Source organism: Alnus glutinosa, chromosome 12 (genome assembly GCF_958979055.1).
Source record: "Alnus glutinosa chromosome 12, dhAlnGlut1.1, whole genome shotgun sequence".
NCBI classification, from domain to species: Eukaryota; Viridiplantae; Streptophyta; class Magnoliopsida; order Fagales; family Betulaceae; genus Alnus; species Alnus glutinosa.
This window is the reverse complement of record NC_084897.1, coordinates 1,448,587-1,508,968: the sequence shown is the minus strand read 5'-3', so window position 1 is coordinate 1,508,968 and position 60,382 is coordinate 1,448,587. Positions and strand designations below refer to the sequence as shown.

The window sequence follows — 60,382 nt, the reverse complement described above, 5'->3', positions numbered from 1 at the left end:
ACACAAATAAAAACTAAAAAAAATCATATTGTTTGAATAATCATATTATTTCATATTTGAAATATGAAACATTGAGTTGTTTTATTATTTACTTGTTCTGGTTCAACTTCTAAGCTCGAAAACTTGAAAGAAAAAAAAACTCCGCTAATTTTTTTTAGTCTTTGCATATTTTGTTCAAGTTCTAAATTAATAAAAGAAAAAAGACTTATTTTGTTTTTTGTGAGATTTTTTTAGTTTAGTCTTTACTTTTTAGAAAGAGAGAGGTAACATAATTGTTTAGATTTAATCTTTAATGTTGAAAAAAAATGTTTAAATATACGGGTAAAATAGGTCGACTCACGGGTCAAACGAGTTGACCCTGTAATGACAATTTTATTAAACGGGTCTAACGAGTTAACCCTTTTATGACCTGAACCCTTTTAAGCTTAACTCTAACCTTTTAACTTCGTGTCGATTTCGTGAATCGTGTAAAAAATTGTCAGGCCTAACATCTTCCCTTTCATTTCTCTTCGTTTTTTCTCAAGGGCAAATTTAGTTATTTATTTTCTTTGAAGAGACTGCACATAATGTAGTTCCCCTAAAAAAAAAAAAATTGAAAAATATCTTTAAAACATAGAGATTTTTTTTAATTAATTAATTAATTTTTTTATTATTATTATTATTATTATTTTTACGAAGTAGTCTTTTAAAAATTAATTTCTTCTTCCCATTTATTTATTTTTTTTAAGTTTTGTTCCCCAAACTAAAAGTTTTGGTTGTGCCCCTGCAAGGAGAAGAAGTCAAGCATTGAATACTGAGAAAAAATAAATCATGATTAAAGAATGGTGAGGTCACTGCGGTGGGTTATTGATATATTTTTGGCATTGAATTTTCATAATTAGACTTTCCATCTTTCTTTTCCATGGCAATATGATTTTTCCTTCTCTCATTTCCTTTCCATTTTGAGAAAAATAATCCAATGAATTCAATTGGAATTGTGCTTCTCTGGTCGTTTTGTGTTTTGGTTGAAAAATTTGTGTTGACGTGACTCAAAAAGTGAAAAAAGAATTTTGATTTTTTGTAAATAAAAAGTGAGGGAAGTTATTTATTTATAGAAAGAAGAAATGAAAAAGGAAAAGAAGAGGTTTGGAAAAGAGGAAAACATCATGGGTTGTGTTTGGTAAGGGTTTTTTTTAGATAAATTTTGTTTTTAATAATAATAAAAAATAATTAATGTGATATAAAATAGAAATAATTTATATGAAAGATTGTTTTGAAGTAAATATTTTTGTTTGAAAAAGTAATTAATTTAATATAAAACAAATAAATTAAAATGTTTTGAGATGAATTGTTTTAAGAAAAGTGAAGGCGAACAAGCTAAAGATTCTCACTCTTTAGAGACATAAATTTGGGCTTGTTTGCCAAGTGACGGTACATTATAGGATAATGGGGTTACTGTTTATGAATTTATTTTTTCACTTTTTCATATTTTTTAATACTAATTAACATCAAAATATTCATACTTTTTTTTCACTATTTATATCACATCAATAATTTTAATTACTATTCAAATAAAAAAATTTACTACAATCCGATTTTTTTTTTATTTTTCTATACAATTTTTTATTTTATTTTATATCACATCATCACTTTTTACTAATTTCAATTATAATAATTTAATATTCTATTCTGTACGTGTATTTGTCTCGAAAACCTTTTCTGACTTTTCCATGATTTCATTTCCACTAACAGATGATTATTAATTCATTTTGCCCCAAACAGATTATCTACTTTCCACTAAAGGAAACAGCGCGAGTGAAGCTGTCCTCTTTGTGGGAAACTGCTGTCTGATTTATTCATCAATCAAGGCTTCGTGTCCAACACTCCAAGTCCAAATGGTAAAAATTAGAAAAGGACGGGACACATGGCAGAATAGGATGCTAAGACCGCCTGCCTCACGTGGTCTCACACCCACCTGATTCCTCATTTGGTACCTTCAATTGCTAAAGTCAAACAAGCTTTCTCGTTACTCGGATGTGAAACCGACAATAAATATTTCGGTAAATGAAATTTTGTTTTGTGTCCGCTGGGGTAATAGCTGTTTCACATCATTTCTCTTATTTATTTTTAAATAGTTTATATAAAAAAATATTTCAAACACGCCACTTAAGTAAATAAAAAGAAGGAATAACTGCACTACTGATAATTGGGATGAGTAATGATTCATTACCATATTTTTATATAATTTTTCATCACCTTTTTTATGTGGTAAGGTGGTCCCCTACCATATTTTATTTTTAGAAATGATTTTTCACCACCTAAATATACAACTTTTTACCACCTTATCTATGTGGTAAAGTGGTCCCCCACTTTATTTTATTTTTTTAAAATAAAAAACTTTAAAATTAGTAGGGGACAAGGTGGTGAAAAATTGTATATTTAAGTGGTGGAGAATCATATCTCTATTTTTAATACTAAAAAAGTAGTAGGGACCACCTTGCCACATAAGTAAGGTGGTGAAAAGTTGTATAAAAAGATAGAAATGAATCATTACTCTAATTGGGATTGACTTAAATTACGAATCACTAATTGTGGTACTATGATTACAAATCACTCTCTGAACTCGATTTTCGTCCACCAAGTAAACAAAGTTTATTAGTAAATTACAATACAAATGATATTTATAGGCAAAAAATAGGTTTAGAGAGTGATTCGTAATTATAGTTTACCACAAATCACTCTCTGAACTCGTTTTTTGTCCACCAAGTAAATAAAGTTCATTAGTAGATTACAATACAAATGATATTTATAGGCGAAAAATAGGTTTAGAGAGTGATTCGTAATTATAGTTTACCATAAGGATCATATATGAACCTTTTGTACCACATAGAGTAATTTGTAATTTAGGCTAACCCCAGAGACTAATGGTGTAATTATCTCAAAAAAAAATATTATTAATATTTATTATAAGCCTTTTATAAAATACATGTGCCCATGCATCTATTATTTATTATGTCAACCCTTAAAATATGAGTTATTATGTGACAATTTATATGATAATATCGGGGCACGTAGTATTTATTACGTCAATCCTTAAAATTTAACCATTTACATGATATTTATTTTTAAAAAATATAAATTATGATATATATTTATAAAAAGAATTATAGTACCCCACATTTTTCGGGTCGTACTATTTTCACTTTACAATCTACAAAAAAAACTTTTGCGTATTGGAATCCCGTTTAAACGTTGCTGACCGTCCATTAGACGCGGAATAAAACTCAATGATGCTAGCCTGATCATTTGGGAGGGGCCGGACGGGCCGGAGGGCAGTTGGTTTACTGTCCAAACGTTGAAGTACGTACCGTGATTGACAATTTGACGACGAGTGGGGACACGCGCAACAATTTTGCTCTTCTTTATACTCCAGGTCAGCTTCCATCCTGACCGTCCACGCCAGCTTATAGATTATTCACTAAATAGTGGGCCCCAAAGGGATCCAGCAAATATTGCCGAAACTATTAAAAAAGCCTAAAAAAATCGTAGAGTTATAACCAAAAATACACGTTGGCGAATATTTCAATGTCTGAATCTAAAACTAAAAAAAGCCCAACTCGATTCAGCTGAGTCCGTCCTACACACTGCCCAACTCTCTCTCTCTCTCTCTCTCTCTCTCTCTCCTCTTATCTCCAACTCCAAAAAAGCCTCTCTCTCTCTCTCTCCATATCCAAAAATGGCCTCATCTCCTCCCTCCTCCTCAGCCAAACCCTACCAAAACCCATCTCTGTAGTGAGAGAAAGATCACATTTTTTGTGTATATTTTCTCTCTAAAACACTGCTTTTTCCTTTTTATTGTTTGAGAGAGTGGTGTCTGAATGGCTTCTACGCCGCCACAGTGTTCAATCACGGCGGCCACCAAGCCGTACCAAAACCAGCAGTACCCACAAAACCAACACCAACATCCCTTGAAAAACAACCGCCAGAGCAACCAACAGAGCCGCCGCTATTGGGCCAACACCACCACCGCCTCCACCAACGCCACCACTAGCCACAAGGTCTCTATCACAAAGCCTCTACCTTTACCTTTACCTTTGCCTTCACACTCCTCTCGCAATGCACCAAAATCCCGTGCTACAACCACCACCACCAACCCCCAGAACCCTAGCTTCTCTTCTCTCTGCGCCCAGAAATCCGAGCTCTCCGCCGACTTCTCGGGCCGCCGATCCACCCGCTTCGTCTCCAAGATGCACCTGGGCCGGCCCAAATCCTCCTCCATGGGCTCCCGCCACACCGCACTGGCCGAGGAGGCTCTCACACACTTGCTCCAACTAGGTAAGAAGGACGATAATGGCCTTGACTTTGTATTGCTTAATTTTGAGTCCAAGCTTTGCGGTTCCGATGACTACAATTTCTTGCTTAGAGAGCTAGGCAATCGAGGAGACTGTTTGAAAGCCATCCGGTGTTTTGAATTCGCTGTGAGAAGAGAGAGGAAAAAGAATGAGCAAGGGAAACTAGCGAGTTCTATGATTAGCATTCTTGGTAGGTTAGGAAAGGTTGAGCTTGCCAGGAGGGTTTTTGAGACCGCAAGGAATGAGGGGTATGGGAACACGGTTTATGCGTATTCGGCTATGATTAGTGCGTATGGGAGAAGCGGGTATTGCGATGAGGCTATTGAGGTTTTCGATTCGATGAAAAACTTGGGGTTGTGGCCGAATTTAGTTACTTATAATGCAGTGATTGATGCGTGTGGAAAAGGGGGCGTGGAGTTTAAGAGGGTTGTGGAGATTTTCGATGAGATGTTGAGAAATGGGGTGCAACCTGATCGAATTACATATAATTCGCTTCTTGCGGTTTGTAGTAGAGGGGGGTTGTGGGAAGCGGCTCGGAATTTGGTTAGTGAGATGGTGGACAGAGGGATTGATCAGGATATATTTACTTACAATACGCTTTTGGATGCAGTTTGTAAAGGAGGGCAGATGGATTTTGCATATGAGATTATGTCAGGGATGCCTGCAAAGAATATTTTGCCTAATGTGGTGACTTATAGTACTATGGTTGATGGGTATGCTAAGGCTGGTAGATTGGAAGAGGCACTGGGTTTATTTAATGAAATGAAGTTTTTAGCTATTAGGTTGGATAGGGTTTCATATAATACTTTGCTTTCGATATATGCGAAGCTTGGTAGGTTTGAGGAGGCTTTGAATGTTTGCAAGGAGATGGAGAGTTGTGGGATAAAGAAGGATGCTGTAACTTATAATGCTCTTCTGGGTGGGTATGGGAAGCAAGGGAAGTATGATGACGTTAGAAAAAAGTTTGAAGAGATGAAAGCGGAAAATGTATCTCCTAATTTGTTAACTTATTCGACATTGATCGATGTGTTCTCAAAAGGTGGTTTGTACAAGGAGGCAATGGAGGTGTTTGGAGAGTTTAAGCATGCAGGATTGAAAGCTGATGTTGTTCTTTATAGTGCACTAATTGATGCTCTATGCAAAAATGGATTGGTGGAGTCTGCCGTTTCTTTGCTTGATGAGATGACAAAGGAGGGGATTAGGCCTAATGTTGTCACTTATAATTCCATTATTGATGCTTTTGGTCGGTCTGCAGCCATAGAATGTCTAGTTGATACTGCTGCTGGAACAGGTGAGCGGCATACTGAACCTGCATCTCAAATGGTCTTTGAGGATGCCATTGAATCAGAGGTGGGAGATCAGGAGGATAGTCGAATCATGATGATGTTTGGGCAACTTGCTGCTGAGAAAGCAGGTCACTTAAAGAAAGATAAGAGGGTCAGGCAAGAGATCTTGTGCATATTGGGAGTCTTTCAAAAGATGCACCAGCTAGAAATTAAGCCAAATGTTGTTACCTTTTCGGCCATATTAAATGCTTGCAGGTACATTTTTTTTGTCAGATGCTTTCCATCTTTCACTATATTGAGGGCCTTATTGCATGAAGATCATCAAAGTCACACATTGATGCTGTCATGAGTACCTATCTAGAGTTTTGGTTCTTTTTTTTTCCCAACCTTTAGATGTTTATGTTTTACGCCCAAAATTGTTATAATGATCCGTATATACAAAAATATATGTTCATCCCCACTGTATCGTATTCTAATTTTTAAATAATTTTCTTCTCATATTCTAATTTTTCAAAAACTAGTGTATTTCCGTATCCAAAAGGTACCATGTTTGTATACCGTATCAATATTGGTGCGTCCTAGCCACAAAGTGGGAATTATGCTTTTCTGTGGTTGGAGTTTTTTGATGCTGGATCATCCTAGGCATGCTATATGAATGCTGTAAGTGGGTCTTGAGAAATCACACTGGTTTTAGACTTCATTACATTGCAGTTTCCGACTGGGAAATTACACCTTTTAATGCAGCAACATGACTTACTGTACATCTGATTGTGATAGTATTAGAAAGTAGTAGTTATGGAGCGAATCAATGGATGAGCCCTAGGGCCTTGGGGTGTATGATTTGGATAAAATTTTCATTACTAATAGAAAAGTATAAAGTTCGAATTGGAAAGTCTCATCTGCTAGCCGAAAAAAAAAATCTGGAACACATTTCTAGATGTAGTTTTTGACTTGCATTGTTTGCTCATTTGCTACTTGTCAGTCTAGACTCTAGCGCAGAAGCTAAACAAGTGGATGAAGCTGCATAAATGTGCCTTCATCTTAAGAAGGGAACAGTTTCACTGTTCCTTCTATCGGATGCTATTGAGATTTATCTACCCTTCAAAATACTATCAATGCCCATGGGAGGTTGGTAATTTGAGTATATATGGTTTAAAGGATAGGGATGGTTGTTTGCTCTGTTTTCCTATGTTAATTTCAACTGTCTTTTTCCGAATATATATGGTCAATCTCATGTATGCAATTTCGCCCCTGGATGCAGCCGGTGCAATTCATTTGAAGATGCCTCAATGTTATTGGAGGAACTGCGGTTGTTTGATAATCAGGTTTATGGTGTGGCCCATGGACTTCTTATGGGCTATAGGGAAAACGTATGGGTTCAAGCTCAGTCTCTTTTTGATGAAGTCAAGCTGATGGACTCCTCAACTGCATCTGCCTTTTATAATGCTCTGACCGATATGCTTTGGCACTTTGGTCAGGTAAGTTTTAGTCATTGCTACTCTCTTTCTCTCTCCCCCTCTGCTTTCCAGCAATTGCTGTTAGTTTTCGTATGCACATGTTTGTTCAGTTGGATCACGCTAGTGCAAGGTTGTTCATGCATTCGACGCATAGTCATAACTCCCCAAAGTTCTTGTTGAATTTTGTGTAATTAGAAAAAAGGGGCCCAACTGGTTGTGCTTGAAGGGAAGCGCCGAAATGTATGGGAGAGTGTTTGGTCTGATTCTTGCTTAGATTTGCATCTAATGTCTTCGGGGGCAGCACGGGCAATGGTTCACGCATGGCTGCTCAATATACGTGCTGTCGTGTTTGAAGGCCGGGAATTGCCAAAGCTATTAAGGTATGGGATTTATGTTTGTAGTTACTTATTACTGTTGTGTACCCCTTTATAATTAGAGAGTTAAATTGTATGTTTGTCTCCAACAGCATTTTGACAGGATGGGGCAAACACAGCAAAGTAGTTGGCGATGGCACGCTGAGACGGGCCATTGAGGCACTCCTCATCGGCATGGGTGCACCCTTTCGGGTTGCTAACTGTAACATAGGTAGGTTTATATCGACAGGATCTGTGGTGGCTGCGTGGTTAAAAGAATCCGGCACCTTGAAGGTGCTTGTTCTTCAAGATGACAAAATTCATCCTGAGGGTGCTAAGTTAGATCAAATCGCCAATTTGCAAGCTCTCCCCTTGTAGTCATGTTGTTTTTTCTTCCATGCACCAAAACATGTGTATACACTGTAATTTGTACAAGTTATCAGAAGAAAAAAAGAAAAGAAAAAAGAAAAGGGAACTTCCCAAATTCTCATCTCTCCTCTCTTTCTCCTGTTGCTTTATATTTTCACATTTGTAAGTTAATGTTTTCTCCGTCCTGTATTAAAATATACATTTAATGGGGCAACATAGAATTCAAGAGATAACTTGAGGTTGAACAAGTGCCAGATGCATGTGCTAAAAGATCTTCTGGTATAATATAACAGTGTATACGTTGCTTACTTTGTCACTTCATTTAAATTTTTAAAATGAGGTGGCACTATATATATAGTTAAATGTTGTATGTGCAATTTCTTTGTATGAAAAAAAATATATACATTACTTGGCTCATATTATAGGGTTAAAAATGGTGCTCCTAGTTGGATGAAGGTACAATAGTCCTCCTTTTTATAGTTTTACTGAATTTTTAGACTAGTATTCTTTTTTCTTTTTTTCTTCTTCTTATTATTATTATTTTCCCCCTAATAGGAAGTCTCTTTTGCATATTTTTATATATTTAATTTAGTGATTCGCTGAACCCTTTTTTATAGAATAAATCTTTGATAAGCATCTAGGCACAAAGAAAAGGATCCCGAGTCTTGGAATTTCTTGCTCTAATTTCAGGAAATTCAAGAAGGGAATGAGAGAGGAGGAGTACGGGGCCCAAGGTGTTTAGGCAAGTGAGTCCTGCACCTCGAGTTTCCATTTTCAATTCATGTGCATATCTCAATTAGATTACGAGACAAAGATTTATGATCGGAATTCAGGGTTTCTATCGGTTGAAAATTAGAAAAAGAAAGGAAAAATGGATAAATCGACCGCTCCGAAGGAATCTTAATTGATCACTTCAAGTGAATAAACTTTCAAATATTTATTAATGTTTTTATTTTGAAAAGAGAACACACAAGGGAAAAAGATTATCAAATAAAGTCAATTCTCTTGGAAGGGTAGTTCCTTTTGTGTTTTTTTTTTTTTTTTTTTTTTTTTTTTTTTTTTTTTTTTTTATAAAGAACAAGAAAAACAGAAATTTTTGTCACTATTGATTCTAATAGAAGAGAGAATTGGGGATGAACTAGAAATACTTTCAAAAATTCTATTGGTAAAGGCTCACTTTGAAATCTGATGGGTTATTTGGTTGATGATGAGCCATTAGATAGGCTGATGAACCCTTCCGCTAAATTCAGTGGTAGGAGTTTTCTGAGCATCTCCATGTTCATTGTTCAAATCTAGGGGTGTGCAGATTAACCGATTACCGCCTACCGAACCACAACCGAACCGAAATTAACCGCCTACCGACTTAACCGACAAAATTTGGTTCGGTAGTCGGAAGAGAATCTTTTAACCGAAAATTGGTCGGTTCGGTAGGCGGTCGGTTAAGCGGTTAACCGAATTACCGAACCGAACCGAAAATTAACCGACCGGTTGACCGATCGATTAACAGACCGATTAACCGATCCATGAATTGAGATTTGAGAATTCACTGAATTGGATTTTTCATTTTTATGTAATTATGTTATGTTTTCCAATTTCCACTGCCACTGGACCACTTTTCCATTTTTTTTTTTTGTTTTTATGTATTATTGTTTTTTTTTTTTTTAAAAAAAATATGTATATATGTAAAAAGGACTCAAGGTATAAGAAAATAATTTTGATTTTCATTTGAAATTTTGAATGGGCCAGTAGGGCCATTGGCATTGGCTTATAGTTGTGGAGTTGTAGACCTTGTGGTGGACTAGTGGCAAAAAGGCCTTAAAATTATTTTGACTTTTTGAGTCTTTTTGACACATTAAAAAATGAGTCCCAAAATAAAAAATGAGGTCCAAAACCGATTAACCGACCGCCTACCGACCGCCCTAACCGCCTTAACCGCCTAAACCGAAACCTTCGAAAATGTTCCTTGTCGGTTAAATGTCGGTGAATTAACCGACTTAACCGACCAAGTCGGTTAACCGAACCGACTTAGCCGATTTAACCGACTTTCGAATCGCTGCACACCCCTAATCAAATCTGGTAGTCTACCACGTGCTTGAGGAATTCCGGGTCAGATTTTGAAAATGGAGACCCAATTCTGCCTAATGTTATGGGCTGAATCCTGTAGGCCCAAACCCTTAACATTTTGAGTTGGGTCGGGTTCCCATGTCAGACCCGCCTGGCTGTGGCTACCAAGTACGGACCGATTACATAGATTTTAACAAAAATATTAAAAATTACTATATTCTAATAACATAGTATTTCAAAGGAAAAAAATGTTCACTAACGATCCAAGGCAAAAGTAAGAAGGATTTTCCAATTTTTTTTTTTATTATTATAATTTTGATTAAATGATCAAATTTAGCCCTCTAAAATTTGAAATAAAGAGTAATTTTTCATAATATTAAAATAAACGTGCCATTTCTCATTATACTTGTATGTATTAATTAAACATGCAGACATAAATTTTTTACTTGTTTTATTTATAGTTTCCTTGTTCAAGAGCAAAGCAAATTTAGATTTGGCTTTTATTTCAAAGCATAATTTGAATCCACGTGCTTGACATTCTTCTTGAGTTTGCTCTGAAAAATATAGTCATCCCAATTCCCTTGCATCCATTTTACAAAATTATATCGTCTCCACTTCAATTGAAATAGAGAGAAGCAGCTAGAATTTCTTTAAAGAAATTCAAGATTATAAACTTGCCACATAAGAAGCCAGTCACTTAACGGGCATCCAGGAAAATAAAATGTTGAAAATTAAAATCTCCTCCATCTCATAAGATAGAAGCAAAAAGAAGAAAATAGTGATCGAGGTAGTGATGGCGGCAGCTGCGGAGGAGATGGTGACGACGAAAGCACCATACAGGTCGGAGAGGAAGTGGATGTAACGTTATATATCACATTTTTATCCTATAACTATACCATAATACTAATGTAGCAGTATCAACCAACCCCTAATTTTTTATTTTATTTTATTTTATTTTTTTAAAAAAAATAAATACTGATCTAAGAGTTGGTTGAAATTATCGGCCATACCAGCATTGTGATATAATTGTTAGATCAAAATGTGTTTTTTTTACGTTACTTTTCTTATAACTATTTCATTTATGGGGAATACCTATTCCCCAGGTTTTTTAAATGAATAATTTGTAAAAGTCCATGGGCCTTACTCACCCTCAAAAGAGGCATTGAAAAAGGAGGGGACACCATAGCTTATAAAGTGCCAAGGTGAAGGAAATCTTAATAATGTGGGACACTTTAACACGCCCCCTCACGTGTGGCATCTTTGGCTAAACACGTGCTCAACAACGGGAGGGAAATGCCCATCATTATCAAAGGAACTTGATCTGATACCATGTAAAAATTCATGGGCATTACTCACCTTCAAAAGACGCCTTGAGAAAGGAAGGGACACAATGGCTTATAAAGTGTCAAGGTGAAAGAAATCTTAATAATGTGGGACACTTTAACATAATTAGCAAGGAAGAGAAATTGAATATACCAAAATGTTTCAAAAAAAAAAGAGAGAGAATATAATATACCAAAATGTCAAAAAATGTGATCATTTGAAATTGGACTTCTTTCGTAGCAGCCATGCCAGACAAAGTCGACCAAAAAGGTGATAAAAAGATGAAATTAAAGTGTGGATCGAAAATATCTATAAAAATAATAAAAAATAAAGTGTGGATCGAAACGTACAGTTTCGGATACTCTACTTTCTTCTCTTTATCATAGAGGAAAAGGGCCATATTCGCATAATCTTTAATTGCCTTTTTAAGTATTCAAATTCAGCTTCTTTCTATATATATACTAAATACGTATTACAAATGACGAATGTTATAGTTCTTTCTAATGTATTTTTATGGTCTTTTTATATTGACATAATATTTTGTATTTTTTAATAAAAACAAGAGAGAAAAATTAAGCTGTAATTTTTCTTTATTAAAATAAGGTGTCATATCAGCATAGAAGGACGTCAGAAAGACATTAGAAGGAGTTATAGCATTTCTCATTACAAATATGCCACCAAGAGTGAGGAGGAATATTTTCGTAGGAAGTGGTCCGACCGTCCAAGGATTCTTTTACATAGAATGATCAAGCTTTTAGGGGCTTCATTCTACTGCATACAATATCAAGATTATATGGAGAAAATCTCCCAATGTATTTTTGATATTATAACGGCCGACTGCAACAATTAAATTAAATGAATGCTTGATTAAATTAAAAATGTATATAGAACTTCATTTTCTTTATTCTTTTTTTGTAACTCATGAGAGTACAAAGCACTTGAGCTCATAGTGACCGCGATAAGGGTAAAGTCATAAAGAACAAAAAAATATTGAAATTGTATTAGAAGAAATTCTTTTAATTGAGTATATTTAATTGATATTTTGTCTTTACTTGATTCTCAAATATACCTTTTAAAAAACAAAAAATAAAAGGGATGGCCGAAGCTTTGGTGGTGGTTTGCCATCCCCTCTATTTTTTTAAAAAAATAAAAGAAATATTTATATTTTTTTTGTTTTTAATTTTGGTTGTATTTTTTTTTTTATTAAAATAGGACACATGGTGCTTTCTGATTGGAACTTAAAAAAAAAATTAAATGAAATAATCTATTTAATAAGAGTTCTAATCTTAAAAAGTAAATTAATAAAATTTAAACCTTAAAGAACAATTTAATAGAAAGAAACCGATACTTTGAATGTCCTGTTTTACTTTTATCCACCACCTTCTTCCAATGTTCTAGAGAGGCCCATGACCGCACCACCCACCGAATTTCCTTTTGTCTTATTAAATTATTCGAAAGGTAAATCAAAATTTCTTTTCCAACTTTCCGTATACAGTAGTATATACCAAAAATATTATACTTTTATTATACATGCGGGCCATGCTTATCTTGTTATTAATTTTTTTTTTCCCTTTAATTATTATACTAAGGCCACTACTTATTTTTATTTTTTTAAGAGGAAAATTCATGCTTTTGTTGAAAATCATAACGAAAAATCTTGCTCAATAAATACAATATTTTGAATAAAAATGAGATTATCCTCCGTTCATACTTATCTATAGATTAATGAAGCGCTGTTTCCTTTGACTCCCTTCTAAGATGTGCTACAAACCATGATTGGAGACCATTTAGCGTAGCTCAAATATCTTCGATCAGTTAGCCATAGCGACTCCAACAAGTGTCCTCCTAGCGCGTCTTCTTCAATAATTACTCATTAGAACCTCAATCTCTGCAAAAGTATGATGCCTTCCAAGCGGCCACCGCTTCCGCTACTGTTTGGTTAGTGATAAAAGGTATTGTGGTACACATAGATGCCAGAACAAACCCCTCAGTGTCGGCTATCACCCCCACACTCATCTTTTTATTCAGTTTATCAAGTGCAACATCCCAATTTATTTTGATCACCCCCTCTAGAGGTTTCTTCCATCTCTGCCTCCATTGTCGAGTACTTTCCTCCATTGTCATTGCCACTATATAATTTGCATAATTGCATCAGTCTTACAAATCCGTATTTCTATATTTTATTATGATGTCTAGAATTAGGGTTCAAATGAGATGTATGTTCTTTGAAAAAGTAGATAGATAAAAAAAAATTAAAAAAAAAAACCCCCTTAACTTTAATAAAGAGAAAATTTCTTAAGCCGAGTATGAATATGAAGTTAAAGAAAACTCAGCAACACCTCAAATTTGAGCGAAAAATCCTTTTGTCTATGGTAACTAAGTGAATATTAGTTATTACAAAAACTAAGATTGATTTATAAGTTAAAATTTCCAGGTTGTATTATGGTATTAGGCCTATTTATTTAAGAATCACGTGCTCTCAGAATGAATATTAATTTAATACACTAGATTGAAAAGAATTTCCTCGAACGTATTTTGAAGAAAAACTTTATTAAGCATAAAAATTAACAATGACAAAGCCATGCTTAATGGTTAATTCTCTGTTTCCCAGCTAAAGCAAAGTGATTTCCTACCTACCAATCCCAAGGACATAATATATATATATATATATATATATAGTATATTTTTATTATATTAATAAAAAAAAAAACATAATTTTTTTTTAAAAAAAAAAAATACACATTTTTTTATACTCCTCGCAGGTTAGCCCAACCTATGATCCCAACAGGAAAGAAGCTCTTTTTTTTTTGAACACAAGAGTAAGAACCTTCGTTACTTAACAGAGCCCCAAAGGAGAATACAATTGGCCAGAAACCAACACTTACTGATGCGCAGAAGGCAAATACAACGCCCGAAGGCGAAATCTCATCAGCCCGAAGGCGAAATCTCAACTGCCCGAAGGCCCAACACAGTGATGGAGATGAGAAATCTCCACCCACTAAATCAGAGAAATCCTGAGAAAGAACAAGACTATACAAAACAACAGCTACCCAGATCAAAAAAACAAACATTACAAAGAGCACAAGATCCCCATAATGTCTGAAATATACAAAGGTACACCGTTAAAAACACAAGCAGAAACACAACTTTGAACCTGCACAGACGGAAAACATCACCCCAGCGCCGGCGCGTGTAAAACACGCGCTGCCCCGGGAGTCCCCTTATGAAGCCGAGACTTCAGCCGATCCGAGAACACCCACAACCCGGCCGGAAAAATTGGATCATGGGCCTCACGCACAGCTCCAACCAAGACGCGTGCAAACCACGCACCGAACATTTAGGACCAGCACCACCGAAAGTTGAACCGGTGGACTCAGAGGCTGAGAGGAAAGAAGCTGTTGCAGCTCCTTATGAGCAACAAAGTTGGCTATCTCACTTGGGCTTAAGAGCGCTCCCAATCTCACTTGGGCTTAAGAACGCTCCCAATGACTTTGCATTTTTTATTTAAAACTAAAATGGGTAATGAAAAGCTCAAAACAACACCTCTATCGATTATCTAAACCTAAATGCAAAATCCATTCAGCCAGTGTAACGCCACATGTGGCGTGATCCGTAGCCAAATAGATACCTTTTTTTTTTTCCTTTGTTTTTTTAATATTTCTCTCACCCCTCTTTATCTGCGGCTTTACCCATTAATGGTGATTGCTCTCTCATTTCACCGTGAGCTTCTTCTTTCTGCAATGGTGATTTTTCACCATGGGCTTCTTCTGCAACGAATGGGGGTTTTTGCCACGGTTACGAGTTACACATGGTGATCTACTATTACATATGTAAGCTTTGTACTGTTGTCTATGGTGATTTTTCCTCTCACTTGAGATGGGATTTTCATCTGATATTTGAATGGTTTGATTTTTTGGTGATGATGGTTGGGAATGGTAAAAATTGTCTGATTTGTGATTCTTCCTCCTTTCTGCGATTTATTATTTCTCCAGTTTACATTCCTCTCATACAGCTAGCAGCTGATCCATTTGATTGTCAGTGATGGTGAGATTTTCGATTTATGCTGCAAGCAAATGGGTTATGTTGGTGGAGATGGTTTTTAACTAAAATGAATAAAAAAAAATATTAAAATAGAGAAAAAATTTAGATAAGCAGATGAAAGGAAGTCTTGAAAAATATTTGTTGTTTTGCTATTCGCATATATAATTATTTTTATTTGGTGGAGATGAGTTTTTAATTAAAATAAATAAAAAATTTAAAAATAATTATTTTAATAAAATATAGAAGAATTTTACATAAGTTGATTAATGAGATTTGAAAATTCGTTAGCTAAATAGCACAAAATATTAGAAATGCTTTTAATTTATTATTATTATTTTTTTAAATAATAATAATAATAAATAAATTTTTTTGACAAATTAATTTAATTATTTAATAACCGACGTAACAACTGTCGTACAATAAGATACTCTTGTAGCTGATTATTTTATCAACCGTTTGTTAGATAAATTGTAAAATGTAATTTCGCCGCTCCCCAGTATTTATTTGTCGGGTTGTAAGAAAAACTGGCCACCGTCCATGGAAACAACTAGTCCCAGTGGACTGCAACAAGAAGGTTCCTCAGGCACTAACAAAGGAAGAGAGAACAGGTTCTCAAAAACCTAAAAGACAAACCAAAAAGAGCCGCCCAAAACCTTCTTATCCCGATAGCTTCCTTGATTCTATTTATTATTCAATTTTCCCACGGACCCATCTCAGTTTATCTCCCTATATATACATGCATATCCCTCCCATTTCTTTCTGCAAGCAAACAACTCAAGTTCTTTGTCAAACTAAATCTTCCTATATTCTTCTTAGCATTTATTCTCTCTGTGCAATCTCTCTCGTCACAGTTTCCATATACGTCAAGTGTATCTAAGATCGTATATTCCAACACTGGTGCAGAGGTTTACCTCGAGATTATATTCTCATCTTCTCTAACGTTATAGCGTATCAAAGATTAATTGCACCATTTCCAGTTTTAAAGTCATTAAGTCGTTGAAAATAAAAATCGAAGTTCGTTATATTTTCCTTACGTATATTAGATTTTCTTTTCCAAGTTGGTGATCCGTTTGCTCCTATAAAAACCCGGTTAAGATGTACTTGTCTTCCACGTAAAATCCAAAAGTTTCTCGAACGGTTTGCGTTGTTGTTTTCTTCATTGAGTCCTCTAATCTCGTCTTTCTCTGTTTTTGCTCTGTATTTCTTCTGCTCTCTCTGTTTTCCTTTGAAATTCTTTGCCCATGGCACCCCCTAACGACCATGTTGATTCAATCTTTAGCGTCCCGGGAGGGGAGAGATTGGAAAAATATTTTGACTTGTCTGGCGGGAAGTTTAGTGTCAAAGGAGTGCCTTTGTTGACTGAAGTTCCTGCAAATGTCTCTTTTAGTCCCTTCTCTTCAATCTGCGAACCGTCTGATGCTCCACTTCCCTTGCTCCAGCGTGTCCTTGGCATGTCTGACAAGGGCGGATTTCTCGGTTTCTCTAAGGATGAGCCATCCCATAGGTTGATGAACGCCTTGGGTAGGTTCACTAATAGGAATTTTCTGAGCATCTTTAGGTTCAAAACATGGTGGTCTACCATGTGGGTGGGGAAATCTGGCTCAGATTTACAAATGGAGACTCAATGGGTGCTCTTAGATGTTCCAGAAATAAGGTCTTATGTCATTATCATACCCATCATTGAAGGGTCTTTTAGATCTGCTCTTCATCCTGGCTCTGATGGCCATGCCATGATTTCTGCAGAGAGTGGTTCTACAAAATCAAAAACATCGAAATTCGATGCAATTGCTTATGTTCATGTCTCTGAAAATCCTTACAACTTGATGAAAGAGGCTTATACTGCTCTTAGGGTCCATCTCAATACCTTTAGGCTCTTGGAAGAGAAGACAGCCCCAAATCTAGTCGACAAATTCGGCTGGTGCACTTGGGATGCCTTCTACTTAACCGTAGAACCCGTCGGTGTCTGGCATGGAGTAAATGAATTTGCCAAGGGAGGCGTGTCGCCAAGGTTTCTCATCATTGACGATGGCTGGCAAAGCATCAATTTAGACGGCGAGAACCCGAATGAGGACGCGAAAAATCTTGTTCTGGGTGGGACTCAAATGACTGCCAGGCTTCACCGTCTCGATGAATGTGAGAAGTTCAGAAAATACAGAGGCGGTTCCTTGCTGGGTCCGGATGCTCCGAAATTCGATCCAAAGAAGCCAAAGATGCTGATCTCGAAGGCAATCGAGCTGGAGCACGCTGAGAAGGATCGCGACAAGGCGATCCAATCTGGAGCCACCGATTTATCCGAGTTTGAAGCGAAGATTCAGTACATCAAAAAGGAGTTAAATGCGCTGTTTGGTGGAGACGAAAGCAGCGCTGCTTCCAGTTGCAGCCAAGGCTGTGGAAGCTGTTCTCGTAATGGTAAGGCTGAGAACTACGGAATGAAGGCTTTCACGAGGGACTTGAGGAAAAAGTTTAAAGGTTTGGATGATATTTACGTGTGGCACGCTCTTTGCGGCGCGTGGGGTGGCGTTAGGCCCGGTTCGACCCATCTGAATTCAAAGATTGTTCCCTGCAAAGTCTCTCCCGGCCTCGACGGGACGATGACCGATCTTGCCGTGGTGAAGATCGTTGAAGGTGGGATCGGGCTTGTTCATCCTGATCAAGCCGAAGACTTTTACGACTCTATGCACTCCTACCTTGCCCAAGTTGGAATTACAGGAGTAAAAGTTGATGTCATTCATGTACGTCTTCTAGTTTCCATTTTACTTTTTATGAATTTTAAATACTATATATTTAATTGCATATATTCATTTTCAATAGTGATATGCTATATATATGTATGTATCATTCTTTGATTCTTCTTAATTCTCATATTTTTTAAAATTATCATTAAATTTCTAATGATAATTTTTTTAAAAAAAAAATAATAAGAAAAAGAAATGAATCATATAATTTATTTGGTATGAATATATGACCGTTAGATATTGATTTAATTAAATCAACTATTTATTTTATATTTGACCTTTTATGGGTTTGGATAGTCTATTAACTAATTCTATATATTCACTTAAAAAAAAAAAAAAACTAATTTCCTATATTTATTTTAAATATTTCAGACTCTTGAGTATCTGTCGGAAGAATATGGAGGCCGGGTGGAGCTTGCAAAGGCCTATTTCAAGGGGCTGACAAGTTCTCTTTCCAAGAACTTTAGTGGGAGTGGACTCATCGCCAGCATGCAACAATGCAATGACTTCTTCTTCCTCGGGACAAATCAAATTTCCATAGGAAGGGTTGGTAAGAAAGTCCAACCAAACTGTCTCTATTTATTTATTTTATTTTATTATTATTTTTTGGATAGAAATTTCAGCAATTTTACTTTGAATTACTAGTGATTAGGACATCAAATGTTGAGAAATTTTATGACCTATCTGTTCAAACGACTTATTTGAGCATATGGGTCTTATAATTGCTCTCTTATTTTATTGTTTAAATTGCTAACAATTTAACAAAATCACGGAAAAGCATAATAGGGGTTAATTTTACATATTTCGGTTGCAGGTGATGATTTCTGGTTCCAAGATCCAAATGGGGATCCAATGGGAGTGTATTGGCTGCAAGGGGTACACATGATTCACTGTGCCTACAACAGCATGTGGATGGGGCAGATTATACAGCCTGATTGGGACATGTTCCAATCAGATCATCTGTGTGCCAAATTCCATGCAGGATCAAGGGCCATTTGTGGCGGTCCAGTCTATGTTAGTGATTCTGTGGGCGGCCACAATTTTGATCTCCTTAAGAAGCTTGTGTACCCTGATGGGACCATTCCCAAGTGCCACCATTTTGCTCTCCCCACCAGAGACTGCCTCTTCAAGAACCCTTTATTTGACCGGCAGACCATTCTCAAAATCTGGAACTTCAACAAGGTACCCATTTCTCCTTTATGACATGCACTCTTTTTTCAATAATTGATTTACTCATATTGTGTTAATATATTAATTAAATAATTAAAATTATCAACTTTTAAGATAAGCATGAATTATTATAAATAGAGACCTATCTATAGTAAACAATCAAGTTATTGAGTACAATGTAATCCTTTGGACTTTACTCTTTGGACGTAGGTCATAGACTGAATTACGTAAATTTTCTATCTCTTTTCACTCTCTTACTTCCGTTACTGTTCCGCTTTTATTCGATTTTAAATTTATACATAAATCTCAACAAATATAGTATCATAACAAAAGTTATAAGATTCAATCATGACTCCACATTTTATGCTACAATACAGTTAAATATTGAACGTGTTGAGCTTTAGAAAGAGTTTAAACTCAAATGTAAGAGATCAGAGTGTTAATATATCAATTAACTATTTAAATTCACAATTTTCTATCCGCTTAAGCTTTAGAAATAATTGGTAGATTAGCATGAACATTTTCATCTTTTTTTCTACTGAAAAGAAATTATACAAGTTTTCCCATGTTTTAGATATATTTAGTTGAGAGGTTGCTAGAAATTCAATTCCGTTTAAAAGCAAAAATACTTAAATTTGTTTTCTCATATTCTGCAGTATGGAGGTGTGATTGGAGCATTTAACTGCCAAGGGGCCGGTTGGGACCCCAAGGAGCAAAGGATCAAGGGCTACTCCGAGTGCTACAAGCCAATGTCTGGTTCAGTGCATGTCTCCGACATCGAATGGAACCAGAAGACAGAGGCAGCCCAGATGGGTGAGGCTGAAGAGTACGTAGTCTACTTCAATGAGTCTGAAGCACTGCTCTTAGCGACCTCAAAATCTGATCCAATTCAAATCACCATCCAACCATCTTCTTTCGAGCTTGTCAGCTTTGTGCCGGTCGCGAAGCTCGGCCCCGCCGCCGTCAAGTTCGCTCCGATTGGGCTCACGAACATGTTCAACAGTGGCGGCACGATTCAAGAGTTGGAATACATTGAGTCTGGAGTTGCTGAGAAGAGTAGTGTTGAGATCAAAGTTAAGGGTGGTGGGAATTTCTTGGCCTACTCAAGTGGGTCTCCAAAGAAATGCTTCTTGAATGGTGCTGAGGTTGCTTTTGAGTGGCTGGGTAGTGGGACACTGACCTTGAATCTTCCTTGGGTTGAAGAGGCTGGTGGCATTTCTGATGTTGCTTTTGTCTTTTGAAACTGATTTTAATTGGTTTAAATAAATTAAGGGTTTTTGTTGTTGTTGATTGTGGGAATTGTTGGGCAGTTTATTATTGGAGTTGTAGTTTGCATTGGGAAGAATGAACATTATCCCTTTGTTAATATGAAGTTTCTTGAGATTATTCTACTGTAAAATTTGTGTCCTTTTGGTTCAACAACTCTACTCCATGATAGTTGGTGCATGCTTATTGATCTTTCTTATATTAAGTGTCTATTTGGTTTAACAATTTCAAAACATGTTACTTAAAAAATAAATAATTTTAAATATAATTAAATAATTAAATTTATCGTTTACTATCAGCTTAACATTTTAAGTTAATTAGCAAAACATGACCTCAAGCCGTGAGGAAGCCTTAAGCTATTTGCTATCAGCTTAACCAAGTGAGGAAGCCTTAGGCTATGTTTGTTAAACTTTTTATTTTTTGTTCCTACAATAAAAAATTAACAAACAACTAAAAATATAAAATACTCATAAAAATATTAAAAATAAAAAACATCCCTAAAACACGTTAACAAACATAATTTATCAAGCTTTCAGAACCAACACTATGATTTTAATATTTATCCCGAAATTATTAGAGATGATTGACTACCACAAATTGCTGTGTATATTATATTATGGGCAAAGTATGATTATAAGGCAAAAGTTATAAATAATTAACCAACACGCTTTTGGGGGGAAATGATTTATTAAGGAGAAGGTCAGCAAGATTGTAGCCTAACTAGATTCTATCCTGACAAATATATGCCAAGCGTATCAAAAAGGATTGGTGTTTTTTGGGCAAGGAGTCGGAAGAGGGTCCGATAGGATTATGTATCGGAGCAGGTTTTGCGTTGTTCGAACACCTGTTCGGGCGAGTGAGTTTGATTGAAAGCTTCTCTCATGTAGACGTTGGGCAAACTATTATTCGGTTAATTAATCGCAGCTAATTCTAATCCCAACGCTTAATTAGCTTTCTATTTGCATAATTTTTTGAGAATCATGTAAAAAAGAAAATCTCTTTGGGTTGGTCTGCCTATTTTTTTTGAAGAAAAAGATAAGAAAATATAAAAGAGAAAGTGCAAAAATCAATTTTTAATGTTCTGTTTGTTTCGACGTAAAATGTTTTCCGTCATAAAATATTTTTCAAACAAAATCATTTCTATTGTTAGGCTCATATGAAAAAATCGCTAACGGCATAAAACTGAATTCGGAGATGTTTGGCCGCCATTGCCAGATAAATTGGCCGGAATCTGACCAGTATGGCTGGAATCCGGCCTGTTTGGCCAGATTCCGGCCAGTATTGCTGGAATCTGGCCTAGTTTGATCGAAATCCGGCAGAAATTTCAATGCTGAAAATCCAACAAAATCAAATATAAAATATGTCTTAAAAATAATTTGAGGTTTATTTATTCAAGAGTAGTGTTTAACAAAAAGACTGGAATCCTCGGATCAAAACCATGGCGGAGAAAACGTCACTGAATCTCAGCCTAGATTAAGGTATAAAAGTAAAGTAAAAGATCAAATAAAATATTAAGAGAATGTTAAAGAAAGAAAAAGTGGGAATAGAATATGGTTGCTTCTAATTTCTTCTAGTGTAAAATATAAAATCAAAGAGGAAGAACTTTCCCCCCCGGATATACATGTCTATATTTATGTTTTAAAATAGTGAGAATTGTGAATTTTAAATTATGTTAATAAGTAATCTTACTTTTCACGCCAACTGATTTAATATATTTTAAGTAACTTATCATGTTTATCAGTCACTTAAAAAAAAAAAAAAAAAATTCACTTAAAACACGTCATATCAATCGGTGTGAAAAGTATTAATATTACTCATAAGTTGATAGAAAATGATTGATTTAATTATATAATTAATATTTTAACACTCTTCTCGTGTACTTAAAAATTATTTAATTAAAATAAAAGATGAACGACTAAAAAAATGTTTAAACTCATAACTTTTAAATCTGATACTATGTCAAATAATTACTTATTTTGTATGTTTGAAATTTTGTAATAAATAATAATTTAAGAAATTATAAAAATAAACCAAAAGAAACAGATAGAAAATAAATTAAAAGGGTTATCCAAAGTAGTTTGGTTGCTTCTGATTTAAGCCAACTACAACGATTAGACAGAAAGGTACTAATCGTTGCTTCCAGCTTTAGGTAATTTATTATAATAAAAAATATAATGGATTAATCTTAAATAAATTATTTGTTAATAGAATTATCAATTATCTCATATTTCTTGCAAGCAATTTGTCCGAGCCATACATGCATATTTGGCACCACGTGTCATAAATGCAATACAAAAACAACTGTGCGTGTATGATGACATTGACATGTCACGTCCAGAAAGAGCTGAAAAGAAATGATGAAAGACTCCAAACTCTGAAAATATCTATGACCAAATTCGAAGTTAAAATCAACTATCTATCGCAATCAAGATAAGAAAGATTTTCATGCCAAAAAAAAAAAAAAAAAAAAACTGTCATTTTCTTTGTTTTTGGGCAGAAATGAATGGTTACGAGCCCACATAGGCTGGTTTTTTTTTTAAGGTTGAGATAACCCTTCATTTCTGCCCAAAAACAAAGAAAATGACAGTTTTTTTTTTTTTTTTTTTTTTTTTTTTTTTTTTTTTTTTTTAAGGTTGAGATAAATTTCTTTTGAACTTGACCTATTAAATTGATTTATGTTTTTATAGCACGTGAAAATTATATACACTTTTATTAGGGTTTTGTCAATATTTGACATAACTCTTAAATCTAACACAAAATTATTGAATTAGTGTTGAGAACTTGAGAAATTTAATATGTTTAATTAAATGGATCGATTTATAGTTAACTTATTTAATCTTATATTCATATCTCGATATTAGTTGAATTTAACGCTTGAATACGAATTGACACCCCCAATTTTTAATAAGGTTAATGTAACATATGACATGTATTTTTAAAAATAAATTCCAATTTAATAGATTTTAAAGAAAAAAAAATTATCATGTCCATTGAATGCTTCAAAGTGGAAAAGTCTTTGGAAGCTGAAGTTGCATCATTGTTTGCGATTATTCATTTGGAAAATGATTTGGGACATAATCCCAACAAAAATTCGCATCTCTTGTTCTATTCATAATTCTACTATGGATACATCTTGTTTTCTTTGCTCATTTCTTACCGACTCTATTCTTCATTTATTTTTCTCATGCCCTGTAGCTCAAGTGGTTTGAAGGAACTCTTTTTGGCTTTTGAGTATTCTTGCTTTAAGAGTTTCTTCTATAGATTCTTGGCTAGATTTCCTTATGCATCCAGAGAAGATTGGAATTCCTATATTTGACCAACACCTATTTCAAATTTTTGTCATGGTGGCTTGTAATCAAATCTGGTTGGCAAGGAATAAAGCACTTCATGAGGATATAATTACAAATGCTCTTGTTATATCCTCAACTATCAATCAGATAGTCAAGCATCATCATTCTGCTTGGATCAATACGCTTGTGCCAAAGATTGTGGTATGGGAAAGACCATCTCCTCTTTACTATAAAATAAATTATGATACAGTGATTCGTCATGATTTTTCTGCTTAAGTTGCTGTTTGTAGGGATTCTCGAGGAGCCATTATTAGTTGTTTTACTATTATTAGCCCTCTCTGTTCTCCAGTTTTTGGCGAAGCCACAGTAGCTCTTCTAGCTTGTCGTTTGGCTTTATCTTTGGAGCATCAACATTTCATCTTGGAAGGTGACTCTTTTGTTGTCACGCTATCTCTTCAGAATCCTAATCTCATACAAGACTGGAAAATTTCCTTTGTTATATTCCATATTTTCTCTGATTCGCCAACAACAACTAGCTGGTCAGCTAGTCACGTTAACCAAAGTGCAAACTTTTGTGCCCATCATGTGGCAAACTGAGCCGCAATTAGGTTCACATCTAGCTGCATTCCCAATTATTCATATCGCTTTGGATCTTTTCCTACCTGTTTTGGAAATGAATCCCTTTCTTCCTTTTTAGTGCCTTAGCATGCGGTGGTTTTCTGTTGTATTTATAAATAAAAAATTAAAAAAAAAAGGAAAAAAGAAAAAGAAAAAAAGCATTATCCATTTCTCTTGGTCGGCATAAGAAGACATTCGATTCCCTCCCACCGACCAGGCCAAAATTTTTAAGAGGTAGTTGAAAAGTCCAAGCATGTTGAGACCACCAACTGTAATGGTAAACTAACTTAACTAACACGCAATTTGAGGCTTTAAACAGGAAGAACATCCTTGGACTTTTGACAACATTCTTCAAGTTCAAGATCTTAGACTTTGACAACAATCTTTAATTAGAAGGATCTTGGATTAGGATGCACATATTTTTCTATGTCCAACGATAGGGTTGGGCAAAAGTACCCTAGCCTCCCAATACCGTTTTAATCCTAGTTTATTGAACCGACCCGACTTGTCTGGTCAACTACTAACACGCCTCGGCTCTAGTTTGACAGCAAGATTTCAAATTTCGATTGGGTTAGGTCGTAATTTAGAATCCATTTTTTTTTTTATAAAAAAAAATTAAAAATAAAAATCGAATTTCAAACCGACTAAAGCTATAATGAAAATTTTAAAAATAAAAGCTATATATATACGCACATTTTTTATTCCGTCAAACTTCAGCTTGCTTGTAATTGGCTAATTCCGTGGTTGGTTAGTGAAATATTTGGAAAATAGAGTTATGCATGTGAGAATGCTTGATAATTTTATTGCAAAATCTGAAAAAAATAAAATAAAAAATAAAATTGGAAGAGAAGAGAAGCAATCTCTTTAATTAAGTTAAAGTGATTGTTTGAAGGCATTCTAACTCAGAAAATTAAAAAATGATTAAGTCTATCCGTTAAAAAAATTGGAATAAATTGTTTCTTAACAAGTAGAAGGGAGAAGTTAGCCTACAAACCCATCTTAAGCTCACACCAAATTAACGTCACAAATGGGTCTCGCAATTGAAGAATCTGATTTGGAGATCATGTGGAGGAAGTCAATCCAAAAACTTAATTAATAAAAAAAAAAAGAAGAAAAAAAAAGAAGGGTTTCGAGTTTTCTCATATTGTTGCTCTCAACCCACATGAGGAACACGAACCACTCTTAAGCCGGTCATAGGGGTGGTCGAAACCACTTCTGGTCATTTGGGGTGGCCCACAGAAGCACTCAGACCCTGCACTTCTTTCCCATTCCTTGCTTGAATTGCATGAAATTTGAACAAAAAATTACATGAATCCTCTTCTTTTTGTTCTTGGGTTATGGGGACATAGTCCTCCGAACTAGGTTGTATTTTACTCCTTGGACTCGACAAAGCCCAACCCAGAAGGTATATGCGTTGGGGGCTTTTAGGGACTTTACTTCTTGAGGGTCCATCAATCATCACACTAAGCAGTGTTCACTTCACAGAGGACAACACAAGTTGTTTGGGTTTGGTTGGGCTTTCTTTATATTTCGCACATCCCTTGATTTGGCAATCATTTTTCATTCCATAACCACAGGCAGGTAGTCTTAATTATCAAGTAAACTCCACCTTCTTAGAACAAACTACAAAAACTTAACAAGCTTTGGAAGTGTGAAAATTGTGAATTGGCAATATGGAAACCTTGTGATTTGGTTTTTTGGCAAAGTGATGTGGAAGTTTTAAATATATGGTCAGCATAAAAAAGAGAGCAATATTATTATACTGTCTAATAGTTTAGAAGTTCATATTGAAGGTCTCACTAAGGACTCTTGCTCTTCTATCAGATACTTGGAATGAATGAAAGTATATGAAAGTAAGGAGAGACGGAGCTAGCATTTGAAATTTGTGAATTTTATTTAATTTTTTTCTAAAAAAATCAAATATAAAGAACTCATTGCGATTGTGAGAGCTCTTAATAGGCTAACAGGTTGCCCAAATGTTAGCCTTGTCAACAAGGCGTAGAAGAAGCTGGAGACAAGAAGCATGTAGTGCTTTCAATATGTAAATGTATTTTAGCATGCATGGACAGCCAAATAACAAATTGACATAAAGAAGCGTGCTCGGATAGCCAGTGTATCATAGTAGATTCCAGGGTTATTTTTTTATTTTTTATTTTTTATTTTCCTTTTTTCTTTTATTTTTCGTAACGAATAATATGTTCTGTTACGGTGCAGATGTACATCCAACATTCGGTTTAGGAATCACAAATGTCTAATAATTGAAACAAAGAGGTGTATGAGGGTGATTTCTTTGCCTTTGTGCTCTTAGAATTCTCGTAGAGGTTTCATGTTCTTGCGCTTCTAATCATGTACGTAGACTGTAGTCAACTTGATTCACAGTTTAAGGACTTGACCTCCAAGAGAACTCTTTCATTTCCGTGAAAATTTGCATGCAATATGTAAACCCGCGGTTTCCTATAGCCTTCTGTGTTATTCTTTCTAATCTTTCTCTGTTTCTTCTTTCTTTATGCTCTGTTTTCTTCAGCTCATGGCACCTCCTAACAGTAACAATTACCCCATTGACCCTCAAGAGAAGATTACGGGGAAATATTTTGATTTATCTAATGGCAGGTTTAGTGTCAATGGTGTCACTTTGCTCTCCGAAGCTCCTAGCAATGTTTTCTTCAGTCCCTTTTGTTCCATCTGGCGATCTTCTGATGCTCCACTTCCCCTGATCCAGGATGTTCTTGCCCGGTCTTACAAGGGTGGATTCCTAGGACTCCATAAAGAGAAACCATCCGACAGGTTGACTAACTCCTTGGGTAAATTCAGTGGTAGGGATTTTCTGAGCATCTTTAGGTTCAAAGCCTTTTGGTCTACCATGTGGGTGGGAAATTCTGGTTCAGATTTACACATGGAGACCCAATGGGTGCTCTTAAAAGTTCCCGAGAGAAGGTCTTACGTAATAATCATACCCACCATTGAAGGAGGTTTTAGGTCTGCTCTTCATCCTGGCTGTGATGGGCATGTTGCAGAGAGTGGTTATACCCAAGTGAGATCATCGAGCTTTGATGCAATTGCCTATGTTCATTGTCCTGAAAATCCCTACGACTTGATGAAAGAGGCCTATAGAGTTCTTAGGGTACACCTCAATTGGCTCAATACCTTTAGGCTCCTAGAAGAGAAAACAGTCCCAAATCTTGTTCACAAATTTGGTTGGTGTACTTGGGATGCCTTCTACTTAACTGTAGAACCCGCTGATGTCTGGCATGGAATGAATGAGTTCGCCGAGAGTGCTGTGTCGCCAAGGTTTCTCATCCTTGATGATGGCTGGCAAAGCATCAATTTGGATGGCGAGAACCCAAAGGAGGATGCAAAAAACTTTGTTCTCGGTGGCATTCGAATGACTGCCAGGCTTCACAGGCTTGATGAATGTGAGAAGTTCAGAAAATACGCCGGTGGTTCCTTGTTGGATCCCAATGCTCCTCGGCACGATCCACTTCAGACAAAGATGATAATTTCAAAGGCAATCCAGATCGAACACCGCCTTAAGAAGGATCTGGAAAAGGCGATTCAAGCAGGGGTGGATGATATATCAGAGATTGAATCAAAAATTCAGAAGATGAAACAAGAGCTAAATGAGTTGCTTGGCAGTAAAGAAATCAGGCTTCCAAGCCATTCTAGCAACAGTGAAAACCACGGAATGAAGGCTTTCATGAGGGACTTGAGGACAAAGTTCAAAGGTTTGAATGATATTTACGTGTGGCACGCTCTTTGCGGTGCTGCGTTAGGCCTGCTTCAATCCATCTGAATTCAAAGATTATTCCCTGCAAAGTCTCTCCTGGCCTCGCCGGGATGATGAACAATCTTGCTGTGGTGAAGATCGTTGAAGGCGGGATCGGGCTTGTTCATCCTGATCAAGCCGAAGACTTCTATGACTCTATGCACTCTTATGTTGCCCAAGTTGGAATCACAGGAGTAAAAGTTGATGTCATTCATGTAGGTTTTCTATTTTCTATTTTACTCTTTACCAGGTGTGGCAATTCGTGTCGGGTACCGGTTCAAGTATGAGTCTTTTAACCTGGCATATTTAATTAAACGAGTTAAACCCTTTGATTCTAACTCACTAATTTTATATTAGGTTTACAAGATTGTATAAAAAATTATTTATCCTACTTTTTATGCATTTAAATAGTCTACTTAATTGCATATAATAAGAAATATATGTTTGGACCTAGCTATTAGATATTGATTTGGTTAAACTTTTAATACTTAATATCGCTTCCAAGGTAACGCTTAGTAGGACTTTTGAATACTGATTTGGTTAAACCCTTAACCCATCTTAACAATTTATTTTATATTTGACCTTTGATGTGTAGTCTATTAACAAATTCCATATATTTATTTCCAATATTTCAGACTCTTGAGTATGTCTCTGAAGAATATGGAGGCCGGGTAGAGCTTGCAAAGGCCTATCACAAGGGGCTGACAAATTCCCTTTCAAAGAACTTTGATGGGAGTGGACTCATCTCTAGCATGCAACAATGCAATGACTTCTTCTTCCTTGGGACAAATCAAATTTCTATGGAAAGAGTCGGTAAGAAAGTCTTTTCTTTTTTTTTTTTTTTTTTTTTTACTCTTCTTAATTTGATGTGTAGGTTAATCTAATTTTACTACTGTTTTTGTTCCAGGTGAAGATTTTTGGCGTCAAGATCCAAAGGGAGATCCTGCGGGGGTCTATTGGCTACAAGGACTTCATATAGTCCACAGTGCATATAACAGTATGTGGATGGGGCAGATTATACAACCCGATTGGGACATGTTCCAATCAGACCATCTCTGTGCCAAATACCATGCAGCATCAAGGGCCATTTGTGGGGGTCCTATCTACGTGAGTGACACTCTGGGCAGTCACAATTTTGATCTCCTTAAGATGCTAGTGTACCCTGATGGTACCATTCCAAAATGCCACCATTTTGCCCTACCTACCAGGGACTGTCTCTTCAAGAAACTCCTGTTAGATCAGAAGACAATGCTCAAAATTTGGAACCTCAACAAGGTATAGATTTTTGCACATCTTTTATATTTGCTTTGCCTTTGACTGAAATTTTCCAGTCACTACAAAAGCAAACAATATCATGGTCTCTTCAAATATCATGTTCGGGTCGACTAAGTTAGGCTCGAACCCCTCCTGCATTCTTAAAGTTCCGCTCTCTTCTCAACTCAACACGTGAAATATTTAACCAAAACAAGGAGTAGGGATTCGAAAATATCAATTCTGCTTTGATATCATGTTATATCTGCTGATAAGATATTAGCAGACTTATATCATTAAATTAATATTCAAACATCAGTTTGTTTTTGTAATCCAAAAACAGCACTATCTTTTTCTCAGTGTTGTAGTTAAAAGCTTTTAAATCACAAATACTTGAATTCCTTATAGTATGGAGGTGTTATTGGAGCATTCAACTGCCAAGGAGCTGGTTGGGATCCCAAAGAGCAAAAACTCAGAGGCTACCCTGAGTGCTACAAGCAAGTTTCTGGTTCGGTTCATGTTAACGAAATCGAATGGAACCAGAAGCAAATGGGTTCGTCTGAAGAGTACGCAATATATCTCAGCCTGGCTGAGGAACTGCTATTGATGACCCCCAAGTCTGCTGCAATGGAGATAACTCTACAAGCATCTTCCTTTGAGCTTTTCCGCGTTGTGCCGATTATGAAGCTCAATCGCACCGCCAAACTTGCACCTATTGGACTCACAAACATGTTTAACTGCGGTGGGACAATTCAAGGATTGAGGTACAAGGCATCTGGATCTGAGCCTAGTGCTGAGATTAAGGTTAAAGGTGGAGGGAATTTCTTAGCTTACTCGAGTGAGTGTCCAAAGAGGTGTTACTTGAATGGTGCTGAGGTCGCTTTGGAGTGGTTGGCTGGTATCAATGGTGGCAAAGTGACGTTAAATCTTCCTTGGGTTGAAGAGGTTGGTGGCATCTCTGATGTAGCTTTCTTCTTTTGAAATGGTGGCATCTCTAACATAGCTTTCTTCACACCCATTTTGTACCAGCTAATGTGATATAAATTAAGCGGCTTTTCTTTTTTAATTTTTGAAGTAACTAACATAAAAAGTCACTTAAAACAAGCTATGTTAGCCGGTATGAAATAAGTGCATCACTCAATGCTAACAAATAAAGGTAGATATGTTTTGCTTTGGGAAGGAAAGAGTTTACTGCCTTAACTTTAGTGCTTGCATGGAGAAAAATGTAAATTTATCTCTTTATGTAGATTTACTACTTTTTACAATTTGCTTTTGGTAATCTCTTTATGAGTTCTTCATCCTACCCATCATAGTTACTAATAGTACCTGCTTTGATGTGTTTGACAACCACGAAAGTTTTATATTTTAATGATATTATTAATGTCTAAATAAAATGCAAGGACCAGAGAATTGAATTCTGCAATTGGCTATATGTAATGCAACCAAATTCGGGCCCCTCTCATCCCTTTATGTAGATTTAATGCTATTAACGGTCTACTTTTCGTAATCTCTTTATGAGTATTTCATCCTACCAATCATAGTTTGATATTGCAACCAAATTCGGGCCCCTCTCATCCCTTTAAGTAGATTTAATGCTTTTTACAATCTGCTTTTCATAATCTCTTTGAGTTTTTCATCATACCCATCACAGTTACTAATAGTACATGCTTTGATGAGTTTGATATTGCAACCAACTTCGGGCCCCTCTCTTTCCTTTATGTAGATTTAATGCTTTTTATAGTCTGCTTTACGCAATTTCTTTACGAGTTTTTCATCCTACCAATCACAGTTAGGAGTGAGCAGACCCACAGGCTCTCGCACCAACCCAAGTAACCCACCCCGCCCTGCCCCAAAATTTGACTAACCCGCATATGCCACGCGGGCCACGGGCCAGATATTGGGCCCCCCGCACGGTCCGGTGCGAGCTGCAGGTGGTCTATTTGGAAATTAATGAGGACCTGCCCTGCCCCATTAAATAAATAAATAAAATAAAATAAATACAAAAAACCCTAAAAACTAACCCTAGCAGCGCCGCACCCCCCCCCCCCCCCTCTTCACATTTTTTCCTTCTTTTCTTCCTACTCCCTAGCACCGCACCCCGCACCCCTTCGCCTCTTCTTCTTCTTCACGATTTCTTGCGTTTACTCCAATGGATATGGAATTATGGAAGTTGATAGGCCTCGCCAAGTCGTCTGTCCTGTGAGGACGTCATGAAGCTCCAGATCAGGGTTGACAAGGAGACCGAAAACGGCGGGAAGATCGTCGACGCTTGCTTCAAGACCAGTATTGAATGATTCCCCTCTAACCTGAGGTCAGTGACCTCTTATCCTTTTTTTGTGATTTGTTTGAATATGACTTTTGTGATTTTCTTGTTTAAATCTAATTTTGTTTGAATTTGATTTTCTTGTGTGGTTCCTGAGAAAATCTAGTTTTGGTTTGGTTTCTCATGTTTCTAGATTTAGGTATTAAACCCGCCCCTCCCTGCACAACCCGCATCCACCCGCCCCGCACCACACAGGTTCTCCCCATTGTGCGGTTTGCAGGTGCGATTTTCACAACCCACAGGGGTGCCGGGCAGGGCCAAAAAAGGGGCATCCCCGCTCCCCCCAGGCGGCCCCATGTTCAGCCCTAATCACAGTTACTAATAGTACCTGCTTTGAAATGTTTGATATTGCAACCAAATTCGGGCCCCTCTCATCCCTTTATGTAGATTTAATACTTTTTACGGTCTGCTTTTCATAATCTCTTTATAAGTTTTTCTTCCTACCTATCACAGTTACTAATAGTAAATGCATTGATGCGTTTGATATTGCAACCAACTTCGGGCCCCTCTCATCCCTTTATGTAGATTTAATGCTTTTTACAGTCTGCTTTTCGTAATCTCTTTACAAGTTTTTCTTCCTACCTATCACAGTTACTAATAGTACATGCATTGATGCGTTTGATATTGCAACCAACTTCGGGCCCCTCTCATCCCTTTATGTAGATTTAAAGCTTTTTACAGTCTGTTTTCCGTAATCTCTTTATGAGTTTTTCATCCTACCAATCATAGTTACTAATAGTACCTGCTTTAATGTGTTTGATATTGCAACCAAATTTGGGCCCCTCTCGTCCCTTTATGTAGATTTAATGCTTTTTACAGTACTATGCTTTTCGTAATCTCTTTATGAGTTTTTCATCCTACGTACTCATCACAGTTACTAATAGTACCTGCTTTGATGTGTTTGATAACCAGGAAGGTTTTACATTTTTATGATAATATTAATGTCTAAATAAAATGCAGGGACCAGAATTCTCTGTAATTGGCTGTCTATATTGCAACCAAATTCGGGCTCTTCTCATGGAGGGGTCGGGCAGGCTGCGGTGAACCAATTGCAGCCAATCCCAATCTCCAAAGTGCAGAATCCATAAAGAGCAAAGCAAAAACAAAACATAAGTTCCTGATCCTATATAAACCAACATAGTTATCTCAAGTTTCTTGCCCCATTTAAAGTTCATCGAACAAGAATTTCTTCCGCCACAACGTCATGATATCTAACTATTAATCGGGTTATGTTGGGAATATTTATTGCGCTTTCTATTTCTACTCGCCCAGAACAATGACTTGAATCAAGAAAACAATATGGAGTGAGGGAAGAAATAATATAGGAGCTTGAAACGAGATGCAAGCAGTTCAAGAACTTCAACACTGTTGAAATGCACTTCATGATCGATCATCGCTGTCTCTTCAAACCCACCAAGTTCTTCTATGCTCAAAGCGCTCTCATCAGTCCAATTCAAAAAGAGTGGGAGACATTGGAGGGAAATCTTTCCTAATTCGATCTATGTTAGAGCCTTCGAGTTGAGGATCAATCTCATGAGAGCCGTGATAGTAGGTCCAGAAGGCACCCCTCCAGAGCTTATGTTTCACCCTCATGATGGCCTTGATGTGATGAATGCAAACCTTCATTGGAATCGGAATGGCGGGGTATCTACAAATACAACCTCTCACGATTCTTATCAACTATAAAGCTCAGATGGGTAAGGATAAAGCTGTGAAATTGTGAGGGCATTTGACGCGAATGGCATTTATTGTAGACATCACTATATGTATATACCCAGCAACAACATGAACACGCATTCAAGAAAGAGGAGGAGAGTGAAAATTCTGGGCTTACAAGCAACATCAAGGAAGATCTGGAGTAACCTGAAGATTCTACTGGATTTGGATATGTAAGGATTGGATGGTTTAGGTTGCTGTTTCACTAGAATACTAGGAGTCCCAAAGCTCATTCGTTGAAGCTGTGTTAAAGAATCCACAATGGACAAAGATCACCTTTGTATTGATTTGCCAGGCTCGTAATCTTGTATGGATCAAGATCCTCTACATTCGTGCAGTTCACATTAATTACAAATAACAATTAACATTATAAGAATTCCACCCTAAGTTACGTAGAAAATCAAGACCATCCTAATGTGTGCAGATCAGAATGAAATGGAGAAAAAATCCATTTAATATTGGTCCACATTAAATTTTGTAGCATCATATACAACATTACGTTTATACCGTTAGATATAGCAAAACAGTTAAATAGATTCTCTCCATTTCGAAATGGATCGTGGAGAGGATCCTATTCCAATATATGCAATACCATATCATTGATCATTGCGCTTCATTAGCAATGGTGTTTAGTTAATCATCAGCAACGAGAGTTAAATTTAAGTAAATTATATAGGTAATCAGGCTAATTTATCAATTGCGAATTTGCGAATTTCGTATGTGTAAAATCATTGCTTACAAAAATATGTTTCTTTCTCTAACAACCTGTTAATTTCAGACAATAACACAACAACATCCAAAACAAATTGAAGCAACAATCTCAAAGGGAATTAAACGAAAGCAAAACTAACGAATCAATATTTAGGATAAAGGTAGCGTGTACGGGAAAACCTGTTTGCGAAATCGAAGAATCTTCAGCCGCTTTTGGATTCGGAGAAAGGTTGGACTGTGAATTTGAAAAGGCATATTACGAGTTTGTGCGTGAATCTAACAGCATCCAATGAGAAAGAGCGAGAGAGCGGCAGATTGGGGAGTGGTTATCGTTGTTGTTAGATTCAAGCACAAACCTGAAATCTGACTCTTCTTGAACTTATTTTCGTGTTAAAACGAAGAAAGAGAGAGAGAGAGAGATTGGGGAGGGGTATCGTTTCGCATCTGAAGCTGCGTACGGAGCCCTAGTTGAATTTGGTTACGAGGTGTCGGCGCTCCTTCAAGATTGATGGAATTCGAATATTCCATGGATGGGACATATTTTGTGGTACTTTCGGTTAGTATTTTTTAAAGGGTATAATTGTCTTTGTAAATATTAAAAAGACAATTATACCCTTAAAAAAAACACTAACCGGCTCCCACCTGTTCATTTGAACTGGGGAGGATCATTTTCCATATTTGTGGAACAGGATCCCCTATAATTTTAAAGAAATTTGAGATTCTCAAATTTTGTTGCAGAAATTTTTAAAAGAATTTGAGATTCTCAAATATTTTAATTTTGGCCCTCCATTTGATCCAAATGATGAAAATTTGCCACAATTTTACAGCTTTCAAAGAAAATTTTGTTTCCCTCCAAAACAAAACAATAAATAAATAAATAAAAGGAAAAGAAAGAAAGACTGTACGTCCTTCCTAGCTTCAGTGGTGCAAGTCTTCTTTAAGCTTGTTTCCCTCCAAAACAAAAATAAAAAATAAAAAATAAAGGGAAAAGAAAGAAAGACTGTACTTCCTTATTCTAGCTTCAGTCGTGCAGGTCTTCCTCAAGCAAACCTGAGAAAAGATAGTAGCTTTTGTTGCAAAAACCACTTCTTCCTCAAGCACATGAAGGTGACAAAAAAATCTACTTCGATTCTTCAAAGAACCCAAACCTCAAAATTTGTAGGAGCATCTTCTTCGGTTATTCCTCAAGCAAAAAATATTTCTCTGTAAGTACTCTCCTAATCTCATGTCTTTTTCTCTTATATATTTTTTTTCACAGAGATTACTTTTTCTCTTTTTCGTCTTTTTGTTTTTGGTAGCTCAGGGAAAGGAATCCCAGACCATTGTTTTGGAGATTTTCTCTACTTATGGTTTGACATTTGTGGACCATTTCCGTATAGTAAAATCATGGCTCTTATATATATATTTTTTTTCACAGAGAGGACTTTTCACATAGATGACTTTTTCTCTCTTTGTCTTTTTGTTTTTGGTAGCTCAGGGAAACAAACACAAACCATTGTTTTGGACATTTTCTCCACTGATGGTATGAAATTTGTGGACCATTTCCGTATAGTAAAATAATGGTCCACAATGTGGACCTTCTACAGTCTTAACATAGTCCTCTCATTTCTCAAACCGGTCAAAAATAATAATAATAATCTATATCTATAATGTACTTACAAAACAAAAAACTTGAAGTATACGGGAAATATATATATATGTGTGTGTGTGTGTGTGTGTGTGTGTGAAGAAAGAATGAAAGAATAAATATGAGCTGGTTTTTATTTGGCATATTTTGATTTTGATTTTGATTATTATTTTTTTAAATGACAGAAATATACGTTTACACCAAAAAGAAAAAAAGGATGGATGGTATTGTGGGTGATTCCTCTCCCAATTTGAATACCTAAACAGATTGGACACCTCACGTTGGTATGGAATTTAATACTATAGAAGATGCATGGAAGCATTAGGGAAATTATGGAAAGCAAATGGGTTTGGTGTGAGAAAAGGTTTTCTAAATAAAAGTAAGTTAGATGGAAAAATAACATCAAGGGGATTTACTTGTTCTAAAGAAGGTGTTCGAAGAGTAGACAAACGAAATCATCCTTACACTTGTCATTGAGACGAAGTAAGGACTGATTGTACTGTACGGTTGCATGTTTCATTAATACAATAGATTGGAAAGTATAAGATTTATGATTTTGTAGCCGAACATAATCATTTTTTTCATCTTGAAGAAACCATTTATATGATGAGGTCACATTGTAAAATGTCAGAAGTTCAAGCATCTGAAATTGATTTGGCTTAATTAATAAAAATCCAGCATTTCATTATACAGTCCAATTAGATAATGAAGAAAAAATTACCAACATTTTTTGGGCTGATGCAAGAATGATTGCTGACTATGTCTATTTTGGTGACATGATCACCTTTGATACTACATTCGACACTAATAAAGAATTGAGACCCCTAACTGTCTTTATTGGTTTTAATCACCATAGAGAGGTTGTGATTTTTGGGGCTACACTTCTATATAATGAAACAGTAGAGTCATTTAAATGACTTTTTGGAAGTTTCTTAGATGCACATGCGGGTAAAAAGCCTCAATCGATTTTTACAGATCAAGATGCTGCAATGGCAAAGGCATTAGGTAAGGTGATGCCTGAAACTTGGCATGGATTATGTACTTGGCACATCATGCAAAATGGCATCAAGCATATGGGGAATTTTATGAAAGATGATTGATGAGTGCCAAAAAGTGTATATTTGGACCCCTTAATTTACATTAGTTAAACCTTTAGCTTTGTTACTTTCTGATGTTTTGGTTAGTTTTAGTGTTTTTGCGTTTTGCAGGGCAATAAGAGAAAAATGACAATTTTCAAGGCAAAAATACATAGAAAAGCTGGATTTTCGAAAGTACTGAAAAAGTAGTTCGATCGATTTTAAAATCGATCGATCGAATTTATGCGGAGCTGGAATTTCAGAAACCCTAGCTAACTCTATAAATACCATTCTTTTCTCTTTTGTTTGGGGAGGAGGCCACTTAGGAGTGCCCTAGGGGCCGATTTCACTGTTTCTTAGGGTTTTTGGGTCGATTTTGACCTAGAACTTCAATCTTTTGTAAGTTTATTCGTTTTTAATGCATTCTTGTAGTTTATTTATGCTTTCTTTGTTCATGTCTAGCTAATACTTTCATCTAGGGTTTATGATGAAACCTCACCAGTAAATAGAAACTGAGTTTCATGCTTGTTTATGTTATTTAAGTTTATGAGCTTGATTTCTCATTGTTCTATTTCGGTTTTTGAGATTATTTTTGGATATCTCTTGTGATTTCCGGATACAAGTGATGATTTGATATGGTTTCATTAAATTGATGGCTTGAGTTTTCATTTATGTTGGATATTCATTGTGTTTCATTCTATGGATACATTTGATGATTTAGTTGAAACTAGATATCTTTTGTGATTTATGGAAGAATAGATTCATTGAATGATTTAAACTATTTTTGAAGCAAAAGTAGAACATACCTAAGATTTACATTTGAAAACCTCAAAATATGTGTGATGAGCATGAGATTAGGTTGTTGTGATTTGGTGAATGTGGATTCCAAAACCCTAGACCCCTTTATTTTCATTATTTTTGTTTATGTTTTCTTTTGTTAAAAATCCCTAAATTTGGAACTAGGTTAAAATAGGATTAGTTTGAATATAGATTAATTTTCGCAACTCAATTCCCTGTGGGATCGACCTCACACTTGCAAAACGCTATATTGCAAACGATTCGTGCACTTGCGAGTATTATAATTTGCACAACAATGATTCTCATTTTCTACGAGACTTTAAATCTTGTATGTTTGTGTATGATGATTCGGTTGAATTTGAAAATGCTTGGAAGAAAATGATTCAGAACTATAATGTCGGCTCAGTTAATTGGTTAGACAGTATATACAAATTAAAGACAAAATGGGTTAGGTGCCACACAAAGAATGTCTTTACTTTGGGAGTGAGAAGTACTCAACTCAATGAAAGCTTGAATGCTGACTTGAAAGGTTACTTGAAGTTAGATTTGAGTATGGTTGAATTTTTTCAACACTTTGAACGGGTTGTAGAGCAAAAGCGACATAAGGAATTGGAGGCTGAATTTAATGCTCGAGAAAAATTGCCTACATTAGGATTGAAAAATTCCCCTTTGTAGAAGCAAGTAGCATAAACATATACTCCTGTGATATTTAAAAAATTCCATGATGAGTATGACTATGCATCAGCAGCAATCATAAAACATCGTAATGATAGCCAGTTAGTTCACGAATATATTGTAGGGATTTTTTATGAAAGTAGAGAGTATAAAATAGTTTGCAAGCTTGCCAATCAGATAATTTCATATAGTTGTGGGAAGTTCGAAATATTTGGGATTTTGTGTTGCCATGCATTGAAAATTTTTTAGGCTTGATATAAAGACAATTCCTAGTACATACATTTTGAAGAGGTGGACAAGAGAAGCGAAGAGTGAATACATCTTAAATACCATGATGAAGAATTTGGAAGGTGATGTGAATTTAAATGTTGCACAGCGATATAGAAGATGTCCAATGCTAGTGGAATTATCCATCAAAGCAGCTGACAATGAAAATACATATGCTTTTGTAGAGAAATTGGTAAAAGAAATGCGAAAGCAAATTCAAGATATTAAAAAGAGTTCAAGTGCCACTCTTGATAATGGAGCTCAATTGTCATTGTCAGATGGCAATGAAACTGCAAATCACACCCCATCCATTGAGAAATTACTTGAAATGATTAAAGGGATCAAGAAGAAGGAAGGTCGAAAGGGTAAAAAATAATTTAAAGGTTGGGGTTGAGAAGCAACCAAAGAAGAAGAAAATTACAACAAAGAGCAATATTTGAAAAGATTCATCTCAGATAACATTCTAGCTTTATAAATTCGTATTCGTCTATTAGATTTGAGTTTCATTATTCGATTAATTACATTTTCTTCTAATTCACAGGAACTTAATTGCTCTCTTAACATTCGGGATGGCAACTCTAATTTTCATGTAGAAAGTCATTCTCATCATGTAAGCATTATTTGAGTTTATAGCGAAATAGCCTACTTTAAAAAAATAAAAAATTAAAAAATAAAATAAAATAAAATAAAATAAAAAGAAGAAGAAGAAGAAGAAGAAAAAAAGAAAAAAAAAGAAAAAGAAGTAGCCTAAAATCATTTTACAAATTATGATATGTCCAAATCCATTCTCTATTTGTGGCTTTTGTTAATGAGATTTTATTTTTGTTTTTATAATATAGCAAATTGATCGAGTGCCTTATTCAATACTAAGGACAACATTTGAAGAATTGTTTCAACATAGATGCAAAATTAGCCTCAATGAATTTCTACCGGTACACTTCACCATTTTTACTCTTGCAACAAATTAAAAAATTTTCCTGTGATTATTGTGATTATATAGAGACAATTTTTACCATTCTTATGTGATTTTTGTGATAATTATGTATGGACCATTTGATAAAAGTTCATTACCCTTATCTTTTCAAGTATCAAATAATGACTATATTAGTCAGGTAAAAATATACATTTTATTCATGCTTTGAAACACTATAATGCATCTCATAGGAGCCTTATTAAATGATAATATGTGTGTGTGTGTTTTTTTTTTTTTTTTTTTAGGGAACTAATGAGTTAAATCTTACACCAACATCCCTTGCTGATAGCACAAATGCAAATGTGAACTTCATAAATTTTTTTGGTAAGTAACAACAAGCTTACGATTGGAGAGAATTTTTTTCTTTAGCATATTCTTATTGAGTTAATTTTAAAAATTAACTTTGATTTTGAAATATGTACAAGACATTGATTTCTCTATCGTCACTTGGAAAAATTAATCAAGTTGGTGTGGTGGTGCAAGTTTAAATGGTGGTCAAGAAATGTAATTTTTTGTTGTTTTGGTGGGTTGGCGTTCTATGTATAACATTTTTGTGTTGGAATTATGTTACATTGCTCATTAGATTATACAATTGTCGTTGTTGTTGATGTCTGTTTCCTCTCTTAAACTCGTTTGATAAGCCAATGCCTAGCTCCTATAGAAGTAGTCCTTTCCATTTACAATGGTAGATGATGTTGAAAATTTATATGAATCTACAGAGAACACATCTTAATGATAACCGACCGGGGCTTGTCTCCAAATTTTCTAGCAATTGGATGCTTCAAGTAAGACTTGCAATTGGGCCAGGTGGTGTTCGTGCTTCAAATTGCACTATAGTAAATGAAAATTGTGTTTGGTTTTGCAGAAATTGTAATGGCATGATATTATGATGGTTTATGTTTAAATTGGGTTTGTTGATATACTTGTGGAAAATTTGTTATCATTGTAATGTTAGGTTGGCGTATTTAGCCATATGGAACACAAAATCTGAAAACAATACAAGCAAAATCTGAAAATGCCTCATACATTCTAGCTCTATAAACAATACAAACTCTAACAGCAACCTGCCTCATACAATACCTTTGTTGATTTTGTTCATCACAATGGTCTGGTTTACATGGGCTTTAATGTTAATCCATTCACCTGGAGTAATTCATCGCAAGGCAGATAGCGTTTGGATAGACGGCTTGCAAATGCCCAATTGGATTTGTTACAATCTTTGTGTTTTCAGGTTGCAGCAACCTGAAAACAACAATTCAAGTAAAATCTGTACTGGAAACCCAGCAACATCCCCTGCTTCAGGACAAAACACAGCCCTTTCCAAACTGCTCCAAACAAAACAAGCTAGAACAGAAAAGAAGAACAAAGCAACTAGTATGAATCATTCCAACCATTCCAACCATTCCTGAACATAAACATCAGAGTATGAATCCAAGTTTGAAATGCTGGTTCAATCGATACTAAACTTCAGCTTCTCATTCAGTATATATAATTACACTTGCAAAGTACAACAACAATTGTAAACTATGGAAACAAAGTAAAGAGTTCAAAATACAACAACAAAATTCTAGGCTGCTGCAACATGCTCTTCTGCATCACATTCAACAACAAAAACCACAAAGCAGTCTTCCAGAGCATAACATGTGTCTTCCAAAGCATAAGGCAGGTTTCATTAGAAAAAAAAAAGGCATAGAGATTTAAACTTCAAAAGGGGATGTACATGACATTCAAAATCTAGAAAAACTTGGAGCGAAGACTTGGATAATAGAACTCACTGATTCAAGCGAAGAACTCAAGGAGAACCCGAAGCCAAAGCTCGTGGGGCTCGGAATCGATCTCAATGAGATCCTCTCACCACCGCCAGCGGAAACCCTTGCCGAATTCGATGGAAGTGGTTCGGACCTACCGGACGGCGCAACCCAAGGTCCTGGGTGGCCTAAGGTCGGCTTCCACCTGGGTGTGGCGTGGGCTGATGTGGTTCAGTGACAAATTCTCTGACGGGGGAAGCCCAGGCGCTCGTTAAACTCTTCGTGCTCCCCACGCTCAGGCACTAGCTCGGCAATCGGCGCGTGCGGGCAGCCCGAGGTCAACTTCCACCTGGGTGCGACCGATTCTCCGATGGGGTTAAACCCATCTGACCAAAAAACCCAAACATGTGACCTTCCTCTTTAAACTTTCCGTTAAAGTCTTGTTTTAGGGGTATTTGGTATGTTTGGTTGGATAAGTTTAAAATTTGAATTTTAAAATTTTGGTCGGATGGGTTTAAAATTTGAATTTTAAATTTTAAAGTTAGTGTCAAGTTAAATCCATTGGATTTAATTGAGGGTCAGGATTAAAACATTTGAGAATCTCAAATTCTTTTAGAATTGAAGGGGATCTCAGTCCCATATTTTGTGGTATTTTCAGTTAGTATTTTTTTTTGGGGGTATAATTGTCTTTGTAAATATGAAAAGACAATTATACCCCTAAAAAAAACTAACCGGATCTCTTCAGTTCAAATGAACTGAAGAGGATCATTTTTCCATATTTGTGGATCAGGATTCCCTACAAGTTTAAAGAAATTTGAGATTCTCAAATTATGTGAATTTAAGTCATTTTATGCATTGAACAGCATGAAAAATACTACATATTAAAAATGTAACATGTTAAAACTGAGAATTGAGTATATTTTTATCAGATTCTTACACTTTATCTCGTATAAAAGTTTTGAGCAAAAACTATCTTTTGGTTTAATGAAGAAGTGTCTCTTCAAAAGTGAAGAAAAATCTTTTTGGAATGATTTTTTTTTTTTTTCGATAACATGTCATATCTTTAATATGTAGCATTTTTCAAGTCATTTGATGTAAAAAACAACTTGAATTCACATAATTTGAAAATCTCAAATTTCTTTAAAATTGTAAAGGATCATTATCCCATATTTGTTTATTTGTATGTACTAGTTTTCTTTCAAACTTGTTATGAAATTCTTTGAACTCAATTTATAAAAATAATATGTGTTATTTGAGTATGTGAAAAAAGCATATTTTTTTTTAATAATATGGATAAAATTTAAAGAAATTTTATTAAAAAAGCATGTGCATCTCATATGCTATTAAAAAAAATGGACACATGTCATTTTTATATATTAGTTTGAAAGAACTTCCTCCAACCTCATTTGGATGAATCTTTGTTATGTTTGTATTCCCTTGTTATCATTTAAAGTTGATGTGACTTTTAAAATTAGTATTGAATTTGAGATAGATCACTTTTAAATTTTGATTTGATTGTGATTTTAAAAATCACATCAGCAAGTAATGAATGAGATTCATGTGGAGTCCCCTTCCCTTAGCAGAATATTCAGGCCCTTTACTGAAGTCATCAAATTAGAGCTAAAATCCTTTTGTTCATTTAGATTTATTCATGTGAAAAGGGAGGTCAATTTTGATGCTTATTTTCTAGCAAAGGCATCTGTGTTTCATGTTAGAGATTCTATATGGTTGAAGGAAACTTCACCTTAAATCTCTTACATAGTTTTTATGGAGTTTGTACGTCCCTAATTTTTGACCTTAGGGTCTCATATTTATAAAGATGGTTTCTTGTTAAAAAAAAGAGAAAAAGATGATCCCGATCATTACTCGTATGTAATTACCGCGGGTTCACCAACCCGTCTTTATATGAAAAATAACAAGCAATTTTTATTTTTATTTTTTATTTTTGACAAAATCAGAAATGTTATTAATCAAAGGGGGAGGATGCTCTCCTCAAGAATGACACTGTGGATGGGAGGAGGGCTCTCCTCCAACCATATACAATTAACCCTTTGAGATAAAGCAAATTTTGCTAAATTGTGAGCTGCAATATTAGCAGTCCTACGGCAGTGCCTCACGGTGACTAAATCAAAAGTGGGAAATAAGAGCTTAAATTCATTGACCAACTGTCCGAATCTAGTCCAACAAGGTTCCTCCTTCTTTAGGGCTGAGACAACGTTTAGGGAGTCCCCTTGAAAATGCACCCTGCAAAGACCCAAATCGTGACAGAAAGAAATCGTCCTCCATGCTGCCCAAGCTTCAGCCTGAATTGGATCAGAAGAATGGTAGAAAGTTTTTGCTACTACTGTCACTACTTTTCCATGCCAATCACGCACCACTACCCCCACTCCCATCATCCGAGTATGCCCCTCCCATGCCGCATCCCAGTTCGCCTTCAACTCATTACATGGTGGTCTGCTCCACTTCTCAATCTCAACGGTACCAATTACTGGGATCTGGACTTGTACTTGAGCTTCGGCAAAAAGCTCGGTCGAGATTTGCGCTTGTTGCACTAAGGTCCCTGGGGTTGTGAAAATACCATAAAAAACAAAGTTATTCCTTCGGAGCCAGATAAGCATAGCTGTTGAAAAAGCAACTAGGACATCTTTCTCCTCAAGAACCTCCAGCAACTTTTGGACAAGGGCCAAACCATCGTATGCTGAAAAGGAAAGCTTCTGTATCCTGCGACTACTCTCTTGCCAAACTGCCTTAGCCAATGGACATTCCCACAGGGCATGACATAGTGTTTCCTGGAACCTCTTGCAAATGGGGCAGTGGTCATCATGACGAATCTTCCTGTGTGTCAACTCATTGTTAATGGGTAAAATATTGTGGCTTACCCTCCAAATGAAGTTCTTCACGGCAGCAGGCATTGGCAGACTCCAAATCTTCTTCCAAAAGGTTGTAAGATCACTTGTTGTTGAGCATTCTCCTGACCCTTGGTTCCTGTTTTGTAGTGCCAAATGATAATCACTCTTGACCGTAAACAAGCCAGAAGTGGTCTCATTCCCACCAATTGGTCACTTTGCTTTAAAGGGCTCAACACCAATCCACATGTTACTTCTGCCTCTTCCGGATTAAAAATGGTTCTAATTAAGTCCATGTTCCACCATCCCGAGTCATAGTCTATTAAATCAACCACCCGAGCACTCGAAGGAAGAACCCTTACTGGAGATTGGACTGCAAAGGTTGAAGGAGTAGGGAGCCATTTTTCGCCCCAAAAGTGAATTTGCTCTCCATTGCCAACTCGCCAAACTAGTCCATTTTCGAGAACCTCCCGAGCATGGAAAATACTTCTCCATGCATAAGAAGGTCTACTTCCCAATCTAGCCTGCAAAAAAGAGTCATTTGGGAAATATTTTTCCTTCATGATCCTAGAGACCAAAGAGTCGGGAGCATGCAGGAATCTCCACCCCTGTTTTGCAAGTAGCGCAAGGTTGAAAGTTTCTAAATCCTTGAAACCCATCCCCCCTTTGAACTTGGATCTCCCCATCTTCTCCCACTTCATCCAGGACAAACTTCTCTCATTGGATTTTGATCCCCACAAAAAATGGGCCATCATGGAATTTAACTTACTACACAGGGCCTTGGGCAGCCAGAAAACACCCATCGTGTAGGTAGGGATAGCTTGTACCACTGATTTGATAAGAATTTCCCTACCTGCCTGGGAGAGAAAACGAGCTTGCCACCCCTCCAATTTCCTCCTGACACGGCCTTGAATAGAAGCAAAAGTTCTAATTTTTGCTCTTCCCACAATGGCAGGAAGCCCTAAATACTTATCATAACTTCTCAAAGCTATATTTCCAACTAGGGAGCCTATAAATTCCCTAAACAGTTGCCTTGTGTTCCTGCTGAAGAAGATGGAGGTTTTCCCCACATTAAGCTTCTCACCCGAGGCTTGCTCATATACCTGAATCTAAGACTGGACTTTATTCCACTCCGAAAAATTAGCCTTGCAGAAAATTAAGCTATCGTCCGCAAACAAGAGGTGACTAAGCTTGAAACCCCGGGCAGAAATGGGGATTTCGATAATACCACCTTCCAACTCTGCTTGTAACAATAGAGAACTTAAGCCCTCCGCACAAAGCAGGAATAAGTAAGGAGATAATGGATCTCCTTGTCGAAGCCCTCTTGTGGGGGAGATCTTTCCTGTTGGAATCCCATTTACCAAAACCGAATAGGTAGGAGTTGTGACACAAGTCATCAGTACCTTCACCCATCCATCCGCGAACCCCATCTTCCTCATGATGCCTTCAAGAAACTTCCATTCAACTCGGTTGTAGGCCTTGCTCATGTCGAGCTTTATGGCCATGTACTCCTTCCTCCCCTTCATACGGGTACCCATAGTGTGCAAAGCCTCATAGGCCACCAAAATGTTATCGGAAATCATGCGTCCTAGTAAGAAAGCACTATGATTCAATGATATCATCTTTGGCAGAACCTGCTTCAATCTATTAGCCAGAACCTTTGCTATCAATTTGTACAAAACATTGCAAAGGCTGATCGGGCGAAATTCATTAACATTGGATGCTAAATCAAACTTTGGAATCAAAGCAATGTAGGTGAAATTGATGTCAGGATCAAAAATACCCAGATTTAAAAAATTCAGAACTGCACCTCTAACCTGGGCACCAATGTATGGCCAATGTTTCTGGAAAAAACATACCCCATATCCATCAGAACCTGGGGCCTTCAAAGGGCTCATCTGAGCAAGAGCACCATCTACCTCCTCATGGATGAACAACCTAAGGAGAGAATCAATCATCTCGGGTGTGACTCGATGGGGAACAGCAGCAAGGCAATGGTCCACTTCTAGATGGCCTGAAGAAGTAAATAATGTTTGGAAAAAATCGAAAAAAGCCCTCCCAACATCCTCCTGATCCGTCCATACTCGCCCCTCTGCATCCCGGATCCTACTGCTATGGTTTTTTCTGCGCCGCTAGGTTGCCCAAGCATGGAAAAACTTTGTGTTGCGATCTCCGTTTATAGCCCAATTCTGCTTTGCCCTTTGCTTCGACCTCACGTCTTCCATCTCCAGCAACCTATCAATGTCACCTTGAATTTGTCGAGTATAATCCGAATGTTCAGCTTGTTCTTCCCTTTGCATTCGTTCCAGTTGCTTGGTTCAAGACCTTAGCTTCCTAGCATTCTGCCCAAATTTTTCTCCACTCCATTTTGAGAAAGCAACTTGACAAGAGGCAAGATTGGCTCTCACATCCTGAAGTGAGGCTTCCTCAGTCAGACCGACCTCCCAGGCCTGAGCCACCACTTCCTCACACTCCTCATCAAGACCCCAATTGGCCTAATATTTAAAAGAATTTTTTCTCCCCCTCTACGCCTTGTTATGTTTCAGAATTATATTAAGAGGCTCATGATTTGAGCTTCTTGCCGGTAAGACCTCCACCATTACCTTTAGAAAATGCTCGCACCATCCTACCATAGCTAAAGCTCAGTCCAGTCGTTCTTTAATAAAATTGGAAGGGTCTCTCTTATTTGCCCATGTGAATTTTGAGCCTTTGAAACCAAGGTCCCCCAATGAACAATCAGCCAAGACTGAACGGAATCTCTCCATCTGGGAATGGCTACGAGTAGCGCCCTCTACCTTCTCAGAAAGATCTGCAATCTTGTTGGAATCTCTGAGACACAACCATTCATGCGGCAAAAATTCCTTCAATTTTGATAGAAGTGTCCATGACTCATCTTGTTTGCTTCGATTAGGATTGCCGTAGAATCCCATCAATTTCCACTCAAAATCGGAACCCAGCAATTTAATAGAAGCATTGATGTGTCGAAGAGAATAATTCTGAATCGACACCTCTCTGTTGTTTTTCCAAAACAGAGCAATGCCCCCACTGAGCCCCACTGGATCAACAAAAAACATACCTTCAAAACCCAAAGATCGTCTGATGGCTTGAAGCTTTTTATTCGTTGTTCTTGTTTCCATAAGAAACAAGAGGTTCGGCTGCTTTTCCTTCACCAGCAGGCGAAGGTCCCGAACTGCTCGGAGGTTCCCAAGCCCCCGACAGTTCCAACTTAAGAGATTCATGGTTGTTGGCGAGGCTGTTCCACAGCCACCGCCAATGATTCAAGGGAAGAAAATGGTACAGCAGCATACCTCCTTTCCTTTTTGGATTGAGAACCCAAACAAACTTCATCTCCCAAAGCCTCAAAATTCTGTTTTTCAGGCAACACCCGAACATGTCCATCCTCTATTGGCCCCACCGAAGACGCCCTTGCCACCTTCTTCCAGTGGATCCCTTTGCCTTATGAAGTGTCCCTCGTACACCAGGGCTAACAGTTTTGCCCTCATCATCCTGAGCGTTCTTCTTAATTGGGAAAGGTGGATGTAGAACCTTCTCGGTACTCTTACCCAAAGGAGATACAGTTTTGGAACTAACCTCACTTGACGACATCCCTAAATTCTCCTTGTTGGGTTTTTTTTCTAAAGGTGGGCCTCCCCTTTTTTTTACCTGAGGAGAGCAGGGGCTCCTTCAAAGTGTGTATTTTGGGCTCGTGAGAGTTGACATCCAAGCCCGCTACTTTTTCCTTCCGAACTTGTTTTCCCCCCACTTCTGTTTTGAATTTTGCATTAAAGCCATCCGTTTCTTTCTTTCCATAACGGTCTCCATGCCGTGAGTGATGCTTTCCAGATTTTGGCTCCAATCTTAGAGCACTCCCAATGGATTATCTATTTGCAACTTTAAGCTAGAATAGATAATAAAAGTCTTAAAAATAGACTCCATCAGCTTATGTATTCCAACTCTATAATAGATTTTCCTTAATTCCATAAATAGTGGAACTCTACATGTAGAGTTATACTATTCACTTTTCTATTTTTTTTATTCTTTATCTCCACTTTTTTAGCTTTGCTTTTTTCCTTTTTCCCTCCACCACTCCACGTTCTTTTTTTTTTTTTTTTTTTCTTCCTTTATAGTGGAGATTTAAGAGAAAGTGTGTAAAGTAGTGGAGTTATAAAGCAGGACCCACGTGAAAAAAAATACTATAATGAAATAAATAAATTAAAAATAATAAAAAAATAATATAGAGTTAAAAATAGATAATCGGATGTATAGTGCATTTAAAATTCATTAGCTAAACTAGATAAAATAAATTTTGATTAGCTATTCTAGATTGAAAAATACATAAACCATTGGGAATGCTCTTAGCATTGAATTTGCATCCGAGATTTCCGGGTTGGGGCGCTCAACATCCGCATACTTTCCTTTTTGGTGCTCTCGACTGCCAGTTGCCGGAATCTTTGATTGGTGTCTCCCTCCAAACTCCGAACATGGTGATCGTGCCGCTTTTTCAGCCACATGATGATTTTTTCACATAAAAACTTATCAATCAACAAGTAATTGCAATCAGCCACATGATGATTTTTTTCACATAAAAACTTATCAATCAACAAGTAAAGGAAATAACAAACACCAATATTACCATATAAGATCAAGGGTCTCCCATAAAAAAGGTCTCATTATCTGCAAAGCTAGAAGTTAGGTAGGCACACCCTTCTATTCCTCCCACTCTTTCCATTTGGTTTTCTCCCTGAAACACCTTATTGATGCTCCCTAGTCCCAAAGACTCGCAGTTTTTTGTGACCATTTTAGCATTCCAAAAATCTGCTTCAACCAAAAACAGATTTTTTTGACCTTTTTCCCATAATATTCATTCTTGAGTGAATTCTCTTGATTTCTATTTGCATTTACTTTCTACATCTACGTTCATATTTCTTTTCATGATTGCATGTGTGATTTACCATGTACTCTGTAGTCTCTACTATTTCTATATTGTAACTTAAATAATTTGATAACTAAATATTTGCTTAAAAAACTAATATCGTTGAGTCTTCTTTGTGTTGTTTTATTTTTTTTTAGTTTTTATCCAGTCCAGATTTAATAACTATCATTTGAATTCATTAATTAAGTATTGGCCAGACAAAAAGTAATATCGAGTAAAAGAACCGTCAAGGCCCTACTATTCCACTGATTTTCGGCTGAGCCAGGCCTTGACCCAACAAAATCAAACCAAGAGCCAGTCACTCTGAGTTTTGGCCTAATGTGTTGGGCCTTTTGTCATGGCCCACGAGTAAAATGGAGCAGAAGTTCTGTCATAACCATAGTAAGAGTCTGTTTAAGTTTACGATAAAAAGTAGTTGTTAAAAACACAGTTAAACGTTTGACAAAATTACATTTTAACCTTTAAAATTCTGCGTTTTCAAAAAAACACCAAATTGCTTACGATTTAGTTTAAAATCAAATTTTTTATCTACAAAATCGCAATCTGAAACGCACCATAAGACTACATCTTAAGGTACTATAAATTTTACTATAATTCTTTTATGAAAATGAGTGTCACATGAACTGTCACGTCAATTTGTAAATGTGGTAAGTGTCATATGTATTGCTACATGACAGTCTACATTTTAGTGACATATATGACAAGTGTCATGTAAGCTACTATGTCAGTTTATAAAGATTGAATTTGTAATAAAAGTTATAGTACTTTGTCAAAACTGTAAATTTTTTTTATTTTTAGAGAGGGGGGTTTTTTTTTTGTCTGAAAATGAAAGAAAAAATAAATATTTGAAAATTGAGAGCTAAAAAAAAGTAAAAAGAAGGGAATGATGATGGTATTGCGGATCAGAAGAACCCTAATTAATGTAGTAATGTGCATGTGAGCACGTCATCATGCACATGAACACGTGGACATCAAAACACACTTGTTATCTGCCACGTTGGCTGCAACCATTAACCACCTGTCCCAGAGGTTTCTAAAGCACCCTACAGAAGTAACAATATAATAAAACTCAATTTGCCATAATTAGCGATCGATTAGAGAAGCTTAAAATGGTTTCCTAATTAGGGATTAGCCAGCAACTTGGTGTTTCTAAGCACATGGAGATCGAACGTGGCTCTCATTCTTTGTTTCCAAGGAAACTAGCAAAGCTGCGTGCAAAGGGGGTTTATATATACAACTCTTAATGGGCCACTACGCCCACAACTACTGACTAGAGGTTCATCTATGTATTATCATTCTAAGGCACGAGCTAGTGGTCCATTTTGACACGAAGCTTGGATTAAAGATAATAATATATATTAATTATGAATTTTTTTTTTATTATTATTTTTTTTTCACTTAATGGTAGAGCCAGCTAATTGAGTTCATTGGAAAATTTTCATAATAAGTTTTGCACAAAGCATATATACTCAAGCGATCGGAGAATTGGAAGGGATGAGAAGAGTAATTAATGATATTTGCCAAATTTTTATTTTACGATTATTTCACAATATTATTAACGTAGCAGTCTCAACCAACTGTTAAATTTTTTTAACAATGTTTAAACAAATGGTTGGTTGAAACTGTAACGTCGGTATTTTAGAATTGTTGCGAGACAAAAACGTAATTTCTAACCTTACTCATTGAAGAAGAGTAGGGAAGAGCATGAAAAATCATAACTTATTGTGGGTTGCCAATAGAAATGTTGCACGTGTTCAATAATTTAGTGGCCGGCTGGCGGCTAGTGAAACATATATATTAAAGAGAAAGATGAATCAATATATAATGCATGACAATTGGGTTAGAGTTTGATCCATGCATGTGCATAGCCGTCATAACATTTTGGCTGTGTTTACCAATATATACATAGAAAAACAAATACATTCATATATATATATATATATATATATATATATAAACCGACCAAGGAAGACAGGAAAAGAACAACCTATACATTCCTTCCTACCTGTATTTCATGCAACACAAACAACAAAAGTGAGGAGTACTGAAAGACACCCCCTCACCACCCCCCCCAACCCCCCCCCCCCCCCCCAACTATTGTAGGCATCCAAGGATGTCTTGAGCTATCCTCTTGTCTAAAGCGTGCCACGGTTGAACATTTAAAGCCACACATTCATTAATCCATAGACTTAGATACGTATTGGCCAGATAAGTAATTAACAAGTTGATCTTTAATTTATAATTACTTGGGTGGGATGTAGTACTCACTACAAGTGCATGTGCGTGCATGTTCTTGTGCTAATGCTATTGGGAAAAAGGAGCGGGCACAAAGTAAACTATATATATATATATATATATATATATATATATATATATATATATATATATATATATATATACTTTCAATTGATGAAAAAGTTATTGCGGTGATTTTTGCATGTTTTCTTGTTTAAAGAAGTATTTGAAAAAACTTCTCTGGCCCTCTCGATCTATCATGGGTTTTGCAATGTCGGTCTTAAACTATCAAAAGTTGTCGTGGGTCTGTGTCTTCTTTCATTCTGTCAAGAGTTAACAAGAAATACTAACGAACGAGAAGATTAAAAAGGGTTGAAACATCGAATACACACATTGCAGCTTTTGATAGTTTCGATGCGACATTACAAAATTAGCTCGTGATAATTTGAGGCGGTAAGTGAAATTTTCCTAAAATATTTTGACATGACATAAAGGTTAACAAAATGAACATAAATACTAACGGAATGACAGAAAATTGAAAGGCATTGAAACACCGAACATCCACATTGCAATTTTTGATAGTTTGTTTAAAGTGACATTGGAAATCCTGTAATAGTTCAATGAGAAAAAAGTAATGTTTTCTCAAATTATGTTGATGTGACATAAATGTGCATGAAATCTATTTTGGTGTTTTGAGGGATGTTTTGTGTTTCAAATAATTTGTTAATGTATTTATTTTGAGAAAAGAAAACAAAGATCAATTATCTATTTAAACAAATATAGCCAGAATATCAAGCAATCGATTGATTAAAACAAGTAATTCTCTGAAACATTCTAGTGCATGTGATTGGTTATTATTATTATTTTCATTAAGAAATTTTCTATATTGAATTAATCATTATTGTTCTTCGAATATAATATTGAACTCTTATATATGAAAATAAGAGGATCGATCGACGTATATCTATATAGTTTGTCTTTAATATTTTTTCTTTCTCGAGGATCGGAAGGTAATTAAATATATTTAAACTATTGATTAATTTCCCTTGTGTTGGGTGAAATTGAAAGATAACGTGCCTAAAATCTCTATAATTAAGGACGTACATCTTTTGTTTCCCAGGAAATGAAAAACAAAAGAAAAAAGATTCCACAATCTCATGCCTCGGATCTCCTTCTTCAAGTATATATGATCGGTGACAAAGATGCATGCATCTTTGTCTTTGTAAGACTGTCTTAAGTTGAAGTTCCGTCGGCGTACGATGAACTGGACATGTTAGAACATGATTCATAGATAGGTCTTTGGAAAACATTCATTCATCATTTTGATAGAAAAATGTGGTTCATGAATATTGTCAGATCGACGATAATAATTAATCTATCTTATCCCAACATTAAGATCTGAATTGTCCACTTTTCTTAATTATCACAAATATTGCCGAGTGATCGAGCACCCCCCATTATCGCATTAGGCTTGCTGTTTGGAAACATGGCCTATAATTAACCATGCACCATGAACCCTGGGAGGTGTAGAAATCCAGACCGCCGCCATGTTTATTGAGCTGGAACGAGGAAATTAATGAAGGACCCCAATTCACATAATATATGCATTGAATTTAGAAAGTGGGTGAGGAATAATCCAGGGTGTTTCCATGAGATGGGGTGTGTGTGATGAAAGGTGGTGGTTTAGAGGAGTTGGGTGGTGAAGAAGAATCATGTGGGTGCATGTGCATTGAGTTGGAGAACATGCCGCAAGACACAAGCAACATCTTAGTATTCATTTTATCCCATTTTCTTGGCGGCCTTCCATGAAATTGTGCTTCTGTCCCCACTTCTTTGCTGCCTTAAATAATTTGTGTGTTATCCTCAACGGCCAGGCCACCAACCCATGTCCCAAACCACCATATAAAAGCCTACTCGTTGTCCCTAGTTTGCAAGGTGTTTGCTTAAAAGTCTCTGAGAGCAATTAAGTTTTGGAATATGGGAGTTTCCCCTGCAAAATCCCTCCTCGTCTCCCTTGATATGAAGGGTATGCTCCAAGGAAATGACCAGCAAAGTTGCAGTGCAAATGGGTCGTTGTGGAGCAAGCTAATGGAAGCCCAAGCCAAGAAGCAAAGGATCGCCAGGGAAAGGAGAGGGCATTTTAAGATCGGCAAGAGGCCTACGAGGACTTTGATGAAGAGAAGAAAGCACCAGGCAAACGCGGTTGGGAGAAGGGTGAGAACCCTGAAGAGGCTTATTCCCAACGGCGAGTCCATGGGCAGCTTGGATGGACTCTTCAGAGAGGCTGCTGATTACATATTCTCTTTACAAATGAGAGTGAGAGTAATGCAGATTATGGTTAATGCATTGACAAATTCTGATGAGTGATCAATTTATTTGTAAAGGCTGTACTATTGTACTCATGATTCTTTTCTTCTTTAAATGCTTTGTCTTTTGATCATGTGGTTCATAGACATAGAAGCTTGAGTGTTCATGTTGTCCTAGATTTAACAACAGCGCGTTATCATTTTATTTTGTGAAAATTGACTTTGAGTGAGTTAGTAGAATCCATGTTTTCATTTTCCACATTTATGTCATATAAGTGGATTAATATAAACACCTTGTTTGTATTGCACTAAAATTATCTCCAACATTATGTTCAGAATCCTTTGTGGTTCGAATTTGTTAGGAAAATTATTATTCCCAAAGTCCATACAAGCCCACAACTGGACTGTGGGCTACATCCAGTCCATCAAACCCAAAAAGGAGTAATGCTTCGTCAGAGGCCCATGAAGATCCGGTCAATCATAACTCCTAGGATTTAGTCGAGAGGGACCTCGAATAAAGGACACCCTGAACGTTCCTTAGAGAATCTCACGAATAACACTTAATCAAATACTTCTGAATACGAATATCCCTCGGGTGCCAAGACCAGGAATAAGTACAATCGATAAGTCTCTGGACATCACTGTCCCGAAAACATGAAAAAAAAATCCGTACGGAATGCTCATATTCAAATGGTCTCGAAACCGAATTTCTCAAGACTACCACGAGGTGGTTGGGATGAAATAAACAAGGATTTTTATTTCGGTATTATAGCATGGAGTTACGGGAAATCTGACCCATGACCCATAATCCCTGAAAAAGTGCTGGAAGGTCTCAATCCCGAATCTTCCGAGATTACCTCTTATCCCGCATGAAACGAGATAAAATATTTATTTGAATTCAATTATGAAGCAATCTTGGCCAAACAGGATTCTTAGCTGGACGAGCTCTAACTCCATACGATTTGGAGTAAGAGTTCTAGTTGAATTCTAATGAGAATATTCTCAATACATCAAAACTACATGCCTATAAATAAGTTACTACCCTAAGTATCAAGATCTATCTGAATTTTCCTGTGCTCTCATATTCCTCGTATTTTGTCAACAATAATCTGACTTAGGTATCGAAGTGAGACCCTGTTGGCACACCCGACAAGCTCTTGTATTTAATCTTTTTGTCTTGTAGGTTGGGGGGAGCGAATTCCGAGACACCACGTCATTAAACCGAAAACTGCACCAATACAATTGATTTTAGGAGCTCATCCAAAAATTATCCGGACAAAACTTTAGGCTCCATTCTTCAAGCCCCAGATTGGTTAGGTTCCATAAAAGAAAACCATCATATTTATTGTCAAAAATAAATAAAATAAAAATTAAGAAACGTCAGCATAAGAGAGGGCTCAATGGTCATTAAAAAAAAATAATAAAAGAAAGAAATAAAAGAAAAGAAAAAGAAAGAAGAGGGCTCAATGTGACTGGACCATTTCTAATTCGGCATGAGCAGATGGGATTAGCTCCATAACTTTTCTTTTTTCTTTTTTCTTTTTTCTTTTTTCTTTTTTCTTTTTTTTTTTTAACTAAGAACGGGCTATCTTTAACTCAAGCCCGTGATTGATGATTCTAAGGATAATTGCACCATTAGTTTTTAGGGTTGGCCTAAATTATAAATCACTCCCTGTGGTTTAAAAAGTTTATGGAGTGTCCTTATGTTAAACTATAATTACAAATCAATCTCTGAACATGTTTTTCATCCACCAAGTTAACAGATTCCGTTATTCAGCCATGTCACACCCAATAGGAACTCGACACGTGTTTATTACGATAAAAAAAATAAAACAAAAATATTTATTTAAAAAAAAAAATTATGTTCAGATTAATGGATTTTAAAGTGGGATTTTAATATATGTTGTTTTTCAATGTTGATTTTCCTGATTTTGGTTAACAGTAGAGTTATTTTAAAAATTATCTAATTTTTTTTTTTTTTTTTAATTTGGTATTTTCAAGCACAAAATCCTAAATTCTAATTATATAGAAAATGTGACATTGTGCAATTCTCTACAACATTAGACAAGGGACGTGGAGGGAGTTCTCCTTTCTATGCAAAAGGCCCACCCAAACAGAAAATTTTCTCGGACAGGGAAATTTTGTTTGAATAGAAAACCCATATCACAAATGTTGTTATTGTACACAACAATGATGAATAATATAGAATCGAAAAAAAAAAGAGAATAAGAGAAAAATAAAACATAAATTTACGTGATTCAGCAATGTACTTACGTCTGCACGAATGTTGCTATATTCAATAATAATTTAGAATTACAGCATAACATGTTTATATATAATATAACCCTACCGTATGAACAGATAATATAATTATAACCCTCTTGTTCCAACAAGCAGCCTCCTCATGTTATTATCCATGCACTTTTTCTTTGAGCAGCGAATGATAGGAATCCAAATCCCTACGGTTATTGCCATTGTTGCCTTCACTAGCTATCACCACCACTATCAATGTCCCTACCATCATCATTCCCACCATTATTATCACCGTCATTGCCACCATTCGTCGCCATCCATCGCTGCTTTCCTCATCGCCTGTGGTTTCACTACTGTGGTCCCTGCAATTGCTATCACACTATGATAAGTTTATAACATATAATCACTAATGAAATCATTGTTATCACTATTACCATCATTCCTGTAACTGTATATTGTAATACCTAAATATTATAAATTCTAAATATAATTATTTTTAATAAATTCTAAATATAATTATTAAAAAGCTAAATTTATCGGATAGAATTTTTTTTTATTATTTTAGATTCCATCATTTTAAAAAATTCAATATTTTTCATCCACACACAGACATAAAAGATTCAACATTTGAACATTTCCAATACAAATTCCCACCAAAAGTGGAACATGTCATCATGATAACTTTAGTATTCAGTGTAATTAAAGTCAACTAAACAAATAGTGTTACTAGTAAAATATGCGATGATGGTCTTCCTGTTGCATTCCAGTTCTTTAATTCATTGCTCAATTTGTGTGCGAGAGTTGAAGAATTCAATTGTGTTAGAGCTTTCTCTTCTTCTTTTTTTCTTTTTCTTTTTTTTTTCTCTTTTTTTTTTTTTCTTTTGGAATATGTTTAAATTAGTATGTATTTAAAAATAGGACACAGTCTTAGATAAATACCAAAAGTCTCGGTTGATGACTTGCACTCAACTATTTATCCCCGGTTACTCTACGATGATGATCTTCAAAGTAACTTATATAGTTTACGTACTTCCACTTCCCATCGTGCTCTCTATCTGAAATTTGAATTTGGATCCTCTCTATTTAGTGTAAAAGTAAGGGTAAAAGTAAGGGTATAATAGTCTGTTCACATCCTATAAAAATGTAAAAAGATAATTATGCCTTCATTATTTAATTAAATAGAGAGAATTTTAGTTCTTGAAATTCGGGGTTCGTTAGGTGATTAATAAAAGAGAATAATGTGTGCCAATAGTTTGGGGGAGCTCGGATCCATAAATTGGTAGGCCAGTTATATGGGCTTTTCGGCCCATATAAGTCCACCAAATTGTTTTCACGTTTACAAAAAAATAAATTGTACGTATGGTGTGGAATACCTTGTAAAAAGACTGAAAACGTGGCGGTCAGAACTTCGGCTAAAAAGGTGTCGGCAGTCGGCAGTCGGCTGTCGGCACCAAGAAAGATGTACGCTACACCTGGGATTAAATTTCCAGAACTTATGTACTGGCTTGTGCATGCATCTTTTCTGTTGAAAATCTTAATCAAGAGTCAAATAAGATGCATAAAAGAATAGGGATAATTTTTTCTTTTGAAATTGGGTACGTAGGTGAAAAATTCACCTACACTCACTTTATTATTCCGACATGTGTACCGGCTGACGTGCAAGGCCAGTTCAATATATTTTAAAGTATAAGACGACAAGATTATGTGGATTTTTTTAAAAAAAAAATATATATATATTAATTATAATATTTTATTTAAAAATTAATTCTCACTTTTTGGAATGTAAAATTATTCTCTCTTTAAATTCTTATTGAAATTTTGGCTTCTCAATGCTCATCACAAGGCCCAAAAAACCTCTACTCACAACATAATTGAATATTATTATATTTATAATTTTCATTCTCTCGATTATTTTCAAGAATATAACATTTAGAATTTGGATATAATAAATGAATGTGAAGGGGTATCATTACTCTCAGGGGACGAAGCTAGCATTTAGAATTTGGAGAGTCAAAATTGAAAGAAAAAAAAAAAAAAAAAGGTGTAAATTTTAATTTTAAAAAATTATAATAATATTTTTAAAATAAATTAGGGAAAACATGGTGGCGATGTGGCTCCGTCACTTATTACTCTTTTTACAATATTCGTCCTTAAAATATGTATTTCTCACATGTAATTTTAATAAAATTAACAAAGTATATGATATGTGTTTTTAAAATATGTGACTTCCACATTATCTAAGAACATATATCAATTTAATAGATTAAATTAAAAAAAAAAAATTGCCACCAAAATTCAAATAATTGATAACCCCTCTAATATATATATATATATATATAGAGAGAGAGAGAGAGAGAGGGGGGGGGGGGGGGGGGGGGGGGTAGAAAAGAGACCAATGTTTTCTATATCGTACATATTGGTTGTACCAAAACAAGACAAAGACCTGTTGAAAGTCATCCAAAGTTGGGTTTGTCCAAATTTATTAAAATCATTTGCAAATTTTCCACTAGATGCTAACCTTTTCAACGAGCACAAAAGCAAAAACTTTGTCGGACACAAAATAATTTCTCAATTCAGGATTTCCCACTGTGGAATCAATCATCCCATTCAAGTTGGTTTGAGGATTTAATAAGAAATTTCTTATAATTATTTTTCATTATATTGTACAAACCAGCTAGCCGTTTGAGTTGCATGGGGACAATCATGCATAATACAATCTTTAAGGAGGGTTACATTCTATTGGGCTTACGAATGATCAGCCTTATTAACATGAGTTTTTCGACCCACTTTTCATGTCTTTCCACATAGAAAGTACTAATGGCCCCATATCAAAGCTTTTACCAAACATCTCTCTCACACCAATGAGGTTAACAGTCTCCAAGGAGTAACTCAATCGGCTGGGGACCATACCTCATGAAGCGGATGTCACTAGTTCGAATCTCTCCTCCCCCCTCTTGTGTGAACATGTCAAAAAAAAATATATAAGTTATAACACTCCGCTCAATAAATGCAATATTTTTAATATTTTTACTATGATAGAAATTTTCTATAAATTGATTCGTAAGAAATTTTTTTATAATTCACATATAAAAATGACATGTGTCCTTTAAGCATGTGAGAATCACATGTTTTTTTATTAATACTATTAAAAAAGCATGTGAGAAGCTCACATGCCAAGAGACACATATCATTTCTATATGTGGGTTGTAGAAAATTTCCTATAACTCACATATAAAAATGGCATGTGTCCTTTAAGCATGTAAGAAACACATGTTTTTTTATTAATGCTATTAAAAAAGCATGTGAGAATCACATGTTATTAAAACAACATGTGTTTCTCACATGTCAAGAGACACGTGTCATTTCTATATGTGGGTTGTATAAGATTTTCTACAAACTGGTTTGTAAAATTTTTTTTTTCCTTTTTACTAGGGTTGGCAATTTGAGTTGCTGTGACGGGTTCGGGTCGACACGCCAACCCGTTTAGACCAACTTGAACCTGATACGATTAACTAAACGGGTTAGACGGGTCAACCTGTCAGGTTGGCAAGTCATAAACGGATTGGCGGGTCAACCCGCGAGTTGACCCGTTTGACCCGAACCCATTTAGCATAAATCAAAACCTTATAACTTCGTGTCGAATTCGCGGGTCGTGTCAAGAATTGCCAACCCTAATTTTTACGCGACACTAATAATATTTCTAATAAACATACAGCTGGTTACTGTTTACATTCATTTTACATTGATTAACATGACATGTTTTAAGTAGCTTCTTATGTCAATTACATGAAAATAAAATAAATAAATAAACTTTAACTACTATTTTTCATAAATATTAATTCAGTAGAGCACTAAATTCTCATGGTACAATAATATTGATATACATCACATCAATTTCATTCTCATGTCAATCAATACACTCTAAGATATTTCCAAATTTTTACGTTAGCAGATGTGAAATAATTGTGAAGAGTAACGTCACTCTAATGTTATAATTTTTAAAAAAAATAATAATAATAATTAACTACTACTTTGATTAAATATTAATTCACCATAGCACTAAATTCTCATAACAAATGTGAAATGAGTGTGAAGTGTAACGTCATTCTAATTTTATAATTTTTTTTTTTTTAAAAAAAAAGAAAATAATAATAATTAACTACTACTTTGCTTAAATATTAATTCACTAGAGCACTAAATTCTCATGATACAATAATATTGATATACATCACATCAATTTCATTCTCATGTCAATCAATACACTCTAAGATATTTTCAAATTACACGTAACTTACACTTAACTATTTTGTTCCTCCAACGACAAGATAGAATTGACTTCACTTTTCCAACGCTTGCCGTCTGTGAGTTGTGAGAGAGAGAGAACAAGCCTGTGAGTCTGGTTTCACCGGGAGGGGGTGGCCTTGCGCCTCCTTCCTCCCGGTGCTGATTTTTACCTCTGGCTCCTCATAAGCCAGAGTGGTTTTTGTTACCCCCTGGTTGTTCCAATGGGGTTAGTTTTCTCCCAACCACTAAGGTTGTGGAGGTTTTGTTCCCCCCGGATTGTTCCGGTGGTGGCGG

At 35.9% G+C, this 60,382-nt stretch overlaps 3 protein-coding genes and 1 pseudogene across 3 annotated transcripts; all 4 read left to right on the top strand.

Annotated features, from left to right (window-relative positions):
- The first annotated feature begins 3,620 nt into the window (after positions 1–3,620).
- Positions 3,621–8,104, top strand: LOC133851322 (pentatricopeptide repeat-containing protein GUN1, chloroplastic). The gene is made up of 4 exons (XM_062287675.1): positions 3,621–5,872; positions 6,879–7,095; positions 7,270–7,454; positions 7,541–8,104. The coding sequence occupies exons 1-4, from the start codon at positions 3,858–3,860 to the stop codon at positions 7,803–7,805; spliced, it is 2,682 nt and encodes an 893-aa protein (XP_062143659.1). The 5' UTR covers positions 3,621–3,857; the 3' UTR covers positions 7,806–8,104.
- A 7,650-nt stretch (positions 8,105–15,754) lies between these two features.
- Positions 15,755–20,528, top strand: LOC133851766 (stachyose synthase-like). Its single transcript, XM_062288337.1, has 4 exons — positions 15,755–17,956; positions 18,332–18,509; positions 18,774–19,141; positions 19,786–20,528. The coding sequence occupies exons 1-4, from the start codon at positions 16,466–16,468 to the stop codon at positions 20,368–20,370; spliced, it is 2,622 nt and encodes an 873-aa protein (XP_062144321.1). The 5' UTR covers positions 15,755–16,465; the 3' UTR covers positions 20,371–20,528.
- A 6,211-nt stretch (positions 20,529–26,739) lies between these two features.
- On the top strand, positions 26,740–30,298 carry LOC133852216 (stachyose synthase-like; annotated as a pseudogene).
- A 22,281-nt stretch (positions 30,299–52,579) lies between these two features.
- Positions 52,580–53,791, top strand: LOC133852249 (transcription factor UPBEAT1). The gene has a single exon (XM_062288964.1). The coding sequence runs from the start codon at positions 53,223–53,225 to the stop codon at positions 53,610–53,612; it is 390 nt and encodes a 129-aa protein (XP_062144948.1). The 5' UTR covers positions 52,580–53,222; the 3' UTR covers positions 53,613–53,791.
- The last annotated feature ends 6,591 nt before the right edge of the window (positions 53,792–60,382 follow it).

What these genes read in the sequence shown, in the direction of transcription:
- LOC133852249 (XM_062288964.1), top strand. Translation starts at nt 53,223, where the DNA reads ATGGGAGTTTCCCCTGCAAAATCCCTCCTCGTCTCCCTTGATATGAAG.
- LOC133851766 (XM_062288337.1), top strand. Translation starts at nt 16,466, where the DNA reads ATGGCACCCCCTAACGACCATGTTGATTCAATCTTTAGCGTCCCGGGA. An exon ending in TAAAAGTTGATGTCATTCAT is followed by an intron (nt 17,957 to 18,331) that starts GTACGTCTTCTA and finishes TAAATATTTCAG; the next exon opens with ACTCTTGAGTATCTGTCGGA. An exon ending in AATTTCCATAGGAAGGGTTG is followed by an intron (nt 18,510 to 18,773) that starts GTAAGAAAGTCC and finishes TTTCGGTTGCAG; the next exon opens with GTGATGATTTCTGGTTCCAA.
- LOC133851322 (XM_062287675.1), top strand. Translation starts at nt 3,858, where the DNA reads ATGGCTTCTACGCCGCCACAGTGTTCAATCACGGCGGCCACCAAGCCG. An exon ending in TGCTTTGGCACTTTGGTCAG is followed by an intron (nt 7,096 to 7,269) that starts GTAAGTTTTAGT and finishes TTGTGTAATTAG; the next exon opens with AAAAAAGGGGCCCAACTGGT. An exon ending in GAATTGCCAAAGCTATTAAG is followed by an intron (nt 7,455 to 7,540) that starts GTATGGGATTTA and finishes TGTCTCCAACAG; the next exon opens with CATTTTGACAGGATGGGGCA.